Here is a 72,089-nt window from a genome sequence, read left to right as displayed (position 1 = left end):
AGGCAGGGATGACTTTGCACCTCCTTGGAGATCCAAGAGCCAGTGTACCCCGTGGTCAGAGTAAGACCATCCAGATTACAGCTCTTCAGATCTATAAGAGACATACTCAGGGGGCAGACTCAGTGAGCGCCAAAGCCCCACTGAAGCAAATCTTGCTCCATAAGGGTGTCTCCAGCACAGAAGTTCTCCCATTATAGATGCAACTGATCCTCACAGCCAATTGGCCTGGAGGTCAATTCCTCCCAGTGATACCAACAGCAATCAAGGCTTAACTACAAGACTGTGCACACAGCCCACAAAGGGGTGCACCAAGAGTGTCCACCTCAAGTAATTAGGGAGGCTGAGCCACTGGACCTATAGGACACCTAGCATATAAAGCCACTCTATCAACACAGTGAAGCAGCGAAAATGTGGAGACAAAGAGACAGGTCACAAATGAAAGAAATGGAGGAAAGCAAACGACTGGATTTAGAGTTCAAAACCATGGTTATAAGGTTACTCAAGAATCTTCTAGAAACCTCAAAGAAATTTAGTGAGACCCTCAAGGATATGAAAAAAGACCAAGTAGAAATTAAGCATACACTGACTGAAATAAAGAATAATATACAGAGATCCAACAGCACACTAGAGGACCCCAAGAATCAAGTCAAAGATTTGAAATACAAAGAAGCAAAAAACACCCAACCAGAAAAGCAAAAAGAAAAAAGAATCCAAAAATATGAAGATAGTGTAAGGAGCCTCTGGGACAACTTCAAGTGTACCAACATCCGAATTATGGGGGTGCCAGAAGAAGAGAGAGAGCAAGATACTGAAAACCTATTTGAAGAAATAATGACAGAAAACTTCCCTTACCTGGTAAAAGAAATAGACTTACAAGTCCAGGAAGTGCACAGAATCCCAAACAAAAGGAATCCAAAGAGGACCACACCAAGACACATCATAATTAAAATGCCAAGGGCAAAAGACAAAGAGAGAATATTAAAAGCAGCAAGAGAAAAACAGTTAGTTACCTACAACGGAGTACCCATTCGATTGTCAGCTGATTTCTCAACAGAAACTATGCAGGCCAGATGGGAGTGGCAAGAAATATTCAAAGTGATGAATATTCAAAGCAAGAACCTACAACCAAGATTACTCTACCCAGCAAAGCTGTCATTTAGAATTGAAGGTCAGATAAAGAGCTTCACAGATAAGAAAAAGCTAAAGGAGTTCATCACCTCCAAACCAGTATTATATGAAATGCTAAAGGGTATTCTCTAAGAAGGGGAAGAAGAAGAAAAAGGTAAAGAAAAAAATTATGAACAACAAAGTGACAACAAATACATATCTATCAACAAGTGAATCTAAAAATCAAGTGAATAAAAAACTGATGAAGAGAATTAACTGGTGAATATAATAGAATCAGGGGCATAGAAAGAGAGTGGACTGATAATTCTTGGGGGGAAGGGGGTGTGGGAAGAGACTGGACAAAAATCGTACACCTATGGATGAGGACAGTGGGGGGGTGGGTAAGGGCAGAGGGTAGGGTGGGAACTGGGTGGAGGGGAGCTATGGGGGGAAAAAGAGGAACAACTGTAATGATCTGAACAATAAAGATTTATTTTAAAAAAGATTGATATACTTATAGGGGGTCTGAACTTTAGATTTTTCTTATATCTTATGAGAATCATGATATTGTCATTTAATGTTTGGCTTCCTAGTTCTGTGGTAGGCTTTTGTTACCTTCTCTTATTGGAATGATTATTAAGGTCCTCCCAGCCACTACATTTGCATTTGAGGAACCAGTACCATTGCTTTTCCTTCATGAAAGCTTCCCCAATCTTTCCAACAGGAAGTAGTTTCTCTTTTCCCTAAACTTCCATAACATTATATCTGTGCCTTGTGTGGCACTTTTTGTGTGTCCTCTGAAGTATATGGTCATTTATATTAATGACATCTTCCCTGTTGGGTAAACCAGAGCATGGAAAGGTCAGGCTTTTAGATTTTAGTATGTCTCCTTGCACTTAACATGGTGCCTTGTATTTAGTAAGTGTTAAAGAACTATTTAAATATTGGCTTAAAAAGTTTTATGAGATTTTATAGGATGAAGGTGAATGTCCTAGAGCAAAATTTATAGGTATGTTCGGATTGGAAGATTACTATCCAGCTCTTTACTAACAGAGTCATTGCCTTGAGGGAGCTTGGGACACTCCTCACACTGTGCTCTGTGAATAGAGCCCCCAGAGATCTATAATGAAGTGTCCCTTTTTCCTACTCCAGCCTTTCATTGCTACAGGATTACATCTTTCACTATACACTTTCTCCAAAAAGGGGCTCAGAAGGGCAGCAAACCAATGATTAAGAGCAGAGACTTATGCCAGTCAGCTGGAGCTCCGTAGCACACCCTGGAGGTCTCCCCTCAAGAGAGCCTACTGTAGGAGCATAACCCCCAATGGCTGCTGTGGATCCCCCACAGCATTTGCGGCAAACCACACTTCTTTTAGACTCTCTCAGTCAATAACCAAGTAACATGCAGGTACTAGCACGTGGCTCTTCATGCATGATGTGGGGTTCTTCCAACTGGGACTCAGGAACTCCCCACCTCTCAGATTGGCCAAGACTCTCTTAGATCTGCACAGTCTGAGGCTCTTCCTCCACAACCCGTACTGCCTTCTCTCCTTTACAGATATCACACCTGCATCTTGGTCTGAAGCCTTTCCCTGACCACCCCTCTTGTTTCTTCCTCTTTATCCTTCATAGATGTTTCTCCTAATAAAACTCATGTATGTCTAGTCTCACCTTGGTGTTTGCTTCTCAGAGGATCCTACGGATACAGGTTCAAATCCTGACTCCTTTATTTATAAGCTCAAGATATGACTTTGAGCAAAGAATTATATTTTCACCTCAGTTTTCTCATTTTCAAAAATAGAAAAAGAATAGCACCTACTTCAGGTGGCTGTTGTGAGGATTAAATTAACTCCTGTGTGTAAAGCACTTAGAGCAAGTACTCTGTATCTGTTAGCTATCATGAACTCTTCAGTCCTAACACTGAACAGGCACTCAATCAATATGTGGTGAATGTTAAATCCCTATTGGAGGTAAACACCATTATTATTTCAGTTATCAGTGGAAAGTATTTCTGACTTTGTGTTATACGAATAACATGAATGTTTACTCACCTTGAAGGATATTGCTGCATTCTTAATCTCCAGATTAAGAAATTATTCTAGGGTAGGCCTGGCTGGGGTGGCTCAGTTGGTTGAGAGACGTCCCATGTACTGAAAGGTTACTGGTTTGATTCCTGGTCAGGGCACATGCACAGGTTGTGGGCTCAACCCCCAGTAGGGAGCATGCAAGAGGCAGCCAATGTTTTACTCTCAAATTGATCTCTCTCTCTCTCTCTCTCTCTCTCTCTCTCTCTCTCTCTCCCCCTCTCTCCCTCTCCCTTCCTTTCTCTCTAAAATTCAATTTAAAAAAAACATGTTTTTTTTTTTTAATTGAAGAGTAGCTACATCTTTATTTAATTATTTTTAATATATTTTTATTGATTTCAGAGAGGGAGAGAGATAGAAATATCAATGATGAGAGAGAATCATTGGTAAGCTGCCTCCTGCCCACCTCTCACTGGGGATCGAGTACACAACCCAGGCATGTGCCCTTGACCGGAATCAAAACCCAGGAACCTTCAGTCTGCAGGCCAATGCTCTATCCACTGAGCCAAACCAGTTAGGGCTAAAAATATTTTTTAAAACAGAAATTATTCTAGGGTAACTTCCTGAGTTCCTAAGCATTCTATTTATATATATATGTGTGTGTGTATAAATATATATATAATATATATAATTTACTTTAATATATAAATATTAAAAGAAATTGCATTAGTTAAAGTCAAATCCTTTGCTTCTGCCTATATTCATTTATTTTTCTGTATTCTTTGGTGAAAAAGAAGAATTTTTATCGTCCTGTTTATGACACTTAGGAAAAATAAGTCTCCACGTATTCTCCTTTTCTCTAGACTAAACATTCCCAGTTCTCCTAATGCTTTCTTTTTTATCTTCATTTCCAAAGTATTTATCACTTGTGCTCTCCAGAGTTCTCCAGAGTTCCAAAAAACTGAGCCAGGCATTGAAGAAACATCTCCAAGGAGACTTAAGTGATTGCAGATAGGAGCAACAAGAACTTTGCCTGTCTTCCCTGAAGGCCTGTGATTAATAAAATCCAAAGAAGGCAGTTTCTTCCTTTAATTTATAACCACTTTATTTGGGGGCAAGCAATAGATTAATAAGGATTTAAGTGGAAGTGACTATTATAGTATCTGGATATACTAGTAGTTAATGTGAAAGAAATTCAGTATGAAGAGTTTCTATTTTTAATTGCAACAAAATGCATTTGTTTATCATTGTTAAACAGCTAGTTGGGAAAGCTTAATATTAATTAAGTCACATGTCATTTACTGGTAACCACATAACCAAGAAAAATTTTCAGGGGTCAGAACTTAAATTAAAATATTCTCTAAAGCATCCTTTTTGGGAGTTAAACTATTTTATGGTACTAACATGAAAGCTCTGATCAGAATATTTTGTTTTGGATTCTGCTTTTAAGTGAAGCTAACTTTTGTGTTATTTATTGGTCTTTATAAACCAGGCCTGCTTTAATTTCTTCTCCATATGCTAGTAGTGAATGTAAAGTACATTTTCACAGCAACCAAATTTCTGATTGGGAGCTTTCATAAGCAGAATAATAACAGATAGTCTGTGTAGACTGATAACAGTGTGTGTAGCCTTAGTCAGTTGTTCAGCCACATGCTGGCTGTTGTGACAGGCAGTCTAGGTCACAAGCCACCAGGTTCACAGCACAATGCTTGGCGCTGTGTCAATCACACCAATCAGTGGAAACAAAGTGGGGAAGCTTGAATTTCACCTACAGAACTATGGAGAAAAATGCCAGCCTCTAGGCATTTCCCCCTTTTTGTGACCTCAGGATTATCCAGATACTTCCCAGCATACTAAACTCAGTTAGTCAGGCTTCATTCAGATTCAAAAGCTTTGCTTTATCTCTAAATAAAATAAAGGAGAGACAACCACTCAGGGAGGGAAATCAGAGATTTAGAACACCCTGGGATACGACAACAAGAGTGTAGCAGGGGACAGGAAGGCTACAAGACAATGAGTCTTCAAGTTCCCTGAAAAGAACGGAGCTGTACTTTTCAAAGCTTGACACCTGAAACCAATGGGGATTGGGAGAGAAAATTAGTTTGGCATTCTGAGGCCCCACTGCTAAAAACAAACAAACAAAAACCTAAAAGGTACACATGCTCAGGAAAAAAACAACAGAAACTAAAACTAAAAAAAAAAAAAAAAAAAAAAAAATTACAAATTACTTAAACTCCCCCACCAAGAATCCCCCAGCTGCACTAGATTTCCCTCATCAAAGGAGGTTCTGGAAGACAATCAAGAAGTCAGAGATGTAAATACCAAAGGAAAGAATAAAATCTCCTTGGTTAAGTTTAGGCTCATTAGTCCAACATGGTTTCACATATTTGAAAATCATGCTGAAGTCACTTTGGAATGTCTACAGCCAATCATTTTTCCCACTTAGGAACAAAGCTGGGAATAGGAATAAGAATGCAAAACAATAAAAAGTCATTAATAAGGTAGCCCTAGAGTCATAGGATTTCACAAGAAGCTATTAAATCACTTTCCCATCCATTCCTTTCACATGGGGGACTAGATTCTAACTCTGTATCATTGCTCTTTCTGCCATCCTTCCCTTTCTTTTCTGGGATTCCACAGAATTCAAATTCAGGGGTGGTGTAGGTACGAAGGCTTCTGGGCTGTGTGTGTCCGCACATGCTCCTCCCTCTGTGTGTGTCTGTGTCTTAATCTCTTTTTCTTATTAGGACACCAGTCCTACTGACTTAGGGCCAGTCCACATGGCTTCTTTTTACCTGAATCACCTCTTTAAAGGTCCTATATCTCCAAATATAGTCAGTCACCTTTGGAGGTACTGGGCATTCGAACTTGAACAAATGAATTTGGGGGACACAATTCAGCCCATAACAGTTTGCAAGGTACCTTTCGGTTCTAGAGTGCTCTGATTTTTCTCTCAAGTACCGACTTTTCATCAACTTATCTTCCCAGTTTTAATGTGGAGAGAGTCAGCCTGCTGTTTTTATAAAAGACTGCAAGGAACTGAGGTTATCCTTTCAGGTGGCCCACTGTCTTAGTTCATTTAAGTTAAAGCTACTCTGAAAGGCAGGGGAACACTCGCAGAGAGTAGGTGGGTAAACCTGAATTTTCTGTTACCTTTCCTAATGATGGGACCATTGAGCCTGGGCTTATTAGAAACTCTTAAGAACTTGGCAACCAAGAGAATTTTCTAGAATTACTTTTTTTAAGGATGCCGCAGTTTCTCTGCCTTCAGGTGTTATATTCTATCAGATTGTAAGAATGAAATTGTGCTTGGGCTCTTTTAAGTCATTTTTTGAATTGTTTTATATCTCATAAGGATTCAAGGGAAAGCAAGGAAGATAGGAGTTCAGCCACGCCCAGCAAGGCTTTGTAGAAAATGAAACATTGTCCAAGATACTATGGCGTTTCAAGGTTCTTGTCATTTTGTTTCTTTAGGGAAGATACCCACTGTTCAAGTGACTTCGGGTGTCAAAGTGATCTGCCCTTCAGTCTCTACCTGTACTGTTCCCGCTGCTACTTGAAGCTCTGTCTGGTGTCTTTGGTTCTAACTCCTTAACATGAAGAATGAGTGGATCGGCCAATCATCAGTCAGCACACATGCCTCTGTGGGACAGAACTCTTCTGGCAGACCACCCATTGGTCATTGTTTAGCTTAGAGATGGCTGACTCCTGTCAGTTTTCTGTCTCTGGTCCTATCAACCTGCCAAGAAGACCACGTGGTTCTAAGTAAGGCAATTGATGACCAATTTTGAAAGGAAGTCCTAGTTAGCCTAAGATTTCACAAAAGTGGAAAATACAGCTAGTAGGAACCTCACTATGTATTCCAGTATATCTCACCTCTTTCTTTCCATGAAGCAAAAGAGTAGTTTATCTTCATGCATTCACTTTCTCACCTTCCCTCCCTGTTGTCCTGACCCTTGAAATTCCTGCACTCTGACTTCTGAGCTCACCTTTTTCTTAACTCCCAAGTTTAATATCCATTTGTCATTTTCTCCTCCAACTTTCTGCGCCATATAAAACCATTCATTGGCCTACCCTCTTTGCAAAGCCCCTCCCCTCGGCTTCAGCAAGCTGCAGGGAAAGCCTTGGAGTCAATGGACCTGGATATGAATCCTAATTCTTCCTACCACTCAACATCTATGTATCATTTTGTGTGTTAATTTTATTCAGTTCAATACATTTACTTTTGTACACCTATTATATTTGTGATGACTGAGTAATGGGGAGGAATTCTAGATAACACCACAGTTTGGACTTAGATGAATGAAGAAATCAATGTACCGATACTCAAAACTTACTTCTTATATCCAATTAAATGCTAACATCTATTGACTTTACCTCTGTAATATCTCCCATGTTAAGGCTTCTTCTCCATCACTATTACTCTAGAAGTAGCCAAAATAGTGCTCTTAATCAAACATGTTATAAGGCCCTGACTATATTATTTCATTTGCATCTCTGCAAATTGCACACTGAAACAACAAGAATGAACTTTCAGCCTCCCTCTTCATTTATTACAGTTTAACTCCTGCCAGTTCTGTTATATTTTCATTGGAAATAGCTTCCAGGACAATTGGTGCCCAGACTAGATCTTTGGATACATGAGATATGGCTATGTTTTCTCAGGTTGGGGGTCTAACCCCAGCTTTTATCAAGATGTGTGGGAGGGGGGTGACACACAAAAAGGCAGGGTCGCTGACAACAGAGATTTCAGGAAAAAAACAAGGAACGTTATGAGACTGCTCTCTTCTGTGTCTAAGGTTCTCTTCCAGTCATGAAAGTCTCACAGATGATGTTGGGGACCCACCATAAGCAGTCAAGTGTCCCTGGAGGAGGGGAAAATTGCAGTAGGAAATTCCAGTGGACAATGTATAGCCCTGTTGGTGTGGCTCAGTGGTTGAGCATCGACCTATGAACCAGAAGGTCACGGTTCAATTCCCATCAGGGAACATGCCCAGGCTGTGGGCTCGATCCCCAATTGGGGGAGGGGGGTGCAGGAGGCAGCTTATCAATGATTCCCTCTCATCATTGATGTTTCTATCTCTCTCTCCCTCTCCCTTCTTCTCTGAAATCAGTAAAAACATTTAAAACAAAACAAAACAAAAAAACAATGTATAGAAGGCCAAGCAAGATGTAACTGGTGTACTGGGTACTGGCTGAGGCCACCGGGATAATTAAATATCCAAAGACGAACTTGGCAAGAGGTGGGATTAGATAGATGACCAGGTAGAAGCTCGGAACAAATGTCAAAACTAAAACCCAGACTGTGACTATAAGCATAAGCCCCAAGGTGGAGTCATGATGCATAGTCTGAATTTCCACAATGCTCATTGTCCAAGGCCAGTTTGGCACTCACTTGGGGAAGCTGTGTCATCTTTCTTGGGCTCCAGAATCCACATCCTTAAGGTGGTAAAAGTGCCCACCTCAAGGACTGATGTGAAGATAAAAGGAGTGCTCAGGCCACACTCAATTCCAGATCAAATTATTGTAAGGGCATTTAAGGGTGTAAGACAGCAGGTAGGAATCTTGTTCATCACCAAATCCTGCGTTACACACTAGATTTGTAGGTTTGGGGTTTAATGTTGCTTAAAGGTAGGTCTGGGGACCAGTGTGAGCTGAGCCTACTATTGTGGGCATCAGTGGGCTCCAGGTTTGGGGAGGGATTATCTGGGTCTCAATTTGGGCCTCATAGACTTTCCCCTCAAATTGTGAAATAAAACTGGGAATGGGGCAGCATAAAGTATAGGAAACTTGAAAATGGCCTACCCAGAATAATTTGAGAGACATGGTAACCACATCATCTCCAAGTACCTCTGCTGTCCCAACCTGCAGAACTCCTGCCTAGGATTCCAACTGCTGGATCTCCTGATTAGGCAACCAAAAAAAAGAGCCTCCTCTCTGGATGGTGATCATTACAACACATCTCTTAGCCACAGGCAGAGAGGTGTGGGTCACTGGAGTAGGTACAATGCTTTGCTCTGTTCTCCTCCCTTTATCATGACATTGGTTTATAAAAAGTTATGGAGATGATTCCTATGCAAATAGCACATGAAACAAACAGGTTTCCTGGTGTAAATAAAATCACTGAAGTTGTCTGTTTATGTCAGAGTTACTCTGGTCAGCATTCACATATGGTCCAGACACTCTCTCCCCAGTATTGCCTCATAATTATAACTACAGACAACAGATTCTTCTAGTAAATGCCACCATGTTTAGCTTTTCCATTTCCTGCTGCTGTCAACATTTGAACTTTCAAGCAACAGGGGATAAATACAAAATATATCCATACCTACCCGAACCAGTTTTCCTATACCATTAGAGTTTGAAACAGCTAGTGCGCAAGCCTAATGAAGAATTGATACATGCAAGCCCAGCTTTACCATGCCAGGGTGGAGCAAAGCTTGGTTAGGGCTTTCAAGGGAAAAGGAAAAGGAGGCTGGGCAAGAAAAGGTGATTGCAGTATCCTTGAGGAAACTATTGGCACCAAGGTGGTCAATGTCTGATCTAGTTCATTAGCACCCACTGTTATATCAAAAAACGAAAACAAAAACAAAAAGCAAACAAACCCATGTATGACGAATAATTTTATAAGACCCCTTCTTACAAAATTCCAAAAAAAGGACATAGGTCAGGGAACTGAGTGGAAGTCTAGAAGGGCAGAAAGAGAAAAGTTGGCTTGCTCCGGAGGACATTTGCAGGTGGAAGGGGCAGACTATAAAATATGCTACTTTGTTAGAGAAAAGGACAGAGACTTACATTTGCTGGCCTTGCTTTAGGTTTATGCTTTGCCCCTCCCTTTCCCATTTTCATGAACTGCCTCCTCCCTAGAGGGGCCATCATACTAGAAAACTCCATCCACTGACTCCATCCCTTGGAAACATACCCATTTGAAAAGTTCCACCCTGCCTAAAAATTCTAAATCCTGCCTTAATCCACTTCTGATTTAAAATATTGCAGAAAAGGGTAATCAGCTAGAAGGTTATTTTTGAATGGAGGACAACTTCCTTACCTCTCAGCATAGTCCAGTCCCGGTACTGACAGGCTACCGAGAGCATGGGATGAAGTAGCAGCCATTGGTGGGAAGTGGTAGGGGCTGTCACCGCCAAGTAGCCTCCTAAAGAGTGCAGTGAGTATGTTACCACTGCTACTTCAGAGCTACAAGGCAGTTTTGGAAATCAAGAGGGGTAAGAAGAGGGCTTCTGACTTAGTAGCATGTGCATGAAACTCCCTGGGAGTTTCCAGAACTAGCTAGCTGGGACGGATTGGATGTGCTCTCATAGTGTACAATTTGTGGTGAAGCCAAAGAGGACAGCATTTGCTCTTCCTAGTATATTACAGGAAAGTATGTTAATGTAAATCTTGTGAGCACAGCATGATGACACATTGCTGTAAGTTATACCTGAAAGTCAATCTCAGCCTTTATAAACACATGTTGGGTAGAAACATCATTCTACGGACTTACCATACATTTATCTTTGGTTTGATTTTGTTTTAATCCCCAGCATGAGATAGGGCTTGAGTTTATCAAATATTCATTTCTCCCTCAGTTCTCATTGTGGTCGATCAACAAGATGGCAGGTCAGCTAGAGTTGGGATTGAGTCACAGTAACAGGATCTTCTTAGAGAATCAGCCTTTCAGAGTGCAATTCTTCCCCTCCCAGGCCCCTTTGATTTATACTCTACCAGGCTGCAAAATCCTGACCTCTTAGTGTAATGCTCTAATCAGATAAGCTAACCACAAAACCGCCTTTATTTTCAAGACCACTGCTCCATTAAAGGCCCAGCTATATTTGAGCCATCTCAGGATACGAGGCAGCCTTCAACAGTTACAGGGACTGGCAGACTGTCATCATAAGTGTAGGTTGCCAACCTTCTCAGGTTACTGTGAATGATGATGGGTAAAGTCTGCTTTGAATTTGTTGGGAAAGGGGGAGACTTACACTGTATTTGGTTCAGGCCATTCGTTTTAAGGGATTTAGTTCTCAGATTTCCTGAAATCATAATCATTGCCTATTTTCACAGTCACTAGACTATCAAATCCTATATATTCAAAATAAAGTATTAGAAAAAGATGGGAATTAAACATAAGTTAAAGTGGTCGTGCAAATGTTATTTAGTACCCTGTAAGACAGTATTCAGAATTAATCTCTGGCCACTGGAAGCAAACTGCAATATGGAGACTGCTTTTCCATGTTTCTATATATGGCATAGGCTTGCAGATCCCTTCTTTTTGGAGATTAAAGAAAATATACCTGGCCGAAACCGGTTTGGCTCAGTGGATAGAGCGTCGGCCTGCGGACTCAAGGGTCCCAGGTTCGATTCCGGTCAAGGGCATGTACCTTGGTTGCGGGCACATCCCCAGTAGGGGGCGTGCAGGAGGCAGCCGATCGATGTTTCTCTCTCATCGATGTTTCTAACTCTCTATCCCTCTCTCTTCCTCTCTGTATAAAAATCAATAAAATATATTAAAAAAAAAAAAAGAAAAAAAAAAAAGAAAATATACCTGTTCTGCCACATCTAAAATGAAACGTAAAAGGTGGGGAGTGGTTCTTGTCTTTGGTCTGCACATCTAGTCTGGGGGCAGTCTTATTCATCAAAATAAGCTTTATTTTTATGATGTGCTTACATATCATTGTCTAATCTATCTTTCTTACTTATACTAGTGTATTGATTCTAAAGTTTTTTCCCAAGTAGGCCTCTAAAAGGGACAGTGAAAAATTAGGGACTGGCTCCACCTGGTGCCTAAGTAAGGAAATTGCACCTGCATGTATATCAATGACAAAGAGCCCTCTAACGCATGGAAACCGTAAAAGTAGGATTAAATGCCGATTACTAATTAAATACTCATTGAAAATACTAAAACTACAAAATATTAAACCTACAGAAAAAAAGTGGCCAGTTATGCCTTTTTTTACGAGCCAAGCATTGTGAAAGGACTGTGTGGGTATTTTTGTTTTGCTTATCTATCACTGTGGAAGAAATCATCCCCAAACGTAGTGGCTTAAAATAATAATCGTTTATAGTCTCCGTTTATTGTCACAGTTTCTGTGAGCCAGGAATGTGAGTGCAGCTAAGTTGGGTGGTTCTGACTGGAGGTTTCTCATGAGGATGCAGTTAGGTGGTGACTGGGGCATCGCAAAGCGTCGTTGGTTCATGTGTCTGGAGGCAGACCTGATAAGACTGGATGAGCTGGGGTAGGCACATCTGCACCTCTCCCTGTCTGTGTGGTTTCTCTGCGATTTTCCAGCACAGCTATGCTGTGTGAGTTTCAAGCATGTTGGCTCAGAGCTTCCACGTTGGTATCCCAAAGAAGAGAGCCACATGGAAGCTGCATTGCTTTCTATGACCTAACCCCAGAAGCCATGCAGCATGACCCACTGAGTTCTAGTGGGAGAGGCAGCTACAGAGACCCATTCAGGTTCAAGAGGAGGGAACATAACCCCCACAGGGGATGGGGTATATATTTGTGTGGCCATATGTGTAAAAATACAATCAAGCACAATTGTTTTCTTTAATTCTCTCCAAAATTATATAAGGTTGCAACTATCATTAACCCAATTTTACAGTTAAGGGAAGGAGGTCGAGAGGCCTTCCAATCCATGAATACAGGATATTTTTCCATTTTGTTGTGTCTTTTTCCATCTCTTTTAATAATGCTTTGTAATTTTCAGTATATAGGTCTTTCACATTCTTTGTTAAATTTATTCCTATGTATTTTATTCTTTTGGTTACAATTGCAAAAGGAATTATGGGTTTTTAAAATTCCTTTTTCTGAAGTTTTATTGCTAGTATACAGGAAGGCAATGGGTTTTTGCACATTGATTTTGTATCCTGAAACTTGACTGTATTTGTTTATTGTTTCTAATAGTTTTTTGGTGGAGTTTAGGGTTTTCTATGTACAGAATCATGTCATCCACAAAAAGTGACAGTTTTATTTCTTCCTCCCCTATTTGGATGCCTTTTATTTCTTTCCCTTGCCTTATTGCTCTAGCTAGGACTTCCAGAACTATCTATACTAATAAAAGAGTAATATGCTAATTAGGGCAGACGTCTTCCAGACACCCATCTGGACAAAGCTACAGTGGCTGCGAGGCCCGGGGCTCACAGCAGCCATGGGCTCAGGCAGCCATGATCCCTGGCTGCTGAGAGGCCTGGGGCTCAGGCCTCGCAGCTGCCATGGCTGGCAGTGGCAGCAGCAGTGGGGTGATGGGGGCAGCACCTTTTTCTGATCAGCAGAGGGAGGCCAGACTGCAGCTTAGGTCCACTCCCCACAGCCATCAGTAGGACATCCCCTGAGGGCTCCTGGACTGTGAGAGGGGGCAGGCCGGGCTGAGGGACAGCCCCCCGACCCCAGTGCACATATTTTCATGCACCAGGCCTCTAGTGTTGAATAATAGTGTAAGAGTGGACATCCTTATCTTGTTCCTGATTTTAGAGGAAAAGCTTTCAATTTTTCACCATTGGGTATGATATTAGCTGAGGATTTATCACAGGTGGCCTTTATTATGTTGAGGTACTTTCCTTCTATTCTTATTTTATTGAGTGTTTTAATCATAAATGGATATTGTATCTTATCAAGTGTTTTTTCTGTATCTATTGATATGATTTTTACCCTTTCTTTTGTTAATGTGGTGTATTACATTGATTGATTTGCATATGTTGAACCATCCTTGTGCCCCTGGAATAAACCCCACTTGGTCATGATGTATTAATTTTTTTGATGTACTGTTGTATTTGATCTGTAATTGTTTAGAATTTTTGCATCTGTATTCATCAGAGATATTGGTCTATAGACTTTTTGTGTGTGTTATCTTTGCCAGGTTTTGCTATTAGGGTTATATTGTCCTCATAAAATCTGTTAGGGAGTCTTACCTTTTCTTTAATTTTTTGGAAGAGTTTGAGAAGGATAGGTTTTAAATCTTCTTTGAATGTTTGGTAGAATTCACTGCTGAAGCCATCTGATCCTGGACTTTTATTTTTGGGGAGTTTTTTAGGAACTTACCCATTTTTTCTAAGTTATTGAATTTGGTGGCATATAGTCTTTTATAATATTCTAGTATGATCCTTTGTACAACTGTGATGTCGGTGTTGACCTCTCCTCTCTCATTTTTTATTTTGTTTATATGGGTCTGTTCCCTTTTTTCCTTAGTGAGTCTAGCCAGGGGCTTGTTGATTTTATTAATCTTTTCAAAGAATCAACTTTTTGTTTTATGAATTTTTGTATAGACTTTTTGTTTTCAATTTCATTCAATTCTCTGATTTTGATTATCTCCTTTCTTCTGCTGCTATTGCTTTTGTTCTTCTTTTTCTAGTTCCTTAAGATGTGATGCTAGGTTGTTTACTTGGTATTTCTCTTGTTGCTTAAGATAGGCCTGTAATGATATAAATTTCCCTCTTATTACTGCTTTTACTGCATCCCAGAAGTTTTGATATGTTGTACTGTCATTCTAATTTGTCACTATATATCTTTTTTAAAATATATTTTTATTGAATTCAGAGAGGAAGGGAGAGGAAGAGAGAGATAGAAACATCACTGATGAGAGAGAATCATTGATTAGCTGCCTTCTGTATGCCCCACACTCGGGATCAAGCTTGCAACCCAGACATGTGCCCGAACCAGGAACCAACTGTGACCTCCTGGTTCATAGGTCAATGATCAACCACTGAGCCACCACAGCTGGGCTGTCTCTCTCTATATTTTTTATCTCATCTTTTATTTCTTCTTTGACCCAGTCATTTTTAGTGGTATATTGTTTAATCTCCTTGTATTTGCTGTTGGTTTCTAATTTCAAGGTGTCATAGTTAGAGAATATGCTTAGTATAATTTCAATCTTCTTGAATTTGTTGCTAGTTCTATGACCCAACATATGTGCACTGGAGAAGAATATATAATCTGATGTTCTGAGATGAAAGGTTCTGTAAACATCAATTATATTCATGTGGTCTAGTGTTTCAATATTTCTTTATTGATTTTCTGTTTGATTGATTTGCCTAGAGCTGTCAGTGAAATATTAAGGTTACCAGCTATGATTCTGTTTTGAAGTTTGAAGATAAACCTATAGAATGTATCTAAGCTGAAAAAACTAAAGATTGGGAAAAGTGAAGAATCTCAGAGAGCTATGAGGTCACCAAGGAAAGGTTTAATATATGTATGTGTACATGTAGTCTCAGAATAAGAGATGAGAGAGAAAAAATATTAGAGAAAAAATATGATACTATCCCCAAATTTGGTGAAAGGCATGATTTTACTCATCTAGCAAGTTCAATTGAACTCTAAGAAGAAAACAAACAAACAAACAAAATCAAAACTATTTCTGGGCATATCACAGTCCATCTTCTGGAAACCACAGTTTAAAAGAAACTCTTGAAAGCAACCACAGATTAACCACATATTAATTTATTACATGCAGTGGAATGATATATATTAACAATGATTTCTTCTCAGAAACAATGGAAACAAGAAGTCAATGGAATGACATCTCTAAAATGCAGTGAAAATAACATTCAAGAATGAAGACAAATTAAGACATTTTCAGATAGATGAAAACTAAGAGGATTTTTATCATCAGACTTTCAGTACAAAAGAAATGCAAAATAAATTCTTTAGGTGGAGAAATGATGATAGTTAGGATACTTAAATCTTTAGAAGAGAATGAAGTACCAAAAATAATAAATGTGTGGCTAAGTATAAGAGATCATTGTCTTCCTCCTAATTATTTTAGAAATATGGAGGAAGCTGTTTAAAGCAAAAATGATAACATTTTATGGGATTTAAAATATTTTAGATAAAATATATGACAACTAAAAAAACAAAAGGAAGAGTTTTAAATATATATATTTTTGAAAGACTATTATGCTTTATGTGAAATGATCCAATATTAAATTTAAATAGACTGTGGAATATTAAGGATGCACATTGTGACCCCTAGAGCAACTACTTGAAACAATGCAAAAGGATATAAATAAAGCCAAAACCCATTAAAAGGTAATTCTCAAAAAGATTAAATTACATTAAAAAAATTAAGAAAGTAGGAACAGAAAATCAAAGAAAAAAACACAAAAAACAGATAGGACCAACTGAAAACAACCAGTAAAATACTTTGTCTAAATTCATTTATATCAATAACTGGATGAAATGTAAATAGACTAAACACTCCAATTACAAGTTTGAAATTCTCAGAATTGATAAAAGAGCAAAACCCAACATAGTCTCTCCACAAGAGATTAACTTTAATTATAAAAATACAAGTGGGTTGAAAGTAAATAATAGTAAAAGATATATCATACAAACAAGAAACCTAAGAAGGTTGGAGTGGCTATATTAACAGGAGATATAATAGATGCCAAGACAAAGAGGATTGCCAGAGATTAGCTGAGCTGTATGAAAACAATAAAAGGATAAATACACAAAAGGACTTAAGAATCATACATAAGCACATAAGGTATATGCCTAATAAAAGACATTCAAAATACACTAGATGAAAAAGTAACATAAAATTAAAAAGAGAAAGAAAGAAACCCACAATGATAATCGGCTTTTTCTCTTAGCAATTAATAGAAAAAATAGACAAAAGATCTAAATAACACTATCAACCTCCTTTATCTAATTGATATTTATAGAACATTACACCCAAAGATTGCAGAATCAACATTCTTTACAAGTGCATATAACATGTTCACTAAGATAAGCTATTTGCCAGACCATAAAACAAGTCTTATTAGTACACTTAAAATGATTGAAATAATAAACTATGTTTTTCTGAACATGGAAATAAATTAGAAACCAATAATAATAAGATATGTAGGGTAATAAACCCCAAATATTTAGAAATGAAAAAAACACAATAATCCATGGGCCAAAGAAAAAAATCACAAGACACATTAGGAAATATTTCAAACTGAATTATAATGAAAATACAGCATATCAAAATTTGTGAGGTACAACTAACAGTGCTTAGAGGAAAATGCATAGCTTTTAAAGGCCTAAATAAGGAAAGAATGAAGGAATAAAAGCAATCATGTAAGGCTCTACTAAAGAAAGAAGAGCAAAATAAATCCAAAGTAACTCTAGCAATAAAATAATAAAAAGTAGAAAACCATGAAATAGAAAGCAGATAAATGATAGAAAATATTGACATATATAAAGGTTTTCTTTCTAAAGGATAACAAAATTTACACTCTCTAGTTAGACTGATCACGAAAAAAAAATTGGAAGTATAAATATCAGAAAAAATGTCCAAATATAGATCTTATAGATATTATGAACAACTTTCTGATAACAGATTAAACAACTTACATGAGTAGACACATTTCCTGAATACAACTTACCAAATGGACATAAGATAAAATAGAAAATTCATTAGCCCTATATCTATTAAAGAAATTGGATTTGTTTGCTCAGGTACAATCATACAATCATCAGGGTCTGATGGTGTCACAGGTAAAAAAAAAAAAAAGGTATTAATTTACATAAATACTTACATAAACAAAAGAGGAGGAAACACTTCCCAACATGTTTTATGAGACCAGCATGACTGGATACTAAATCTGACAAGGACATTTCAAGGAAAGAAAATTAAACCATTAGTTATGCCAAGTTGGCCACCTAGTTTAGTTTTCTTTCCCCACTACCAACAGGCAGGCAGGTTGCCCTGAATTTGGGGGAGCAGAGGGAAAAGTGGGCTGGCTGGCTGGTGGGCTACAATCCAGACAGTGCAATCCAATCTGACTGTCTTCAGGTTCTTGCAAGATCTGGACAGAAGCCAGAAATGGTTGAAGAAATGTAGGGAAGCTGACTTAGAAGATGAAATGCCTGATTAGCTAAGTAAACATTATAGCCAAAGACTTCGTGCATCTATGATTTGTGGAACTAGTACTTATAAGACAGTTCTTTAAGATTATGTTTAACATATGCTTTGATTTAAGAAAAGCCATGGATTTGGCACAAAACTTGATATTTAAATAAAATTTCCTGGGAAATTCCTCAGAGCTCAACAAGATAATCTAGGATCTGTTGAGAATTACTCTAAAGAAATACTTTGTGTTCCAACAGTGAAGCACATTATTCAGTACCTTAAAGATATTTTCTTAGACTAGTACTTCATAGTTCTTAAATGCTTATTTTGGCAGACTCCGTCCTAGAACAGCTTACACTCAACATCATGCCAACAGGTACCAAAGGGACTTATCCAATCCCTCACTGTCATATCAAGCCAGAACACAGAAGAAAAGAACTAGATTTTCCATCCATATATACAAAGCTCCCCATCTGTCTCACTTCACATTGTTGAAGGCCCTGTATGTCCTTCCTTGATGAAGTCTGAGAATAAGAGATATGAAATTGGATGAAAACACCTCAAAGCTAACCGAGAAATACTTTGAAAGACCAGAGGTTAAATAACTTTGCTTAATATAAATACTGATAGAAAATATGATCTTAATATAATGGTAGGTACATATATCAAACTATACATATAAGCCAGAGCTTTCTGTAAGTATTTCAGAAACCACTGAAAATATCTAAGAGAAAGTTTGAAAATGGGTTTTAACCTTGCATTTTATATATGGAGGAAAAGCTATATGATATATGAAGCACTTAATTACTGAGTATTTCTTGTGGACCATCCATTGAATGCATTATACACTGATGATCTACTTGTCAAGTGGCCACTGCTTGAACGTGCATTCTTGAATGACCTCTCTTTTCAGAAGACAACATTGTTGGTGGCACTCTGGGGGTATTTTAGTTAAGTCATTTTGAATATAACATTATTATTACCACTAGAGGCCCAGTGCACAAATTTGTGCACAGGTCGGGTCCCTCAGCCTGGCCTGCACCCTCTTGCAATCCAGGACCCCTTAGGGGATGTCAGACTACCAGTTTTGGCCCAGTGGGATCAGGCTGAAACCGGCAGTCCAACACCCCCTGAGGGATGTAGCAGTGCCAAAGCACAGGCAGCCTGGGAGGAGCCCAAGCTAAGGCCAGGCGCCACGCTGCCGCTCATCCTGGCCCCGCTGCACCTGCCACCACTGCTGCTTGGTAACACTGCCATGGAGGCGGGAGCCCACAGCTACACTTGCCAGCCATGAGCCCGGCTTCTGGCTGAGCAGCGCTCCCGCTGTGGGAATGCATTGACCACCAGGGGGCAGCTCCTGCATTGAGCGTCTGCCCCCTGGTAGTTGGTGTGTGTCATAATGACCAATCGACCGGTCATTCCGGTTGTTCCGATTGTTAAGGTCACTTAGGTTTTTATATATATGGATGATTCTAATTATTAGGTACTAGAGGCTTGGCACACAAAATTCATACATGGGTAGGTCCCTAGGCCAGGGCTGATTGGGGCCTTCCGGCTGCCAGCCAGGGCCTTCCTTCTGGCTGCTGGCCAGGGCCTTCCTTCACTTTGCACCGCCCCCCTGGTGGTCAGCACACGTCATAGTAAGTGATTGAACTCCTGGTCTCGCAGTCAAACTCCTGAGGGGACACTTCACAGATTAGCCTTTTATATATATATAGATTACTTACCAGTTCTTTGAAGAAATAAATGCTGAGGAGGTGTGAAAAAGAAATACAATTTATAAAATATTACAATAAAGTTCAGGACTAACCATTGACTAGTAGTTGCTTTACTATGTTGTTAAATCTCTAATGGGCAGTACGGTTGGTTGGTTCAGTGGTTGAGCATCAACCCATACACCAGGAGGTTGCAGGTTTTATTCCCAGTAGGGGATGTGCAGGAAGAGGCTGATTGATGTTTCTCCCTCATCGATGTTTCTCTCTCTCCATCTCCATTCCTCTCTTTGAAATCAATAAAAGAACATATCTTTTAAAAAAATCTCTAATGGACAGTTAAAGAAGTTACCTAAATGTAGAAAAAACTGTGAACTCCCCAGAGATTTCAGTGTAATATTATCTCCATTAAGTGAGTGTAAAGAGAAAATTGAAGTTTGAATAGAAAGCAATCTACTGTTGTTCCATATCTGGTTGTTATTTACATTCATTTGTTGAATTTGCACCTTAACTGAATCATAAGCTTTCTAGCAGGTGTACACTGAATACTTCTGTTTTGTGGTCAAAACAGAGTCAGAGGACAAAGATACTGAACATCTATTTGACAGTTTTTCCATGACTATATCCATTGCCTTGTCTTGCTTTATAAGAACTACCTGAAAACGATAGGAATTTTGTTATTTATATAGAAATAATATAGAAATTATTGCCTTCATTTTGGGTGGGAGAAATAACTTTTATGCAATGTGCTTTAATCTAAATAAAATACAAATTTTATTATTATTATTATTATTATTATTATTATTATTATTAGTTAATCCTCACCCAAGGATATTTTTTCCATTGATTTTTAGAGATAGTGGAAGGAAAGGTTGGAGGGGGAGAGAGAGAGAAACATCGATGTGAAAGAGACACATCGATTGGTTGCCTCCTGCATACACCCTCACTGGGGCCAGGATTGAACCTGAACCTAGATAATGCTCTTGACCAGGAATCAAACTCGAGACCCTTCCATGCACCCACCAACACTCTAACCACTGAGATCACCAGCCAGGGTGACTCACCTCATTTCTTTTTTTTTTAAATAAAGTCTAGTATTTATTAAATTATAAATTTTGTAACCAAAAAGAAAACGATCAAGAGAAACTTCAAACTACAAGGACTAGACAGCAAAGTCTATAGGAACGTCATGAATATGTTACAGACAAGATTACGAAACATAAATTATTAGGTGTTTTCTTTACATTTCCATTTCAGTAACTTTACTATTAAATAGTTTTTGTCTATTTTAAAACCCCAAATTCACATGTATTCTCACATTAATTAAGCTTCCTGTTAAAACTGATACTAGACATCTCATAGGTGCCAAATTTTAGTAACGGCTTTATGTCAATCCATGCAGGAAAGTAAGACAAAATGCAAAAGTCAGATGGGACCATTAATGCACAGATTATACATACACGCTGGCCAAAAAAACTGAATTTTTTAAAACTTATAAAATAAACAGACTTCAAGAAAACTGGGTTATTACTAAGCAGCTCTCAACTATTAACACCCAAGTTCCTTAAATAAATTTCTCAACAGACATGTTAGACTGGACATTTTAATTATAGGTCTATCCACCCCAACTCCCAAAATGTACTACTAGGGATGAGTATAATGTTATGTGGGCAGAAATTTACAGATAACCATTTTAACCTTGAGCATGGAGCTGAAGACTTTTATTTAAACGTCAGTTACTGTGCACTGTCCATCAGGCCTTCTAGATCTGACACTGGCACTCACTGTTCCACCCCCTGCTAGTGATCCATCAGTTATTGATCGATCTGATCGATCAGATACTGTCTGGTTTGCATTAGGAACCAAAAGTCTCTGTTGGGTCAAGGAGTGTTGTGCAACAAGCGCTGACACATCCTCACTGTCACTCCTGGCATCTGATTCGGTTTCTCCAATGGAGGTGTCTGGTGCCGGTACCCTGCCTGAAGATGGTAATTCACAATATTCTTCTTCCCCCCTATGACTCCTTTCAGCCAGGCTGTCTCCACTGAGTTGTAAATGAGCAAAAGAGTCTTCCAGAGAAGTGCTTGCATCGGGGGATGGTGTCACAGGGCTCGTTAACGGACCATCTACTGACGTCAGGGGCCTCACAGACGAAGACGCTAGCGGCTGAACAGAAGCTCCACTCGGTGCCGATACACTGTCCGCTCCATCGGCAGAGCTCTCTCTTGCTAGGTTTACAGTGTTGGCATCACAGTCCAGCCTAAGTCCGGCTACTCCCTTCTTTGGTATATCTATTATTTCCCGCTTCATCTTCCTGCGACGTCCATGTTCATTTCGCCTGTATTGAACCATAGCCACCACCCGTTTCTTCCTTCATAATACCATGTGTATTCACCATTTCCTCTACTTGCTGCCTTGAGTTCTTCTGGTGACAATAAGGTTGGCTTGTCAAGGAAATCCTTAGGAATTTCTTGTCGACAGAGGGCACATCGCTTTCCAAGCCATGAAGCTCCCTTTACACACAGATAGCAGAAAACATGCTTACAAGGCAGACTGACTGGGTGAACACATGTTTGCAGACAAATGGCACATTCAGGGACAGTTAGAGAAGGTGCAGTATTAGCACAGGACTCATTCGCTTTCCTGTTTGTAGGAAGCTTGTTTACTGAGTGATCAATTTCACCACAGCCAGCCATCATTTCTATTACAGATCTCACAGATGCTTGTCACAAAAATAAAACATCATTTTCACATCCATTAGCCAGTGTGTAGTATTTTCTCTTCAAGGCTGGTTCATTCTCTCTGGCCACAGCCTCAGCCACCTCGCAGTCTTTTCTCTTCGGCCAGAGCCCGCGCGCGGCAGTCCTCACCTCATTTCTTATCAAAAGAAATGTTTTCCCAGCCTAGTCACTCAACTGACATGACACCAAGAAACTTCCATTTCCAAACACCAAATCCCTGCTTAAATTACAAATAGCTCTAATGAAGACTTTTTTTTTTTTTTTTTTTTTTACCTTCTGCTTTCTTTTTTTTTTTTTTATTGTTTTTTTTTTTTTTTTTCCAAATTTTTATTAAGGTATTATATGTGTACATATCTTATCATTGCCCCCGACCCCCACCCCACTCCCATATATGCCCTCACCCCCCAATGTTTTGCATCCGTTGGTTACTCTTATATACATGCATATAAGTCCTTCAGTTGATCTCTTATTTCCCCCACCTCTCCCTAACCTTACCACTGTAATTTGACAGTCTGTTTGATGCTTTACTGCCTCTGTAACTATCTTTTTGTTCATCAGTTTATAATGTTTTTCATTATCCCCAAATGAGTGGGATCATGTGGTATTTTTCTTTCATTGACTGGCTTATTTCACTTAGCATAATGTTCTCTAATTCCATCCAAGTGCCTACAAATGGTAGTAATTCCTTCTTTTTTACGGCAGCATAGTATTCCATTGTGTAGATGTACCATAGTTTTCTGATCCAGTCATCCAGTAATCCCACTCCTAGGAATATATCCTAAGAAACCAGAAACACCAATCAGAAAGGATATATGCACCCCTATGTTCATAGCAGCACAATTTACAATAGCTAAGATTTGGAAACAGCCTAAATGCCCATCAGCAGATGACTGGATCAGAAAACTATAATGAAGACTTTTTTAAAGTGTACCAAATAGTTATCAAAGTTAGTCTTAAATACCCAAATGTGAGAGAAAACATTCTGAATTCAAATAGAATATCAATATTGTTGGCATAAATAATGGATGACTTCAAACAAAGCAAGCTTTTTTAGATAACTTTTTAAAAGTATGCATTATATATCAGTCTTTTCTCAGATACCTAAATGGTTAGCCCTAACTGGCTACTCACTGAAGTAATGAAATAATCAGTGGTATATTTCTAATTGATGCCCACTCAGCAATTTCAAAGTAAGTAAATTGAAATACATAGATTTATATTGTTCTTCTTATATATTAAACCTTACAATGCATGAGGAGGGGCTTTATTTTTCAAAGGCTTACAAAGAATAGAAAGGAATAAACAATGATTTCAAATGCTTGATAATCTGCATTATGTTCAGAATTTCAGAAAGGAAGGAGGACAAGGAAAAGGCAAAAGGTCTTCTTTTAATCTGTGCTGACTTTAAGTAATGTTCCCAGAGATACCAGACAGATGAAAAATGATCAATAAAAAAAAATTAACTTTGTTAAAAATGGGCCTCTTAGAACACATGAACCAAGACTTTTTCATTGCCTAATCTTTACCCTGAGTCAATTAAATTCTTCATTCATCTTTCTACTGGACTTTGTGCATCATATTTCACAGTAAAATACTAAACTACTTTATTTGAGCTTAGAAATCCAGGACAAAGACACGGTGTCCCAAAATATGTCTACACTTTGAATAGTTACTAATTCCAATGGGTTAAATCTGAAAAGAAAAGGATATCAACTGAGCTATCAGAAAAAACTGTGTATACATTTTTTGGGACACCCTATATAAGGAGGTTGAAATAAAAGAGGAGTCTTCCTTGGAAGCCAAATTTTGAAAAGCAGAGAGGAAGTTGCATTTCGTTGTGCAACTTGTTGGTTACACAGAACCCTTGGCCTAATTCTAAGACATGTCATCAATTTAACTATTGCCCAACTTGGTGCCTTACTCAACCAATATGTGTTGATTTGCTTTTAAAACACTGTCTTCCATTCTTTTGGTCATCAAGAAAGATGAAGAAACTAAGAGAGGGAGCTGAGTGTCCTAGTTAATCAACCTTTTCTCCAGCTTGGAAGTGGGTTGCATGACCTTGGCTATGAGCAAAGCTCTGATTCAATCTACCCTGTTCTTACAATTCTCTTGGCATTAATGGAATATATATATACACACACACCCATACACATATACAGTAACTGAGAATACATGTTATATATATGAAACATATTTACTGAGCATACACATATATTATGTAATATAATAAAATATGTAATATGTTGTTATACATTTTACAGTATAATACATACTATAATGATATTTGTATATTATGTATATAACTATGATAATACATAAATTATACACATATAATATATACATATATGGCACATGTACATATAATATATATAATGTTAGTTATGTACTCAGTCCCAGGTTGTTTGTCATTTGTTTCCTTATTGTTTCAAATGTATGTTTTGTTCTCCCTTAAACCCATGTTAAGCTTGGTCTTTTATTTCTTAATACATATAATTAATATAATGAAAGAAAAATAATAAAAATTATAAAGTTAGCTTCAATTTCATACTTTTATAATGGTCTAGATGTTCTCATTATATTTCCAGTTACCCCAGATATGTACTCTATGAACTTAAAAAAGTTTTGTTATCTAAGATGGCATAAAAAATGGCCATTGGAAAACTTATGTTCAGAATTTAATTTTGTTATTGATTTTTTTTTTAGAGAGAGAGAGAGAGGAAGAGAGAGAGAGAAAAACATTGATTTGTTATTCCACTTATTTATGCATTCATTGGTTGATTCTTGTATGTGCCCTGACTGGGGATCAAACCCACAACCTTAGCATATTGAGATGATACTCTAACCCAGTGGTCGGCAAACTCATTAGTCAACAGAGCCAAATATCAACAGTACAATGATTGAAATTTCTTTTGAGAGCCAAATTTTTTAAACTTAAACTTCTTCTAACACCACTTCTTCAAAATAGAGTCGCCCAGGCCATGGTATTTTGTGGAAGAGCCACACTCAAGGGGCCAAAGAGCCGCATGTGGCTCGCGAACCACAGTTTGCTGACCACGGTTCTAACCAAATGAGCCCAGACAGGGCACGGAATTTCATATTTTAATGCAACAAAATATTTCCAGTTGAATTCAATCTATGATAGATTGGTTATATAACTTAAACAGAAATTTAAGATGGAGTAGAGTTATGGAGCAACACTCTTTCTGTATGTGGCAAAGAAAATTAGACACTCAGAAAGAAGGTGGTCTGGATTAGTTATCTAGAAAATGGCCTTTGTTAGCTGCAAGATTTTTGCCTGCATAGCAGGACTTTGTGGGTAAACAAGATCTACTCGAATTGTTTGGGTCTGATAGAATCACCTAGATTTGATTACTAAATTGAATTCACCAACAGATTTTTAGGAAATAAGATCGCTAGATACATCAAATACAAAATAATCTATTCCTATAGAGCAGTATTAAAATATTTCTTAGGTTAGTTAAACCGCTGAAACCAAAGTTTCAAAATGCAACAGCTCAACACTGAGAAAGTTCAAGTTGGTTCCAGTTCACCAGGGGTGCTCTGTGCTCGGTTCCATGCACCTTTGCAAGAACCTGGGCTGATGGCAGCTTTGACATCTTCAACATGTGGCTTTCGGGGGTAGTTTGGTATCACCCTCCCCCTTTTCATCAGTAAAGTGAAAGAGTATGAAGGAATAGCTGGGTTGGGGAGGGGTGGTTATACATCAGGCTTGGAAGCAGCACACAGTACATATGGCCAGTCCATGGCCATACCTAACTACAGAGGAAGCTGGGAAATGTATCTAGTTGGGTGCCCAGGAGGAAGGGAAGAAGAGATTCAGGTGAACAGCTAATGTCTCTGTCACAAAAGTCATTCAAGCAGGTCTTCTATAGCCTCTGTAATATGAGCCTCAAAAGTCTTATGAAAACAAAAGGGCAGTTTGGAGGAGTAGCAGTTAGGTTTTGGGGATCAGATGGCATTAGGCTGGGTGACCTTGGCAGGGTTTGTCCCATCCTTTTGGGGCCACAGCTTTTTCAACCAGAGAAGAATTCTCTCAGAGTTTTAGCCTCCTGTTGTTCCCTATAGACATCATTGCAGCTGCCTCAGCTATAGCACATTAGGAGCTGGGACTGAGCACAATGAAGAAAACCCACACAAAACAGTGATTTATCCCCACTCTCTCTGGTTGTTGGGAGACCTTTTTCCTTCTCTTCAAGCCCAAACAAGAGGACTTCTCCTGGAGCTCTCTGTTGGCACCTATGTCCATGTCCACGGTCTCCACTGTCCTGAGCCCAGTCCAGGAGACACAGAGAAAAAGGCATGGGACACTAATGGCCTGTTTGAGGGCACTTCCAATTCTCATCTTCCTCCTCAACCAACCAGCTCCTCTTTCCTCTCCAAATTCCTCCCTGCACGCTAAGTTCAGTAGCATGTGCCAGAGGAGACACTGGATGAAGAATGTTCACTCCATCTTGCTCTACACTGGACCCTGCATTATTAATTTTATACTTGCTTAAATTCTCATTTAAGTATAAAACAAAAGTATCAACAAAAACTTCAAGGAATATGCTGTAGTTTCCTTAAGTATTCTTAATGTCAAGATGAAATAATATTGTGTAACTGGTAGCAGTTGGGAGGAAAAGGGGGGAGGGGAGGAAGTTGAAATATGCAGATTTCCTCATTTTTCATAGTTACAAATATATTTGAAGTAGCTAAAATTCAGGAAGAATCCACAGAGAAGCTAATAATGATGGTTGCCTGAGGAGCACTAAGTGGCTGGGGAACAGGAGTGAAAGGTGACTTTTTACTGAACACACTTCAGCCACCTGAATATATTATGTTAAAAGCAAAACAGGGGGAAATAGAGGTAGATACTTGTCCATCAATAGAATTCTTCACAAGTTCTCTTTGCTTGTTCTTTAGGAGGAATATTCTTTAGAAGTTGGCATTCCCATATAGTTTTTAAAATCTATTAGTATTTAAATAAAACAATAATAAAAGCTAGCATTTATTGAGTATTTATAGCTCCAGACTCCACTCTAAAGATATAATACTAGTGGCCTGGTGCACGAAATTCGTGCACATTAAAAAGGGATTAATTAGAGGAAATATTTTAATATTGCTATTTGTCCTATCTCTATAATAGAATTATCAGAGATAAAAGAAAATTAGTAAAATGTATATGAAAATCTTCCTCCTATCAGAGTCTGGGGCGCAGCCTTGAGGTCCCTTGTCAAGCCCCGCTGAGTGGGGGCGTGGCCTGAGGTCCCCCGTCAAGCCACACTGAGGTCCAGTGGCCCAGGGCAAGTGGAGCAGCCTAAGGCCCCTGGCCCAGCACTGGGGCTGGGGGGCACACCTTGAGGTCCCCCGTCAAGCCCCGCTGGGCAGGGGGTGTGGCCTGAGGTCCCCTGTCAAGCCCCGCCAGGCGGGGGGCACAGCCTCAGGTCCCCCGGCCCAGCGCTGGGGTTGGGGGCATGGCCTGAGGTCCCCCGGCCTGGCGCCGGGGCGGGGGGAGCAGCCTGAGGTCTCCTGGCCCAGCACCGGGGTGGGGGGCACACCTTGAGGTCCTCCGTCAAGCCCCACCAGGCATGGGGTGTGGCCTGAGGTTCCCCATCAAGCCCTGCTGGGTGGGGCTCATGGCCTGAGGAACCCCAGCCTGGCGCCAGGGTGGGGGGCATGGCCTGAGGTCCCCCATCAAGCCCTGCTGGGCGGGGGGTGCGGCCTGAGGTCCCCCAGCCTGGCACCAGGGTGGGGAGCGCGGCCTGAGGTCCCCCGGCCTGGCACCAGGGTGGGGGGCACAGCCTGAGGTTCCCTGTGAAGCCCCACGGGGGCAGGGGTGGGGAGCAGCCTCAGGTCCCTGCTGATTGCTCGTTAAGGCTCGTTACCGGAACTCGGCCTCCACTGTGGGTGCAGCCATCTTGTGTTATGGAAACCCTCACCTCTGCTGTGGGTGCCGCCATATTTGTGGCAGAGTGATGGTCAATTTGCATATTCCCTCTTTATTATATAGGAAAGAAATGAATAATATATATGAAATACAGATATTTCCCATTTTACAGATGAGGAAACTGAAGATCAGCGAGGTTAAATAGCTTGCCTAATGTTCTTATCTGGTAAAACAGCCAGACTTGGATTAGACCAGGTGTTGAGGAGTAGAGGTAAAGAGTAGAAAATATATAACCTACTGTAATCTGATTAGAGTTAACAGAGAGTAAATACTTTTGAATTGCTTAGAGTGTGTCAATAGCTATACTCTGTTTAGGGGAGTTTGGGGTAGTGGAGATTACCATAAAAATAAAAGCGGAACCAGCCCTTTCAAATTATAATGAACATAAACAAAAGAAAGGCAACACAAACCATACCAACTATTTTAGAAGAAGCAACAAAAATAGAAAGAATAATATAGCCAATACTACATGCTTATTATATCAACAAATAGAAATAGTTTAAATTAAAATAGGAATTGAACATTATATTACAAAGTAAAATTCAGCATAAGAATTCCCTAAAACAAAGTGATTCAGAAAGGTTGACAAAGATATACTTGGCAAATGCAAGCAAAAATAAAGTTAATATTTCTTCTAAAGTCATGACCTTAACATTAGGCAAGATTAAATTAAATTTTAAAAGAATTCTATAATACAAATTGACATTTTTAATCTGAAAAGTAAAATCATAATTAAAATCTAACATATTTGAGTATCTATCCACTAAAAAAATATAGAATTAAAAGTCATAAAGCCCAAACTATTAAAAAAAAGAGAAAGAAGCAGAAATATATTATTTGTAGACTAATCTCACTCAGCTGTGTTAGACTGCATTATTTGTTCAAATTATTTGTTGCTTCTACCTATTCTCCTTTGCCATTCTTCCCAGTAGATCAAATATTTCTTTATTTTATTCAGTTTGGGTTTGACCTTTCTGCTTTGACCAAATAAATGTGAGTATACATGACATGGACCATACTGGAGCATAAACTTAAAATGCACCTGCATGGTTTGGCCCTGCCTCTCTTCTTCCTGCCAGGACTGGGTTCTAGGTGGGTCATAATGTATTCGTTGTTAGACTTGGGGTAACAAACCAGGAACTACACTGTAAGGGGTGATAGCTCGGAAAATTTGGTAGGCAGGTGGTATGAATGCATAGATGGAGGGAGAGCACAAGAATGAAGTAGAAAATGGAGCTAGAGGCACATGTCCTGACTCTGGATGACTGTGGGTGGAGGTCCTATCCCACTGCCATTAAAAAGTGCTCTCTTTCCTTTTCTGGGCAGAGCTGGATCCCTCCGAAGCCTCACATCATTAGCTTGGTACCCTAGGTGTACCGTATGTTACTGAGGAGACAAAACAGGACATATCTTTATATTTCCTAGTCCCAGAAATTTAAGTTTTTCAAACAGTCTAGGTGGGCAATTTGGAATTCTTCTAATTCTGATGTCAGTTTGCAAAATCGTTTTTAGAGTCAGAGTTTTCACAGAGGAAAATCCTCTTTACCTTGTTTCTCTGATTTACTGTGATGGAAATGTCTCTTGACACTAATAGGTGTGCTGAGAAACATTTCAACATGTAAGTTTCAGCGCAGTACACAGTTTGGAATGATATGCATGGCTTTCTTCCTCTTACTTCTGTCATTTTGTTACAGGATTCCAGGGCAGGAGGAATAGGGAAACTGAGACAGGAAAGTTAAAACAAGGCCAAACAGTGTGGGCAATCTGCAGCTCCCTGTAACTAGCAAGCCATTATCTTCCCCAGCCAAGCACATGAGAGCAAATGGTTAAAAAACCTCTCTAGTGTGAGAATGCAGAAAGGGAAGGGGGAAAATGGAAAGGCAAAAAGGGCAGTTTTATTTCCTAAGCAAAGAAGCCAGCAATCTCAAGGCTTGGCATGATAAAATTGCCAGGTGCTTCTTATGAATTCTGGGAAGGCCAAAGTGAAAACAAACAAACAAACAAAAGGGGGGGACCTTGAGAATTAATCTGTACCAAAATATTCAGCAAATGAATTTTGAAACTTATGGACAGGGGGTATATAAAACCTCAGACCTCCATCCAACCTGCTTTACAGATTAGCTGAGAGCCTGTTTGTGCTTTGTAAGGCAGATGTATAGGTTTGCTTGCTTGCTTTGCTTTTTCAATAAAGATGCATGCTTTAATTAATTGACTTTTCACAACGCAGTCAAGGTCTCTCATATAAATTCATTGAGGATCGAGGTTGGGAACAGCCCTCTCCCACTGACTGAGGGGGCTGTCCAGTAACACCTCTCTGGTGATGGTGAGGTGCCTCTAACACCTCTAACAATTCTTATATAGTACTGTACAGCAAGAAAGATAATAAAGTGGAGAAAAAAATGACTTTAAGGACATTTCCTCTAAGGATCAATATCATTGTGTAGTCTAACTGATTTTAAAAGCTTTATTCTGGGCTCTATCTGGACATTTAATAGGATGGATAAGACATATGAGTGAACCCTCAGTTGTGCGTAAGAAATAAACCAGGAACTGTTCACAAATTGCTTATTTTATACTGAAGGTCACAGGATTGAAAGAAACTTTTAGGAGTCATTTGGGGTGTTCCCTGATTTCTGGCAGGAATGTGACTCAGGCATTCCTTGATTGTTGTATTAATGCAATATCTAAAATCTGCAAGGAAAGAGATTACACAATTTTCATTTGCATTAACTCACTTTTGTGTTTTATAGCTCTGCTGTTAGAAAATGTTCAATTCCCTTAAGAGTACTGGCTTCCAATACAGTGGGTATCATCGGCCCAAATATAAGTTAAATGCAATGAATTAGCCTAGAGAGTAGAGAACTTATTAATATTCAAATCCTATACATAATGCCTAGCATAGAACATAATAAGTAATAGATGCCAAATAAATACTTATTAAATTGAATGAAACTGAAAAGCAGGGGGAAGGTTGTTGGGTTATCAAAGTGCATTATGGACTAGAGCAGTAATTTTCAACCGGTGTGCCGCCAGAATTTTTAAAACATGCAATCCCAGATGATTTTAGTCAGGGGCACTGACCTCTTTCCCCTTAAATTGTCAAAAAAAAAAAAAAAAATGACAACAGCCAACACAACAGTGGCCATCTGGTGTGAATGAATCAAAATAATACCTAGCGTGTTTTTTTGTCAGATTGGCAAAAAATTTATTTTTGGTGTGCTGCAGAATTTTAGTAATTAGTTTATGTGTGCCATGAGGTGAAAAAGGTTGATAGCTGCTGGACCAGAGACTTCATTGCTGTGTCTTACTTTCTCATTTCTGAAATCAACACTTAAATTACATTTAAAAAATTATGTGAAACAAGAAAAATGCTGACTTTCTATGACATTCATTCAGCAAATATTTATTGAACATCATGTGCTAGGCACTGTCCCAGGTTCTGAATATTTTATTTTATTTTTTAATTGAATTTATTCAGGTGACATTGGTTCATAAAACCATACCGGTTTCAAGTGCACAACTCAATAAAACATCATCTGCACACTGTATCATGTCCCCATTGCCCCAAGCAAAGTCTCTGTCAGTCCCCTTCCCGCCCGCTTTGCCCACCTCCACACACCGCACCCTCCTTTCCCTCTGGCTATCGCCACACTGTTTTCTGTGTCTATGTGTTATGTATACGTGTGTTTTTCTAATGCCTTCACCTTCTTTCATCCAGTCCCCCATCCTGCTTCCCCTCTGACATCTGTCAGTCTGTATCCATGCCTCTGTTTCTATTTTGGTCATCAGTTTATTTTGTTCATTACATTCAACATCTGAATGAGATCATATGGTATTTGTCTTTCTCTGACTGGTTTATTTTACATAGCATAATAATCTCTAGATCCATCCATGCTGTTACAAAAGGTCAGATTTCCTTCTTCTATATGGCCAAGTAGTATTCCATTGTGTAAATGTACTAGTTTTTTTTTTTTTTATCCCCTCATCTACTGATGGGCACTTGGGCTATTTCCAGATCTTGGCTATTGTAAATACTGCTGCAATAAGCATGAATGCTATGTTTTAAACAATAGTGTACAATACTGAGAATCCCAATTGTTCCAAACCAACTAAAAATTCCTGATGTGAGAGTTGAATGAGCTGTTGCTCAGAGTTTGCTATGAACACGTCACTGGATGTGGTTGCATGATTTTTTTAAATACCACTACTCATGTAATATCGACTCTCTTAATACCACCATTACATAACCTGCACCTCCACATCCAGAATCTTTTTTTTTTTAATATATTTTATTGATATTTTACAGAGAGGAAGGGAGAGGGACAGAGAGCCAGAAACATCGATGAGAGAGAAACATCGATCAGCTGCCTCCTGCACACCCCCTACTGGGTATGTGCCCGCAACCAAGGTACATGCCCTTGACCGGAATCGAACCCAGGACCCTTCAGTCCGCAGGCCGACGCTCTATCCATTGAGCAAAACAGGTTTCGGCCACATCCAGAATCTTAAAGTTATGGAATAATCCTATCTAATAAAAGAATAATATGCAAATTGACTGTCATCCCAACACACAAGATGGCTGCCCCCATGTGGTCAAAGATGACTGCCCCATGTGGACACAAGATGGCCACCACAAGATGGTCAGCAGGGGAGGGCAGTTGGGAGGGACCAGGCCTACAAGGGAGGGCAGTTGGGGGTGATCAAGCCTGTAGGGGAGGGCAGTTAGGGGGGACCAGGCCAGCAGAGGAGGGAAGTTGGGGGCGACCGGGCCTGCAGGAAAGGGCAGTTGGGGGGCACCCAGGCCTGCAGGGGAGAGCAGTTGGGGGGCACCAGGCCTGTAGGGGAGGGCAGTTAGGGGTGACCAGGCCTACAGGGGAGGGTAGTTAGGGGTGACCAGGCCTGCAGGGGAGGGTAGTTAGGAGCAAACAGGCTGGCAGGGGAGCAGTTAGGCATCAATCAGGCCGGCAGGGGAGTGGTTAGGGCAGCAGTGGGCAAACTACGGACCGTGGGCCGGATCCGGCCCGTTCAGCTGTTCTATCCGGCCCGCGGAGCCGAAAGAGCGGAGGGTTCTCTTGCTCTCCCCTCCGCTCCTTTACTTTGAATTTATATTAGTTCACACAAACACTCCATCCATGCTTTTGTTCCAGCCCTCCGGTCCAGTTTAAGAACCCATTGTGGCCCTCGAGTCAAAAAGTTTGCCCACCCCTGGGTTAGGGGGTGATCAGGTTGGCAGGCAGAAGTGGTTAGGGGCAATCAGGAAGGCAGGCAGGCGAGCAGTTGGGAGCCAGCAATCCCTCTCCTGGATTGTGAGAGGGATGTCCAACTGCCTGTTTAGGTACCGGGATTGGGCCTAAACGGGCAGTCAGACATCCCTCGAGGGGTCCCAGATTGGAGAGGGTGCAGGCTGGGCTGAGGGACACCCCCGTGCACGAATTTCATGCACCAGGCCTCTAGTAGGGAGTTAAGAAATACAGTGTGGTTGCTAGAAAGAATTAATAGACTGGGAATTCATAAACTAGCCTCTGAAGTGGTATTACCTCTGTCAAGAAACTGAATTCTGCAGAATCCGTTTCCTTATCTATTAAATAAAATGAATTAGAAAAATGCTAAGGCCAATTTTAAGTCTGATATTCTATAATCTTTAATTAATTAAGATCTAGATAATTCTAAATACTGGGAGGAAGATAAACTCTACATTATTTGTTTGGGTCCAATTCTTATTGGTGAAACAACAATTGCCCGTTTTTTGTGTTGTGACACCAATACATCTACTATATGCACATACATAAATATGTATGTATAATTACTGTATTAAAAGTGGTCACCAAAGTACCATCGTGCATGTGATTCAACCTTACAGGTTTTGCTGAGTATACTTGCTTTTGCTACAGCATGAACTTCCCTTCCCTTTGTACATTTTCTTTACAGATGGCAGAGCCATTGAAAAGGATGGAGTTGGGAATGGCTGTGGCCTGCGCATATTTATGTTATGGCCAAAACTAAATTTTTATTTTTCAAGTTAAAAGGTTTCAAACTTCAAGGAGTTTAGTTTGTCATAGTTGGAATTTAGATAGCTCCTCAGGCTAACTTTGGGCATGAAAAAAGGTAGCAAACAATGGGAAGAAAGTTTAAGTCCTAGGGGAGAAAAATAACGAAAGCTTTTTAAAAATTTGTTTGTTTTTACAATTTAAATAAAAATACTGCAATGCAAAAAGAGCTAGATCAGGGAATGGCGCTGAATGGGACACCTGGGAGCCCTATGTCAATAAGTATTTGGGAACCTGGAACCACAGGAGGCCCGAGTTCTTGCTGCCAGAAGGAGTGGATGAATGAGAAAGGGAGTCTATTTCCGTTTTAGTAGCTTTAAAATATTTTCTGCAGGTAGTGACCTATCCAACTCACCTGACTCACTCAGAAAAAAACACACAAAAAAACCCCTCAATTAATAAATGTAAAATGTTGAGATATTTAAGCCCTTCAAAAAAAGATGCAAACGTTTGTTATCAAAAGTATTTCATTAGGAGCCAAAGATCTGAACTACCACAGAAACCATCTCAGGAAGTTTAGTACCGTTTGCTCCCCCGGTCGTAGGCCAGGGTGGCCCTTCAGGCTTGGTCTTCAGCACCACCGGCCACTCCGCACGCCCGGAGCGCCTCCGGTCAAGGGCTGCAGCTCCCGGGGCGCGCGCCCGGGTCTGGGGCGGGGAGTGTGGGGGTGGGTCCTTGCAGCACCCAATCAGCAGCGGAGCCGGCGGTGGCGCTAGTGACGCAACTGCGCTTCTCTCCGCCCCACTGCGGGTGGCTCCCGGTGCTGTCGGCCTCGCGAGCTCCGCGCGGGGAGGGGAAGAAGGAGGACTCCGGGGCCGGCCGGGTGTCCGAGGGCGGCGGGTCGCGGGAAGGGGGAGACTGAGCATGCGCAGCCTATCTGGCGAAGGAAGGGAGGAGGGGACCCGTGCGCGCGCGCACGAGCGGCCCGCCGGCGGCCGCGGGTGGAGGGGGCGGTTCCTCGAGTGTCGGCGGCCGGAGGGTGGGCCGGCTGGTGGCAGGTGCCGCCTGGGCCACCGCCGCAGCCTCCACCGGGTCCCGGGTCTCCCGATCCTCCGGAGGTGATGAGTTGGACTCCGTCTGGGGCTGCACCTGCCGGCTGCCCATCACTCCAAGCCTCCCGGCTTGACCTCGGCCTCCCAGCGCGCCCGATCACCGCGGCGCTGTGCTGCCCCTGAGAGGGAGCGGCGGCGGCCTCCTCCGCACCGCGTCCTCGCTGGGGGGCCGCGCGGGGACAGCGCCGGGCCCCCTCCCCTCCCCCGTCCGCCGTCCTCAATGTCTCCACGGCGGGGAGGGGGCTGCCTGGGAGACGCGCTGAGCGGCCCCCCTCGGAGGTCCGTCGGCCGCAGCAGCAGCGCCCAGCCCGGCGCCCCGCAGCCTTGCCCGGCGGCGGCGGCCTGGAGGAGCCGCGCACCCGCCGCCGCCCCCGGAGCCTCACACCAGCTGCCGCCCCCCGGCGCCCGAGGAGAAGGCGGCGGGCGCCCCCCAGGGAAGATGAAGGCGGAGGGGGGCGACCACTCCATGATCAACCTGTCGGTGCAGCAGGTCCTGAGCCTCTGGGCCCACGGGACGGTGCTGAGGAACCTCACGGGTAATTGATGCGCGGGGGTGGGGACTGGGATGCGGTGCCACCCCTCGCCTTCTTTCTCCCTCCCGAGCAGAGGAAGTGCTCCTTGCCGCCCCACCCCGTGTGCGCCTCCTTGGGAGATCGCGGTCCCAGGTCCTGGCCAGGAAGGTCTTAATTGGATCCACTCCGCGCGGGATCCAGGGGAGCCGACGGCCGCCACCCGTTCGCCCCTTACTCAGGGGCTTCCCAGTTTCGAGGGTGTGCGGGGGAGAATCCACGACCCCCGCCTTGCAGAGGGAGGGCCCACGGCCCTGCCTTCTGTAGTACTCGCGGAATAGCATCTGTGCTGAGACTTGAGCACAGTTAGCTTTTATTTACCCCCTCTTCCCCCACTAGCGCACACACTGGTACACGCACACCGCTTTTTATTGTATAGATCTTTTTCTGTTTAGCTCTTTTTCTTTCTGGCAAATCTCAAACTGAACGCAGGACTTAAATTTCCTGCTCATGATCGATTTGCTTCCATTGTTAACTTTTTGCTTTTTTGGAAAGATAGATGACATTAAGTAGATTACAGTGTGTCAGGGGCTGGGCCAAGGTCTAGTGATTATAAGCATTTTAGTTTCAACCATATATCTCCTCTCTCTCCTATTTCCTTTTGTCTGTCTGTTTTCTCTTTCTCCCCTTCTGGCCTCAAGCTACTGCTTCTGTGACATTTGATAATTTTATGCATTTCCCTTCATTCTCAAGGCTATCAGGAGGGAATTGGACTGAACTACATTACAATAATTAACATCAATTTATAGTTGTAAAAATGAGCGGTAATACTCATTTTTATAGGATGTCTGGGTTTGCTTTGTGAAGAAACTTCTGGGTTTGTTAATGTGGAAATGCTTGACAATACTCTGAGTTCTGAATTTTAAAAATACCCTCTAAAGATTAGTATTTATAAGAAAGAGATTCTTTTGCAGTTTGGTGACACCTCAGTGCCTTATCCTCAGAGAAAAAACTTTAAAACATGCCCAGGATTTGATTCTTGAAAATGTATAAGGCAGCTAATTTTGATAGAACTTTAGTATTTCAAAATGCATTATGTCAAACTGGCTAGAGTAGGAATATAACTGGTATGATATGGATATTCATAGAGATATTTTTTTTTTGGAATTATATACCATAAGGTGACTTAGAGACACTGGTTTTCTTGAATGTGGAAGCTATAAAATTAAAGTAAATTCTGGATTGATTCATGATGTCCTCAGTTTTAATACGTGGTTCTTTAACTTGGAGCAAACTGACCTTACATGATGGTTTAAAGATAGGAACATGTTCTTAGTTCTGAAAAACTATGTTGACAAGTTTATGACAAGATCACTGTATGATTCAATAGAATTTAGGGGTAGACTGCTTTGCCTTTTTAGTATGGCTTTGCCTCATATTTGTTCATTGTGTATATTTCAAATGTTGTACCAGTTAGAGTATTTAGAAAAAATAGCTTTGGGGAACAGAGAAAATGTAAATGTAACTTACTTCTTGGCTGGATTTTACAATATTTTAAAATATTTACTTTAAGATTCTAACCATTATTTAGCAGCTCCCAGTTCTGCAAGTCAACCATTAGGTTAGTAATAGTAGTTTGAGCCCAGAGTTAGCTCTAATTATCTCCTAATACAATCTTAATAATCATCAGTTGCTCACAGGACGTTGCCATTTAATGGAGGATATGCAGAACGTCCCAAACTAGGACTGAAGTGGGCCTGGGGAATAAATGGAAAAAAGTAGAGTGTGAGTATGCAAAATTGTTTGTCAGGGTAAAAATGGAGAAGGAAATAGATTAGAAATATGTTTCACCAGCAGGTGAGTGTACCATGTTAGGAACTACATCACTTTGGACTTTGGAAATGGTAACATTCTGATGTGGTTCTTTATGGCCTTCTCGGTTCTGGTGACATATGTAGCTTAATCATTAGTCAAGATATGCTACCACCGTACCTTTTAAATTTGGTCTATTAAAAACAAATCCTAAAACAATGAAAAATAATTTCTGCTATGTATCAGGTACTTCACATATATTATTTCTAATCTTCAGAATAATTCTCCAAAGTAGATTTACAAAGAAGCTCAGAGAGGTAAATTCAGTTGCCCCAAATCACAGAGCTAGTAAATGGCTGAGCTAGGCTTTAAAAACCCAGTCTTTGCCTTCAGAACTACCCTTTCCCCTTTTCCAGGATGTTTTAGCTACTTCCTCTTTACGCTCTGTTAGATAATGAAACATTTGCTTCATCTTGCTCCTTGTATATGGTTTTCAATTATATTTTTCAATTGTATTATAGACTTTGAGCTTTTTGGGGATGGAATCAATGTCTTAATCACTGAATTCTGGAACCCTAGCATTATAGTTCCTGGCACATAGTAAATGCTCAATACATATTTACAGAATTTTAAAAATAATATTTAACAGTTGCATAATTTAAACATTCTATTTGTATTATTTTTGGCTACATCTTTTGGAGTAAATATGCTGTTAACTAGGGAATGAGGTGTTTCAATAACTTTTGTAGATAATTGTCAAAGCTTTAAAACACACCGATGCTTATTGAAAGTGCTTTTGTGCTAGTTAACCATACTTCCATATATATTATTGAATCTTGTCAACAATCTTGAGATTGATTATCTTTATTTTACACATTTAAACATTGAAGTGAAGAGTAACTTGCTTACATCTGATAGCTAATAAGTTAAATATCATTACCTTTTTTCAAAGTATGATAACATTAAGTCAGAAAGCATTTTTGTCATCATAATAAACTTGGAAGAGAAACAGGTGAAAGAAAGGAGCATAGTATAGAACCAGACTGATTTGGATTTAAGAAATGACTGTATAAAGGATTTATAGAATTCTGATTAATAGGAATTCTGGTTATTAAAAGCCATTTAAAGGGGGAACACACTCTCATCTCTATTTTTTGAAAAATATATTTTTATTGATTTCAGAGAGCAAGGGAGAGGGGGAGAGATAGAAACATCAATGATGAGAGGGACTCATGATCGGCTGCCTCCTGCATACCTACTGGGAACCAAGTCCACAACCTGGGTCTATACCTTGACTGGGAATCAAACTGTGATCTTCAGGTTCCTAGGTTGATGCTCAATTACTGAGCCACACCAGACGGGCTCTATTTTTTTCTTTATACAAACCAACAGCTGTGTGTTTTTTTTTCTTCTCTTTGTATCTTATCCCATAAGTGAAACGGGAAAATTTTTATATTGACCTTTTTATCGTAGAGACTGACCTTTAGAAAGCAGTCTTGAGTATGTATCACTTTGATAGAAATAAATGTTTAAAAAGTGATCATGAGAATGAACAACATTTTAGAGCCAGAAGTTATGTTGTTCAGCGACTTCACTTTGGAAATATCAAATGTCACATTGTAGAAGTGAAGGGCATGGCAGGGTTCAAACAGTTGCTTAATGATGGAGACAGGGCTGGAACTAACCTTCCCTGACCCTTAGTTCTGTGCCTTTTCCTTTTACCCCACATGGCTTTTTTCAGGCAGGTCTGTTGGACAATTAATCTTAATGTACTTAAGAATAGCCTTATGGTAAGTATTTGTCCCAATGAACCCAAGAATGTATGATTGGAATTTATTTCTATCCATCTAATAAAATATATTAGAAAATGCAAGAATTATTGAATAATAGTGCTTTATCAAATTTTAAGTTGCTTTTGCCTATGTAAAAGTTAGTGATTCATTTTTATATATATTCACTTTTAGAAATCCTATGAATTTCAGGCTGCTATTTATTTTTCCTCCTTCATGGAAGACACTAGGATTGAGGACTCCATAGAGAGCAGATTAATATCTGGAGACCCCCATGTCTGTCACTTAGTAACCATTGCCACAGTTCTCTTCTGTATCCAACACTTCCCAAAGTGTGTGATTCATAAGATTCCTAAAGTGTTAACTGTGCATAGGTTAGATGGGACTTTAGCTTACTAAAGTAGAGAGATAAATGGCTTTCTTTCTCAAATGGTTTTTCTTTCTCTAAATTGTTCTTAATACCATGGCCCCAATCTAAAATTAGAGTCAGTATGTATATACTCTTTCAGTTTCATGGGTTACTTGACTTTAAAAAATGATCTACAATAAAATGTATTCCTTTGCTTTACCTTTATTTTCTCAACTTTGTGTTCTAACCCAAATTTGGTTTAGAGAAGAATTTTTTACTTAGAAATAGGCAGGATGCCTAAACCCCTGGATAAACACAGATCCAGGCTGGTGTAGGGAAAGGGATAATTGGTCCCTGGGAAAAAAGGCAAAGGCTGGCCTTAGACTGCCTCCTCTCTCAGTGACAGCAGCAAATGTGGCGGCAGGTGCTCCGCTTTTTCTATTGGTAATAAGCATTGGGAGGCTGGGAATTCAAACTGGAAGGAAATTCAACCGTCTCTGTGTATGCATATATGTGTGTGTCTATATTAAATATATGTGCTTATTTTTGCAGTATGTACGCACACACTATTGTAGTTCCCTTTTAGACTTTTCACTTACTAAGCCACTTCAGTGTTAATATTTTCAGAAAAAAAAAAGAAAGAAAGAGGGAAAATAATTGGTATCTATTATAGTTATCTGGAATTGCTTACACCACATGCAAGTAAAGCCGGCACCTTCCTTTAGCCGTGCTCCCAAGTAGGTTTGCTTCTCTGGGTGTTATTTTGTATCCTAGGCTACGATTAAGTTTAATTCCTCTTCCTAACTGCTCTGTTATTGGAGGTGAGTTTATGTGGGTAAAATTATTTCAAATGTCCACTTATAGGTATTTATGTTTTGTAAATGTAGCCTTAAAGACAAGTACTTCTTTTCAGTATTGTGCTGGACTCCAAAATTAGATGTTTCTGAAATACTTGTGAAAAAATCCTGTATTCTTTTGTGGTACAGAGCCAATTAGTAAGTGATGGTATGATTTGTACTTTATAGGAGTTTGCTTTTTGGAAGGTTGTATATTGTATTGCGAATAAAGCTCCTGTAATTTTTCAAAAATTAGAATTTTTATCTTCAGGTTTTAAAAATTCCCATTTCATTATCTTTGAACCATATCCTCTGGCAATACCAAGTCTAAAGTCCAGATGACGTGTTTTAAATCTAAAGCAATTTCTGGATAAGTCTTGGGACTGTGTAAGCTATGATTTTGACAATTTAATAGTTAACTAGTAGTTAACTATTAGGTACAAATGTATCTTTGCTCTGTTCAGTTGTGATAGGCTAATTATGTATTTTTTTAAAATATATTTTTATTGATTTCAGAGAGGAAGGGAGAAGGAGAGAGAGATAGAAACATCAACGATGAGAGAGAATCATTGATCAGCTGCCTCCTGCACACCCCCTACTGGGGATAGGGTCAACAACCCCGGCATGTCCTGACCAGGAATTGAACTGTGACCTCCTGGTTCATAGGTCAGTGCTCAACCACTAAGCCATGCTGGCTGAGCTAATTATATATTTTTAATGACTAAGTATTTTAACAAAAATCATATAGTGAACAGTGGCAGTAGCAACACATTTGAGAGAGTTCTCATTAGACTATTAAATTCCAGTGACCTTAGCTAAGTAGATGAAACTTTGAAATAGAAAAAGATTTTCCACCAAATTTCATACAAAAAAAAAAAGAACCAAACTTGTACCTGGATCCAGTTACTTGTGTTCTTATAATATAATCTTGTAATATAGTCTAGGAGCATGTTATGAACTTATTGCAGTATGACTAGGACAAATGAAAACAGTTTTGAGGAATATAGATTGCTAGATTAATTAGTATTATCATATTAACATATCCAGTATCTTCTTTTATTTGGTATTCTATCTTAATATTTGAAGGTAAATCAGTTTTCTAAGTTTATTTCATAAATCTGACATGGCTTGTAAATAATTCTTACATTAAAAATTTCATTTTTAGGGTTTCAATACTAAGGAAAGAGAGTGATACATTTCCTTTTAAGAAATTTTACTTTTAGTAGTTAACAACGCTCAACACTTTTTAGTGTGGTGGGCATTGTTCTGAGGCAGTTATGAATTTTATATTATTGGATCCTCATAATAACCCCGTGAGGTAAGGGACCATTATTGATTCCACTTTTAAAACTAGAGAAACTGTTATAGGCAGTATCTTGCTCCTGCTTACAAAACACGTAATCTAGGACTTGAAAAATTATCAATCAATCCAATTCAGCAAACATTGGAGTAACTGCAGTGGACGTATGCTGTCAGAGATACCATAACATGTCATGACTGTTTTTAAGAAGCTTATATTGTAGTGAGTATGAATTTACAAATCTTTGTATTCGTTATTTATTGCTGAGTAATAAATTACCCCAAAATTTAGCAGTTTAAAACCAAACACATTAATTTTCTCATACAGTTTTTGATACTCAGGGATCTGGGAATGGTTTTGCGGCTCATCGTCTTACAGAGGTAACAGTCAAGCTGTCAGCCTGGACTGCAGTCTCTACAGACCTGACTGTGCTGGAGGGTTGGCTCACTTCCAGGCACTTTCATGTGACTGCTGGTAGGAGGCATCCAGGGGCTGCTCGTAACATGGCTTTCGCCATAGTGAGTGGTCAGAGGGAGAGAAACCAAAAACAGAAGCCATAGGGTCTCTTATGATCTAATCTTGGAAGTGGTATCCCATCACTTCTGCTGTTCTCTATTGGTCACACAACTCTGGTATATTGTCCAGGGGACTGTACCAGATCAGGATCATTGGGGGTCTCCCAGAGCCTGGCTGCTCAGTCCTGGAGGTAGGTATGGGGAGTAGGGAATGAGGCCCTGAACGGGAAGACTAGAGGCAATGTAGTGGGTGAGGGGATGAAATATCTGTAAGAGGAACAGGTGCCTAGAAAAAGCAAAACCCATCTTGATACATTGAAGAATTATACTAAAATGCAGTGTCTAGCATTTTTAAGGGTTAATTTATTGGATATTTCTTGATCATGAGTCATGTGTCTGTCTCTGGTAAATACTGATAAAGATGAAAATATCAATCATTGTCCCTAAGGAGCTCATGGGCTAAAGACACTGACTAACCATCAGGTTAAGTAATTCTTTTGTGGCTTGTTGAGTTCAGGGAGAACCAGGTAGTGGGATTTTGAAGGCAACAGAAGAGGGAGTGGAGAAAGAACCTGTTTATGGGGTGATGGAGAGAAAGGAAAGATGAACTGCCTGTAGGTTGGTCCAAGAATACTATCAGGACTTGATTAAGTTTAAAAGTATTACTTGAATATCTGTCCAACTAAGATGTTTTCATTAGTAATGTGAAACTGGATTTTCATTAGCAAATTCTCCTTCCATTCCCTCCCATGAATTACTTTAATCCCATAGGATTTCTAAACCTTGCTAATATTGGAATCACCTGGGGCTGGCTAAGGGTACAGATCCAGGGCCTCAGCCTCTGTCTATGGAATTAGGGTCTTTGAGAACAGAGGCTAGGAAACCACCTTTTAAACTAGCTCTTCAGGTAATTTTGTTATTGAGGGTTCAAGGATTGGGAACACCTGATTTTTAAAAACTAAGTTTTTTAGTGATCAAATTGCAGGTATGTAAGATATATAATGCACTTTAATATGGAGTATTTAGTATAGTTAAAATATCAATATTAATGATCCATATATTTCCAAGAGGATGCTATAACCAGTTTTTAAAAGTGACTTTTAGCATTAGGATCATATATCTTTTAAAAATCTTTTCTTTATTTATGTGAACTATTAGCTATAGAGAATAATGCTTATGAAATAATTGTATTTTTAAAATTCTAGGCAGTTTATATTAAATCTGAAGTATATGGGAGAATTAAACATGAACACTGTTTATGTAAATACTTACATAATGAGCAGTTATTAGAATTACCCCTAGTATAATTTGGGTTCTGCTAGATTTCTGTATGCAAATAAAGAGTCTGAATAAGCACTAGATCCCTGAGTTTATAAGAACCTGAATTTTATCCTTGAATGCTACTAATTAGCCTTTGCACTTAAGACAACCCACCTATTTCCGAGGCCTAGGTTTTCTCATTCATAATATAACCTAATGCCCACAGTTTTCATATTGAAAGCTGATTTAGAAATTTTGATGAGTTGAGAAAAAGTTTAGAAATTTTACTGTGAGTTAAGAAAAATGTTTATATTTGCATAGAAACTTGTTTCTTTACTCTCTAAAACTAAGAAACTTCTTTTTTAATGGGGACTTCTTCAGATATTTTAATATGCTAATTCATTAGCTTTTGGTTTAGGACCTAGAAAATCTTTGGTGTCTGAATACCATTTAATAGCTCTTATAATTAGGCCTTCTTAAAATTTGGTTTAGGAAACTGGATTCAGTATCTGAAGATCCCTTCAAGTTCTGAAATTATGTTGTTTTTGTTTTTTTAATCCCCATGCGGTATAAACCGCTCCCTCAGGATTACTATCAATAATACCTGAGGCGTGACTGTCTTGACATGCTTGTGCATTGCTTGCTTAGTTTTTCTGGTGGTGCTTTTATTTTCTGATCTGCCATTCATGTTAATATTTTGTTATTGGGTGTTTCATTATAAGTTCTGCTTATTGATGTAAAAAGTTCATTTTTCAGTATTCAGTGTAAATATCTTTTTGTAATGTTGTATCATGAGATCATTCGCTGAGTTAAGGACAATGACTAAATCAAACAAATGTAATTTAAGATGCTTGAGGGCAGACAAGTAATAACAATAGAAACTATTGCATAATCTCGGTTATAATTTTATAATTAGATTCAGATTCTGATTTATAAACCCTACATTTTATAACTGAGTGATAACTAATCATTTATGAGGAAGGACAAACTGAGTGACATCCTTAGGAAGATAGTGCTGTAGCTTAAGTATAGAGCAATTTTTTGAACTATTTTAAATAGCTTAACCTGATTTCTTTAAAGCAATTGATATTCAGATTGTTTTAAATTAAACACCTGTTTTTCTAAGAATTTTACTATTCAATGATGAGTACTGTAAATTACAGTTTAAAATTACATAATTATCTAGTGAAAGGGTAATTTAGTTTAAGTGGGTAATAAACAGTATTGCCATAAGCTTTAAGAGAGACAGTATTTTAAAGTAGCTCTTGAAGGTGTCACAATTAAATTTAAAATCTAGTGTTTTTGCTCTTTTTTAAGCAGAATTAAATATCCAACACAGCTTTAACTTTTATGTTAAATGAGGTTTCAAGTGAAAAAACAGTAACTTATTTTTAAATCTGGTTAAAATGTTAGTGTGATTAAAAATAAGAAAATATATCTTATGTTTATCTTCACTGTTACTCATTTCTTTGTGTAGAGTTAGGATTCCATGTAGTATTATACTTCTGTCTGAAGAACTTCCTTCAATATGTCTTGTAGCTCAGGTCTGTTGGCAGTTAATTCTCCCAGCATTTTTATTTCTGGAAAAAGTCTTCATTTCACCTTCAGTTCTGAAAGGTATTTCTCTTGAATATAGATTTCTGGCTTTACAGATTTTTTTCTTTCAGTCTTTTTTTAAAATGTCATTCTGTTGTCTTCTGGTTTGATAGTTTCTGATGAGAAGTATGCTCTACTTTTTATCTTTGTTCCTCTGAGTCTAATATAACTGGAGTCCTAGAAGGAGAAGAGAGAATGGAGAAGAAAAATATTTGAAGAGAGACCATTTGAAATTATTCCATAGCTCTTGGATGGTTTCTATTTGTCCTTCTATTATATTTCAGTTTGAATAATTTCTACTGTTTTATAAGTTCACTGATTCTTTGCTTAGTTGTGTCCAGTCTGCTGGTGAGCCTACCAGTATTAAAGGAATTCTTTATCTCTGAGATATTTTTGTTGTTACTGTATTTTAAAACAATTTCTAGGATTTTCATTTGACTTTTTCCTAGAGTTTCTATCTCTTTGCTGAAATTTCTCTGTTCATGTGAGCTGTCCACCTTTTTCATGAGAGCCTTTAACGTGTTAATTATAGTTATTTTAAAGTCCTTGTCTGGTTGTTCTAAAATCTGGATCATCTCTGGGTCTGGTTTTGTTGATCACTTTACTTCTTAGCAGTGGATTGTTTTTCCTGTTTTTGAGTGGGTCTCATAATTTATTTTTTTAATTCTCACCTGAGAATATGTTTATTGATTTTAGAAAGAAAGGGAGAGAGAAAGAAAGGTAAGAGAAATATCAATCGGTTGCCTCCATACACGCCCAGACTGGGGATTGAACCCTTAACCTAGATATGTGCCCGGACTGGGAATTGAGCCCACAACCCTTTTGGTGTATGGGATGAAGCTCCAACCAACTAAGCCACCTGGCCAGGACTGTCTCATAATTTTTTATTAAATGCAGGACTTTATATGCATAGCAGTACAGACTGAAGTATGTAGTATTTATGCTAGCAAATGGGCTGCTGCTTGTTAGACCAGAGTGTGAAGAGTTGATTTAATCTCCTCAGGAGTAAGCTGAGTTTGAGTTGTGTTGTTGTTATGGTTACCTTCAGTGTGCCACAGGCTTCAAAGTCTATAGAAATTGCTGCTGTTGCCATGTCCCTGTGCTGCAGGGTTATTCTCAGTGTTAGTGCTGTATGTCAGGTTTTAGCCATCTCTGCATGCCTACACCACAGAAGGATTGTCAGTCCTCGCACTGCCCTTCCCCCAGTGGCAGACTTCTGTTGCTTGTTACTTAGTGTTTGGCTCATGGTGGAGGCAGGAAGATTTCTTTGCTGGCCTGGTCCAGTTTTAGTCTTTGGTAAACTCTGTATTAGGATCTCGAGAATTGGACTGTATTTTTGCCTTTTAGAACCAGGGTAGCCACACTATTCCTTGTATCAGGTAACCTTGCCTGCTTCTTGGCACCTTCTATTATTCAAAACAAAAGACTTAAGCCATTGGGGGAGAGCAACCTCAAGACCAGAGTTTTTGCAGTTTCATATTCTCCATTGCATATAATTCTATGACTTGATCATTATATCTTAGAGCAGTTTTTTTCTCATTCGTGGCTATGCATGAGTCACCTGGGAACTTTAAAAATTTCTGATGCCCAATTAAATCAGAATTTCTGGGGTGGTATTTCTTTTAGGCACTCCTAAGTCACTCCAACATAGGGGGAGGGGTGTGCAGGGGAGGGGTTTGAGAACCATCCGCCATCCCCATTCCTCACCCTCATTCCATCTCCAATATGTTTATAGTTTGGTTAATCCTGTTTATTTTTGAAAACTCAGGTGTAGCAATGTGTTCTCTTGCAATCTTCTTTGATATTCCTTCCTTTTGCTGATGACTCTATATCCCATAGTACTAGCTGCACAGTGTGCTCTGAAGGTATTAGAATATATGCCATTGAAGTATCATTAATTAATTACCAAATGTGTTCTTGATAATATATGAAAGTACTGTGACTAATTTTCAATGGGGTATGGGACAACGCAGCACCCAGGACATATGTCAAATCATCTAGACCAGGAATCGGCAACTTTTTCTGTAAAGGCCAGTACTCAACATTCTCAACATATAGTAACTGCAGTAAATATTTTTGGCTTTGCTGACCATATTGTCTCTATCCCAACTACTCGACTCTGCCCATTGTAGCATGAACATAGCCATAGACCAGGGGTGGGCAAACTTTTTGACTCGAGGGCCACAGTGGGTTCTTAAACTGGACCGGAGGGCCGGAACAAAAGCATGGATGGAGTGTTTGTGTGAACTAATATAAATTCAAAGTAAAGGAGAGGAGGGGAGAGCAAGAGAACCCTCCACTCTTTCGGCTCCGTGGGCCAGATAGAACAGCCAAACGGGCCGGATCCGGCCCGCGGGCTGTGGTTTGCCCACGGCTGCCATAGACAATGTGAATGAGCATGTCTACATTAGAATAAAACTTTATGAACAATGAAATTTGAATTTTTTGTAATTTTCATGTGCCTTGAAATATTGTTTTTTGAATTTTTTCAAACATTTCCAAATGTAAAAGCAATTTTTAGCTCGCAAACTCAAAGGCTAACATGGCTAAATAAATAAGGTTTAAGTTTATGTGGGCCACAAAAAAAACAAAAGCTTCAATTTTCATATAAAGGTAGGTTTATTTTTGATAGAAACATGCTAAATACAAAGGGCTGAAATAAATGAGTAATCGTTAACATAGAATAATAGAACACTTTAATAAAAATTAATATTTTTTTCTCGAACATTAACTTACCAGACACTGAATAACTGCACAAATTAATAAGCGTAATGCAAATAAACCTAGTATTTTTCTTGTTCTCCGAAAGCAAAATATTTTCTGTTGCACACACCAAACAAGTCAGTACAAGACTAATGATGTGGCAATCAACTGCTAAAATATTCGCTGCTAGTATTAGTGGAGAGAAATGGTGCACCTGTGCGTCAGGCACTTAAGGCAAATGAATGCAACATGATTATAGTAATCATTCATTACGAATGTTGTAGTTTGTTATTAATAACTAGAGGCCCAGTGCACAAAATTTTTGCATGGGTGGGGTCCCTAGGCCTGGCCAATGATCAGGGCCAATCAGTTTCCCTGCCTCCCTGCCGCCTGCTTCCCTCACCACCTGCGCCCCCCAACGCACGGTTCCTCGCATCCTCCTTCCCTCCCTCAGTGCCCTGCCACCACTGGTCGCCCGCCATGTTCCGTGCTGCCCCCCTGATGGTCAGCGCACATCATAGTGAGCGATCGAACTCCCAGTCAAACTCCTGAGGGGACACTTTGCATATTAGCCTTGTATATATATAGATTATGTATAACAGGATATTATAAAAAGTAAGTTACGAAATTTGTATTAAAACATTTCTTACATACCGTTATGTTGTCTGGGCTGCAAAAATATTTGTTGTGGGCTGCGAGTTTGACGTGCTTGCTGTACAGAAACAGGCGGTGGATCAGACAGTTATGGGTCAATGAGCCATATCTGAGGCTGACTCTGATCTGGGGACTTTTTCAGATACAAATGCATCATTTTCCTGAGAACCTAATAAGCCTCCTCTGTTGGATATATACCCAGATTTAGAAGTTACTCCTATTTGAAACTAGAGAGAGCCAGTTCCACACCTTAGATTTGCTAGAATGAAAAAAGTTTGAGATACTGAGATAGCCTAATTTGAACACAAATTATTTAAACTTATAGTGTACACCATTTCTATAAAGAAGGTGGAATATTATGAACAGTCCCCAAATATAGTCTTACTGGCATGGTATCTTCAGCTTGAGGCTTAGAATATGTTGAATATATAGTACATTTTTAGTATCTACTTGCTAATGATATTAAAGGGTTAGATACTCTACAGAGGATTAAAAATATATTTAGTGTTGTTTAATGAGATAGGTTTCCTTGTTTTATGACTTTTGGATTTTTTTTAAACAAATACCTCTATGAACCTTTAGCTTAGAGTAGTGATTTCTGTCTCTATTGCATGTCATGATTATTTGATAAAAACATGGTAGTTTAGGTCCTACCTCCAGAGAGTATTAGTTGCTCCATGGGTAATTATCATGAGCTGCCTGGGTTGAGAACCTTTGGCTTTGATGAACTATAGAATGAAAACCTATTTTTTGTTTTGTTAATCCTCATTAAGGATTTTTTTCCCATTGATTTTTTAGAGAAAGTGGAAGGGAGGGAGGGGGATAGGGGTGGGAGAGAGAGAGAGAGAAAGACAGAGAGAGAGAGAGAGACAGAGACATATCGATGTGAGAGAGACACATGGATTGGTTGCCTCCTGCACATGTCCCAGGGCCAGGGAGCAAACATTCAACCCAGGTTTGTGTTCTTGACCAGAAATTGAACCTGAGACACTTTGGCGCTAACCACTTAGCAACTGGCCAGGGCAAAAACCTATTTTTTAAAGACAGTAAGTTTGCAGTAAAAATTTTTTAAAAGTATTTCCAGCAGGTTGTTAAAAATAATCAAATGATAAAGAATATGTAAAATGTCATTCATCTTGTATCTCATCTTTAAAAGATAGCCATTGTCAAGTATTTTCTTTATTTATACATTTTATGTACATATATAAACATGTAATTTTTTAAACAAATAGGATCAAACATTTTGTACCATTCTTTGACTTGTCTTTACTCAGTTAATATATTCTAAACATTGAGAGAAGTTCATTTTTCATAAATAATTTTCCCAAGGATTAAAATCAAAAGCACAAAATATAATTTCTGAGTGACTTGGCAACCAGGGCTGATGAGGTGCAGACTTCAAGCAGGGCTATTACTAGTATTGTTTGAGGCTGGAACAAATCACAACTCTCCTGCCTCTTGTCTCACTAAAAAGTAAACAAACACTGCAAAAATCCAGGCAAAACTTCTTTAGGATGTAGATTATGGACAGCCTTCAATAGGGAGAAATAACCAAAGGGCTTCCTAAGATGTGCCCAGGAAGAAGGGATACTTCTTCCATGGAATTAAAGTGATTGTATGGATGGCATGCTTTAAAGTTTCTGTGTTGTGCATTGTACTTTAAATTTTTGTATTTGTTTAGCACTAGCAAAGGCTCCCTCTGGCTTCCTCCCTTTACTATTGCTTAATTGCTAGAAAGTTGGATCACATGAGTTATAGATGGAAAGGAAAAACTGGGATTCTTAGTGTTCAAGTTAGCTGTAGGACAGTTAAAAAATTGTGATATTCTACTCCTGTCCTCTTAGTACCTGTTCTTCCTCTAGGGCTTTTGGACAACTCTTCTTGCTCTACTCTTAGGATCCTACACTTCTCTTCATCTGAACTAACCCAGTAGGTTTCCTGGGTTTGCCAATGGTGAGTAGAACCTTAGACAGGCTTGTTTACCCAGAACAGATCAAGATCTTTAGAGGCCATGCTCAGTGACAGGGTTGTATTAATCTATCAGGTAATTCAAAATAATAGTAGTAACATGACACCTAAGTTAGTTGTAGATATTTTCAGTGGAGTTTAATTTTTTCCATGATATATCATATATATATTTTTTAAAGCGAGAGAAACATAAAAGTAAATTTGAGTTTAGGTACTTTGTTCTCAGTCAGTTTAAGGGATAATCCTTGACTGGTCATTAGAGGACCACTTAAGATTCCTTTTTAGTTATATAATTCTTTTATAACCTGGGGTTTGTTAAAACATTAATTTTAAAATTTACTTTTCCTAATTATTAGGTAAATATATTGTTGATGTCAATATCTGTACAGTCAGGCAAAGAATATTACTTATAGTGTCAAATAATCCCGCATTCATAGTGTTAAATGCAGTCAAGAAATTTTTAATCTACTTGTATTACAAGGACAACAAAGAAAAGTGCTTTAGGGGGAATACATCTGATAAGCTATCAGAAGTGATCTTAGGATACAAGGCACATTGTTGACTTATTAGGATTATGTTTTCTGTTTTACAGCCCTTTCTTGTCTTAGAGCACTCCCTATAGTGCATTAGTAGTCCCTTATATTTTTACTTTATTGAGTTCACTTTGGAAAATTATTATCTTTTTAAATATAAATTTTATCTTCTGAGCAGGTTAAGCCTTTTTGTCTTTAATTCATTTATTATAAGTTGAAGCCATTGGTTTGGGTGTGATAGCATGAAAGCACTATTTCCCTGAAAACTGGAAGAGAGAAAACCTTTTAAAAGGAAAGCTGTGTCTATTTTTCCTTAATCACCAGTATCTATCTCCATGCCATTGAGAAGCGTGCATGGTACTTTAAAGTACACTGGAAAATATATCAGATGTCTCTAGTGAAATGATTTTGAATGATTTGAGTCCATTCTAAGGATCAATTCTTTAGAATTTGGCATCTCCCTTCTCTTTTCTTTATAAATTTACCTTTTTACTTTGAGATAATTATAGACTTACATGCAGTTGTAAGGAATAAAACAGGGTGAGCCCCTGTGCTCTTTACCCAATGGGAACCTCTTGGAAAAGCACAGTATAATATCCAAACCAGGATATTAATATTAATGCAATCCAAAAACCTTCAGACTTCACTGGTATTGTATACTTGTACTCATTTGTGTGTGTGTGTTGTGTATGTGTGTGTGTATTTAGTTGTATACAGTTTATCACTTTTATATATACTCATCATCACAGTCAAAATACAAAACAGTTTTATTGCCACAAAAACCTCTAGTGTTACCTCTTTATAACCTGCTTCCTTTCTCCAGAGAGATTTTTGTTTGTTTTGTTTTTAAATGCCTATTCATTTATGGTCTTGAGTTAAAGTAATTATCTTTTAAATTTCCACCCAAACGTTTTAAAATTTTTACTTATTTGTGTGGTAAAAAAAAAAATCTATACTAATAAAAGGGTAATATGCTAATTAGACTGGACATCTTCCGGACGTCCTTTCAGACAAAGCCCCGGTGGGGCCGAGACAGAGGTGGTTAAGGGCAATCAGGCCGGCAGGGGAGATCAGTTAGGGGGCGATCAAGCTGGCAGGGGGGAGCAGTTAGGTGTTGATCAGGCCAGCAAGGGAGGGCAGTTAGGGGGCGATCAGGCCGTCAGGGGAGGGCAGTTAGGGGGCGATCAGGCCAGCAGGGGAGGGCAGTTAGGGGCAATCAGGCCAGCAGGGTAGCAATTGGGGGGTGATCAGGCCAGCAGGAGAGCAATTAGGGGGAGATCAGGCAAGCAGGCAGAGGCAGTTAGGGGCGATCAGGCCGGCAGGCAGAGGTGGTTAGGGGCAATCAGGTTGGCAGGCAGAGGCAATTAGGGGTGATCAGGCTGGCAGGCAGAGGTGGTTAGAGGCAATCAGGCCAGCAGGGGAGCAGTTAGGGGCATCAGGCTGGCAGGCAGGCGAGTGGTTAGGAGCCAGTGGTCCCAGATTGTGAGAGGGATGTCCGACTGCCAGTTGGATCGGGCCTAAACAGGCAGTTGGACATCCCCCGAGGGGTCCTGGATTGGAGAGGGTGCAGGCTGGGCTGAGGGACCCTCCCTCCGTGCACAAATTTTGTGCACCGGGCCTCTGTTTTATATATATAAAAGCCTAAGCGATCGAATGACCGGTCGACTGGTTGCTATGAGGCGCACTGACCACCAGGCGGCAGACACTCAATGCAGGAGCTGCCCCCTGGTGGTCATTGCGCTCCCACAGCCAACTTTCTGCAGCCGGCCAACCTCCCACAGTCCCTCCCCCCGGCCGCCAACCTCTCATGGTCCTTTGCCCCAGCGGCCGCCACCCCCCCGCCAATCGGCCCCGATCGCCAGCCAGGCCGAGGAACCCCACCCATGCATAAATTCGTGCGCCAGGCCTCTGGTATATAATATAAAAGTTATCATCTTATTTGTGCAGTTCAGTAGTAAGCACATTCATATTTTTGTGCACTAGATCACATCGTTTTTATCTCTGCACCCATTAAGCAACAACTCCCCTTTTCCCTCTTCCCCATTCCCCTGGCAACCACCATTCTGTTTTCTGTTTCTGTGAATTTGACTACTGTAGATACATCATGTAAGTGGAATCAAACAATACTTGTTCTTGTAACTAGTTTATTTTATTTAGCATAAAGTCCTCAAGATTCATCCATGTTGGAGCAGATGACAGGATTGTTTCCTTTTTAAAGCTGAGTAATATTCCATTGTATGGAATAAATAAGTTTTAATTCGTCCATTTTTATTTTCTGACTTTTATATTCAATAGAGTGAATACTAGCACAAATAGCAGATGAAATATTTTGCATATGGAACATCTGTATACCAAGGATAAGTCTCAAGGTGACATCTAAACATTCTAGAGTCAGCTCTTTTAACTATAGGTAACAGAAACTTTATCTGAACTAATTTAAATAAAAAGAGGGATTTTACTAGTATTACAAGGAAACGGATTGAATCTAAGGATGGAATGTGGCAGGGTGTTAGAAATTACTAAAAATAGTACTTGGTTGTCTCTAGTCTTTGATGGATATGTTGTTGTTTTTTCACTGTGTATGGTGGCTTTTATCACATGACTAGAGGCCTGGTGCACGGATTTGTGGGGTCCCTCGGCCTGGCCTGCACCCTCTCACAATCTGGGACCCCTTGTGGAATGTTGGACTGCCGATTTTGGCCCGATCCCCACAGGCCAGGCCAAGGGATCCCACCAGTGCAAGAATCTGTGCACCAGGCTGGTTTCAGCCCTATCCCCGCAGGCCAGGCCGAGGGACCCCACTGGTGCACAAATCTGTGCACCAGGCCTCTAGTATGCATATAAGATCTTTGGTTAATCTCTTCCCTCCCTCCCCGCTTCCCCCTTCCCTTTGAGATTCATCAGTCTGTTCCATGTTTCCATGCCTGTGCGTTGAGTGTCTGCCCCCTGGTGGTCAGTGCGCGTCATAGCTATGGTTGAACGGTCGCTTAGGCTTTTATATATATATATGATGAAGTGGCTCTTTACAAATCATGAACCCTTTGGGTTCAACCTCCCAAAGACCTACGTGCTCAATTGGTCCCAGTACAGGATTACCAGGGGACAGGAATGACTGGCGTGGCTGGGCTCAATGGCCTGTCCTGATATGCCTGACCACTATCATGGTCAGGAAAATGGAGCCAATGCGAGGGCCCAGTAATATCTATGGGAGCTGTGTGCATCGACTGGGAGGCTGACAGTTGTCAGAGAGAAAGGGAATGAAGGCTAGAGAGACCAAATGAAAGGTATGCTCATTAACTCTTTATAAACTCAGTATCAGTGAACAGTAATTGAGGATATATTGAAGAATAATGGAGTTGAAAGTTTGGGTAAAGACTATTAAAATGACATAAGGCAAAGAATTCTTAATAAAATAAAAAATTCTAACTGTTTAATAGTGTATATAAAGTTGAGAGCCACGGTGGGAATCACATGAAATTCTTAAAATTATAAAAGATAAATTCATTGACTAACTTCTGGAATGATTTGAATTGAGGAATAGATTTTTAAATGTCTTAACACTGCTATTTAGTGTGGAAAATAGAAAATTACATATCAAACAGTAATAAATTGTACACTTCAGAAGATTTGAAAATATATGAGGGGTGTCTTAGACAAATTGATGCACTCTGGCTACATAATGGAGATACTTAAAGGAAATTAGTGTGTAGCCTTAACCTTCTGAAGTTATGGAGGGAATTATTTTCCCATTAACCATTAGCAAGGTTGGTAATTGTTAAAATTTATTTAGTACTACTATGTGTCAGATACTGTACTAGGCATTTTTGTATCTATTATCTCATTTAACCTTCCCCAAACGAGGGGTGCTCACAATTTGTTAAATTGAAGTTTCTAAGATATTTTTCCACAGAATTATTAACACTTTGCTTTTCCTTTCAGAGATGTGGTATTGGATCTTTCTCTGGGCTCTCTTCTCCTCTCTGTTTGTCCATGGTGCTGCGGGAGTGCTGATGTTTGTAATGCTGCAGAGGCATAGACAGGGGAGAGTGATCTCCGTCATTGCAGTCAGCATCGGATTTCTGGCTTCTGTAACTGGAGCAATGATCACTAGTAAGTTGATTTTGTTTTGTTTAAGGACAGAATTTTATATGCACTTACAGTTTTGGTAACATTATTCTTATTGTACCTGCAACATGTATTCTTTCATGTAGAATATTTTTTTAGCACTAATTGCACTTCACCTAGAGGGTAAAGATCAGTTCACTTATTCATTGAAATAGTTTTTTTTTACTTCTATGTGAAGACTCATTATGTTTTGTAGGAAATGCAAAAACTTGTAAAACTTGGAGAAGGGCAAAGCAATTCATGGGAAATGGTATCTTACAGTGGATGTAATTTCTGCTTTAAAGGAGCTCACTATCTCATAAGGGGGAAATGTAGGCACACAAATATGATAGTGATGGTTGTCCTTAAAAAAGAGTGAAAATATAGCCTTTAGGTCCTTGATGTCATCTGCCCGTAACTACAAAATAAAATTACACTTCCTTCTTATACACAAATTATGGCACAAATATCCATGGCCTATTAGAAATTGGCCACTTTAGAGTGTCCTCTAGCTATTTGCAAGTTTTCTGCTGTTCTGCCTTGTGTATTTTATGCATGGTCTCAGGTTTATTCCCTCTGCCCACTCCTCTTTTTTGTTTTAATTCTCATCTAAGAATATGCTCTTATTGATATTTTTAGAGGAGGAAAGGAGAAGGGGAAGAAGAGGGAGGGAAGGAAGGAGGGAGGGGAGGAGGGATGGGGAGGGAGAGAGAGAGAGAGAGAGAGAGAGAGAGAGAGAGAGAGAGAGAGAGAGAGAGAGAAATATCAATGTACTCGAGAAACATTGATTGATTGCCTCCTGTACACACCCTGACCAAGAGATTGAACCCGAAACCTGGGTATGTACCCTGACCGGGAATGGGACCCGAGACTTCAGTGTATAGGACAACTCTCTAACCAGCTGAACCACCTGACCATGGCTGGCCCTTTCCTGTTAACACTGTCCTTAGGCTCCAACTTTAGCCTTGTGTTCAAAGAGTTAGTTCTGGTTTCTGTTGTGCTAGTTGAGCCAGAACTTCGATGCATCTTGTTCAGACTGGAGGGTGCCACAGTGGCTTCCTTAATGTGGTCCTGCCAGAAACCGGCTGCTTTTCTATGCTGTTGTTGATTGTCAGTGCCACTGAGTAATAGAGGCTAACATTGCCCTTTGCTTCTGGTCTACTTCCAAATGTCTGGGGCAGCTCACTGCTCCTACTCTGTTTTGAGACTCTCCACAAGGGACTTTTTCCTTTCTGGTTGGTTCTTAGCCCCAGAAATAAGAGGAGGGCCTTTCTTCTATAGCGCTAAGGCCTCTCCTTTTATGTCCCACACTCACGTTTTCCCAGAGTGATTGGCATATGCTGCCTCAAGAGAAAAGCCCTATCCCATGTCTCTAGGTATGTCCTGTGGCACTAAGACAATCATAGAATAGTTGTGAGAAGTGGTGAGTAGCCTATTTTTTCCTTCCTTCATTTACTATTTATTTTTTATGTTATCTTGTATTAGGTTTTTGTTGTTGCTGTATTCAACCAGTAACTTTATCATAAGGTGCCTCATCCATTTTGCCATAGGTAAGGTTTAGCTAAAGTATAGGATGTGCATAGTGAAGAAGTAGGAGATTCAGCTTGAAAGATAGAATGGAGACAAATCCTAGAGGATCTTGGAAGGCCAGCCATGAAGTGCTGCAGTCTGTGGAAAACAAACAGATATTTTTGAGTGGAGTTGGCAAGGGGCAAAGCAGTTCAATGGGAAAATGTGTCTTATAGCTAAATATAGAATACTAGTGTCCCGGTGCATGGATTCATGCACATTGAAAGGAAATTAATTAGAAGAAATATTTTAATATCGCTATACATGTCTTGCTAATGAAAAGAAAATAGAATTCTACCGAGTCTCCTATCTATCTACTCTAGGACTTCTGTGAGGATCAAATGAGATGAGGCATGTGAAAATGCTTCACAAACATTCAGTTAAAGTGTAAAGTATTTGCGCCTGGCGATAAAGGAAGTTGTTTTCCTGGGCTGAGGAAGAAACTCCAAGAATGCTAGTTGCTAGGGAGAGGAAGCCGGGCTTTGCTATGTGATGGCATTACCTGGTGCCCACAGCGACCGTTTCTAGGCTGGGCTGTGGGTTGCATTTTGCACCATGGGGTCTTGGCAGCGTTGGCTGCGATTTGGTGGGGTGGTGCTGCGGGGTGGTGGCGGGGCCTGTGTCCCACTTGGGGAAACCAAGTGTTGGTTTGTCGGCACCAGGTCCGTGGTGCCATTTATTTTTAAACGGCCAGTGCGCCTCATGGCAGCTCCTGTGTTGAGTGTCTGCCCACTGGTGGTCAGTGCATGTCATAGCTACTGGTTGGGCGGACAGACACTTAGTCTTTTATATATATACTAGAGGCCCAGTGCATGAAATTCGTGCACGGGGGGGGGGGGGGTCTCCTCAGCCCAGCCTGCACCCTCTCCAATCCAGGACCCCTCGGGGGATGTCCGACTGCTGTTGGACATCCCTCTCACAATCTGGGACCACTGGCTCCTAATCGCTCACCTGCCTGCTGGCCTGGTCGCCCCTAACTGCCCCCTCCCTGTTGACCTGGTCACTCCTAACTGCTGCCCCCACCAGCCTGGTCTCCTGACTGCCCCCCTGCTGGCCTGGTCACCCCTTAGTGCCCCCCTCTGCCAGCCCGGTCACCTCTAACTGCCCCCCACTGCCAGCCTGGTCTTTCCCAACTGTCCCCCCCACTGGTCTAGTCACCCCTCACTGCCCCCCTGCCAGCCTGGTCACCCCCAACTGCACCCCCCCCCCCTCACCGGCCTGGTTGCCCCTAACTGCCCTCCTGCTGGCCTGGTCACCTCTTACTGCCCTCCCTGCTGACCTGGTCGCCCCCAACTGCCCCCCTCTGCTGGCCTGGTTGCCCCCAATTGCCTCCCCTGCCAGCCTGATCGCTCCCAACTGCCCTCCCCCCCCCCCCGCCAGCCTGGTCGCCCCATGCAGCCTGCTGTTCAGTTGTTTGGTCATCCCTCACTAACCCCCCTGTTGGCTTGGTCATAGGCAGCCATCTTGTGAGGGCTTGAGGGTTAATTTGCATATTATCTCTTTATTATATAGGACTAGTGGCCCGGTGCACGAAATTCATGCACTAAGGGGGGTTACCTCAGCCCAGCCTGCACCCTCTCCAATCGGGGACCCCTTGGGGGATGTCCCTCTCGCAATCTGGGACCGCTGGCTCCTAATTGCTCACCTGCCTGCCTGCCTGATCACCCCTAACTGCCTCTGCCTGCCTGACTGATTGCCCCTAACCCCTCTGCCTGCCTGCCTGATCGCCCCTAATTGCCCTCCCCTGCCGGCTTGATCTCGCCCCCAATTGCTCTCCCCTGCCAGTCTGATCTTGCCCCCAACTGCCTCTGCCTGCCTGATCACCCCTAACTGCCCTCCCCTGCTGGCCTGATCTTGCCCCCAACTTCCCTCCCTGCTGGCCAATTTGGTTTTGATTGGTTGGTTTCTATGCCAGTCAGCATCAAAAGCTCCACCTCATAGGCAGACATTGGCTCCTCACAGTTCACCCAGATTTGGTTCTGATTGGTCGGTTTCTATGCCAGTCAGTGTCTCTAGGCCTACTTCCAGGCCTGATCAGAGAGGTGGGGCTGATCAGTAGCCCCCGCAGAGGCCCGGAGAGAAATAGAGAAAAGGCAGTTGGCGAAACCAGGAGAGAAAGAGAGAGGCAACAGCTGATCAACAGCTGCCATGGAGGCTGCAGATTAGACCCTGCCTCTCTCTCTGGGCCTGATCCGCAGCCCCCTAAGCAGTCAGTGCTGGGTCGCAACAGCAACCCAGCACTGACTGCAGGACTGACTTCCGGTGTTCGGTCGAGCCTTCAGTCAGTCATTATGGACCCTGGGTTTTTATATATTAGGATAGATATATGAGGAACCAAGGGAAAACTCTGAAAGAGTGGGGACCTTGTCTGTCTTCCTCACTGCTGTATCCCCAATAAAACACTATCTGGAACATAATAGATACTAAAAAGATGCTGGTTGGTTGGATGGATGGATGAATGGATGTAGTGAGTGAGAAAGAGCAGAGGAAAGGATGGGCAAGAAAAGGGAAAGAAAGGGAAGGGAGAGGAATTAAGAGACAATAACTAAAATTTGGACTTGAGGGTGGATCTTAGCTAGAGTGGCAGTGGGTTGGAAAAGAAAGAGTTAATGTTAGGACTATGGCAGAGGTAAAACCTCCAATTAATTACTGTTTACTTTGGTGGCATGCAAAGAGGCATGAAAGGGATTCCAGTGTTTCTGATGTGCCCTCGTGGGAATTATGAAACAGCGAATGAGGAGAGAGAAGGAACAGCTTGTTCAGGGGCATTGAATGTGTGTGTGTACTTATTGGCATAAATGTTTAAAGAAATGTCATTCTACTTTCATTTATCTCAGTGGTATATACCTGTATACATTTATTGCCTACTTTTACTTCAGTCAAGAATATAATAAGCCAATGATTTTAGAAACTGCAATGTTATATGTTAAAATCTTTGAAAATATAAGTCTGAAACAATTTCAAGTAAATAAATATTAGTAAGAAAACATTTAAATTCTGGCTCATTTTCTGACCTGCAAACACTTGAATTAAGAAAACTAGTTAATGTAAATATTTAACTAAATTTTCCTAATGTGATTTGTGAGTGTTGGAGCACTCACAGCTTTATATTCAGTGCAGCAAACAATTCTTGGATATCTATATTGAACAAGATACTGAATATTCTATATATATAAAAGGCTAAGTGACTGAGCATACATCCATCTGACCAACCAACTGGCTGGTACATATGACATGCACTGGCAATTTAAAAACAAACGTTGACTTGTGCATGCACAATACATATTAAAATATTTTGTATTTTAATTTTATAATACTATATTATATATACTATTTTGACATGTAATTTTTTGCAGTAATGCAATTACCCCAAGAATCTTTCTTCTAATTTCCTTTCAATGTGCATGAATCCATGCACCAGGCCACTAGTTGATACATATCTCTCATATTTTACTACTTCTTAGATTTTATTTCCAGAATAGAGTCATTTTTTTTTCATTTTAGTTAGTATAGATAGTTAATACCAATATTGAAAGAAACTGGGTTACTATGTAATACCATCATTTGGCAGTATACACATATCTGTCTAATTTTAGCAAGGTATAAAGTGACATCTCATTGTTGGTTAATTTGTATTTCTCTGATTATTAAATGAATTAGAACATCTCTTCATTTCAGGTATCTGGCATTCAGGTCATAATTTGCCCCTTGGTCTAAAGTCTACCTTTGTATTTGGTGTTAGATAGGATTCTAGGTGCCTTTTCTTCCTCCCAGAGAGGAAGGCAATTTTTACCACACTAGCCACTAAAGTATACATCTCCTCATTGATTTGTAGTATCTCTTTTTTTGTGTATTATGCCCTCAAGGTACATGGATATGTCTCTGAACCTCTGTTCTGATTTGTTAGTCTTTTTATCTGTTCTTGCAGCAAGGCCACATTTTATATCCCTATGATTTTGTGATACAGGCAAACCTCACTTTATTGTGCTTCACGTTATTGTGTTTCACTGATGTTGCATTATTTTACAAACTGAAGGCAAACCCTCCACCAGCAAAAAAGGTTATGACCTGCTTTATTGCAATACACACTTTATTGCAGTGGTCTGGAACCAAACCCACAATATCTCTGAGGTATAACCTGTATTTCTCAATATCTGATAGGGCTAGGTCCCTCTCCTTTTTGTTTTTTACTCGGGGTTAACATTGCTATTCATGGGTATTGATTCTTTCATGTAAATTTTTAAAAATATCTACTGAGTTCCTAAAAAAATATAACTATGATTTTAATTGGGATTTAATTGAATGTAGAGGTTAATATGAAAAGAATTGGCATATTAAATTAATCCATCTAAGAACATTAATATATCTTTATTTATTCAGATCAACTTCTATCTTTTGTTAGAGGTTTAAAATGTTTTTCTCCATAGGAAGGTTATATTTTGATTAAGTTATTTCCTAACCTCATTATGCTGTGGTTATCGTGCATTGTATCTCTTTTGACTACATTGTTTAGTTTTATTGCTGTAGAGAAATGCTGCTAAGTTTTGTATGTTGAATTTATAAAAGATTACAAAACAAAAACACTGGTTCTTTGCAAAGTTAATAAGATAAATACATTACTAGAAATCTAATTAAAAATGAGTTAAGGCAGAAAAGTAAAATATAAAACAAACTAGAAAAAATAACCCAGCTGGTGTGGGTCAGTGGTTGAACTTTTACACAGGAACCAAGAGGTCAAGGTTCAATTCCCAGCCAGGGCACATGCACAGGTTTGGGCTTAATTCCCAGTGGGGGCATGTAGGAGGCAGCCAATCAATAATGTTTCTCTCTCATCAATGTTTCTACCTCTATCTCAGTCCCTTCCTCTCTCTTTAAAATCAGTAAAAACATATTTTTTTAAAAGAAAAAGGAACCACAGATCCAATAATACAGATAGGGTAAAGAATTATTAAAATAACATAGTTTTTAACAGCTATATATTTCTAAATATAAATATCAAAATTAGCATAAGAAGAAAGAGAAAATATGAATTGGACAATAAGTATTTTTAAACCATTAAAATATTAAGTACTCCTCTCCCCAAAGAACTCCAGGCCCAAATGGGTTTACAGCTATCTCCCAAACTTCCAAGAAACAGTAAGTTCTTATTTTATCCAAATTATTGCAGAAAATGGAAAGAGTAAAAGCTGGGGGCACAGCTTATTTACCAAGGCCAAAGTAATCTTGCTGCTAAGCAAGGTACAGACTACACAAGAACAGAAAAGTGCAGGCTCATTACCTTATGCATGTTATCCTAGGTATGCAAAGATAGCTCAGTATCAGAAGGAAGTACGGCTGTGTGCCAATAAAACATTATGGATGCCTAAAATTTGAATTTTATACAGTATTCATTGATCATGAAATAGTATTCTTTCTTTGATTTTTTTTCAACTGTTTAAAAGTATAGAAATCATCTTTAGCTGTCATGCCGTACAAATACAGTGGTGGGTCAGATTTGACCTGCAGAGTGTAGTTTGCCAAATCCCTGATCTAACTACAACAGTGATAGAATCAACACACTAGTAAAACTAAATTTGCCTTAACCTTTATATTTGCTTTCTCTTAGGAAATATGAGGAGGAAATCAAATCCCTTTCCTTGGTACACCCCTGCAGGCATGTCGTGTTGCTGTATATTGACACCAACTCAGCCATATTGCTTTCCCCACCAGTCTTCACTAGCCCCTTAATACCTTTGGGATCTTTTCTTATTCCCAATTCATTCCTTCTGCCATTGATCATATTGCAAGTGCCTAACACGTATCATTTATTCCAAGCACCCTATTCCACTTCTGTCTTCCTTATTCTCACATAGCTTAGCCTCATATTTCACCAAGAAAATAATGTTCATAATGTTTGTAATTTTTCAGCTGACTATTGTTCAACAAAATACATCTTAAAGTGAATGAAAACTAAAGCACAAATTGGGGAAAGTATTTGTGATCATATATAAATATGTAAGATTAATATCCAAACTGTATACTTTTAAACCCTATTAATTAAATAAGAAAAAGATGACCCAATTGCAAAATAGACAAAAGATTTGACAAGCATTTTATAGATGCAGAAACTTTAATTGCCAGTAATGTGAAAACGATATCAGTCACATCAGGAAAATGCAAATTAATCACAGAGATAACACTTCTCACCCACCAGGTTGACAAAATTTTAAAAAACAGAAGGTAAGTATATGGATTCGTAACTGGAATATACGTAAATTGGCACAACTACTTTGGAAAATAATTTGGCATTTTCTAGAGAAACCAGTGATTACATGTGTGTGCCAGGTGTTACATGCAAGGATGTTCACAGAAGCAGTCGCTGTGCTTTGGTGCCATAATTAAGTAAAATAAGGGTGACTTGGACACAAGCATCATGATACTGCGACAGTGGATCTGATAACTGAGAAGGTCACTTAAGTGGCTGATGCCCAAAAAGCACCTGCAGTGTAGAGATGCTAGACAAGGGAGATTTCCAAGTCTGGGCGGAACAGCAGGAGATCTCATCACACTGCTCAAATGGGCATGCAGTTTAACCTATGAATTGTTTATTTCTGGAATTTTCCATTTAATATTTTCAGACCACAGTTGACCACAACAAAGAAAGAGAAAACATAAAACAATATATATTTTTTTTACTAGTACATACATACAGATGTATGTGTATGCAGTAGCTGAAACCACAGCAAGTGAAACTGTAGATAAAGGGAACTTATATGTATATGGCATATAACTGTTTTCATCATGTTAAAATTAAAACATTATGGATGAGTCAGGGGTCTCTTGAGTAGCATTCCTAAACCAGTGCTCTTCACAAATGTAATCCTATTTTCAGTTTGATTATGTAACCCCCAGATTTTTGCTTCTACATTACATGCATGCATACATACATACATGTACATGTGTGCCTACATGCATACACATGCATCTATAATAATAAAAGAGTAATATGCTAATTAAACCAGACGTCCTTCTGGACGAAGCCAGGCCGAAGGGAAGCCCAGGTTCCGGGTGCCTGCTGGTGGCTGGAGGGAAGCCAGTCCGGGTCCCGGGTGCCAGAGGGAAGCCGGTGCTGGCAGCCGGGGGAAGGAAGGCCTACTCTTGCACAAATTTCATGCATCAGGCCCCTAGTATGTATATATGTACTAGTAAAGAATATATTGTTTTATGTTTTATCTATCTTTATTGTATAAATTGTATGTTTTAGGTTTTTTCTTTGTCAATTTATATAGATTTATATTTTTCTTCTGAATAGATTTTTCTGTCAAGTAATTATAAATTTGGTGTCCACAAATAATTTATCTCTGTTCTTATCTACACTAATAAAAGAGAAACATACAAATTGACCATACCTCTGCTACGCCCACAAGCCATGCCCACCAGCCAATCAGGAGCAAGTATACAAATTAACCCAACCAAGATGGCTGCGGCCACAGAGCGAGCAGGAGGCTTGGGTTTCCCCGGCAATGGAGGAAGCCAAGCTTCCCGCCCGCTCTGGCTGACCCTGGCCTCCACTCAAGGCTACAAAGTTTCAATTATAGAAGATAAATAAATCTCAACAAAATTGGCGGCAGCCACTGAGCTGGAGAGAGCAGGAGGCTTGGGTTGCCCCCGGTGATGGAGGAAGCCAAGCTTCCTGGCCTGCCCTGACCTCCGCTCAAGGCTACAAAGTTTCAATTATAGAAGATAAATAAATCCCAGATACCAGGGCCTCTGCTTGGGTCACCGGAGGCCCCTTGCCCAGGCCGCCCCACACCCCAAGGCAACCCCCACCCTGATCTGGGACATCCTTCAGGGCAAACCAGCTGGCCTCCACCCATGCACCAGGCCTTATCCTATCTAATAAAAGAGTAATATGCAAATTGACTGTCACTCCAACACACAAGATGGCTGCCCCCATGTGGACACAAGATGGCCAGCAAGGGAGGGCAGTTGGGAGGGACTAGGCCTGCAAGGGAGGGCAGTTGTGGGTGATCAGGCCAGCAGGGGAGGGCAGTTGGGGGCAATCAAGCCTGCAGGGGAGGGCAGTTAGGCATGACCAGGCTGGCAGAGGAGGGAAGTTGGGGGCGACTGGGCCTGCTGGGAAGGGCAGTGGGGGGACCCAGACCTGCAGGGGAGGGCAGTTAGGGGTGACCAGGCATGCAGGGGAGGGCAGTTAGGGGTGACCAGGCATGCAGGGGAGCAGTTAGGCATAAATCAGGCTGGCAGGGGAGTGGTTAGGGGGTGATTAGGTTGGCAGGCAGAAGCAGTTAGGGGCAATCAGGAAGGCAGGCAGGCGAGCAGTTGGGAGCCAGCAGTCCTGGATTGTGAGAGGGATGTTCGACTGCCTGTTTAGGCCCAATCCCGGGATCGGGCCTAAATGGGCAGTCGGACATCCCTCGAGGGGTCCCAGATTGGAGAGGGTGCAGGCTGGGCTGAGGGACACACACCCTCGTGCACGAATTTTGTGCACCGGGCCTCTAGTTTCTATATATTTGACCATTCTAGGATATGTAGACAGCTTTTCTAGGAAAATAGTTTTAAGGCCATCTCAATCTATTAGATGGCATTCTATAATTTAAATATTTCTTACTTTATGATTTCCAAATGTGCTTTTAAAATCATCCACTTAGATACATTATTATATATGCTGGGTTAATAAGGTCAAGTGTTGAATCAGATGGGTCTGAGGCTTCTTGTAATGGTGATTCTCTCATTCTTGGAAGTGCACATTATCTAAAAATCTTTTCTGAAACATCAAGTTCATCTTCTGTTTTTATTAGATATCACCATAGTGGTCTCCAAATAACCTTAATAAGCAATTTTATATGCTAGATTGTAAAATGAAATCGTTAAATATCCTGATATTTTATGACATTTAAGAATTAATTTATTTACTGAAAGAAATAAAATGATTAATATTAAAATGAATAATTTAGAAGTTACATTAAATTGTGTAGTTTTTGTATTATCATTTGTAATTATCAATGTATTGTTATATATATTTATAAAATGCTGATGAATTATGGCCAACTCAATGCCCAGATGAGAGATTATGTACAATAATGAGTTATTTATTTTTATGAACATATTTTGTGTCAAGCAACATGTAGCATAAATGTATTTTGTGTTGAATAGAAAAGCCTGTTTTTAAGTTAACTGGGTAAATGTGGTATGATAAAGTGTAACTTTTACCAATCACATGGAAATTCCTTCATAGAAAATTTATAAAATGAGAATGATCAATGACTAACTCAGTTTTGATGAAATGAAAAGAGATCTTAAGTTAAAGCCATGCAGTGTGCTCTAAAATGAACGAATGTGCCCTTTTGTTTCTCTCCCTCCTGTCTCATCCAGGTGCAGCAGTAGCAGGCATTTACCGAGTAGCAGGGAAGAACATGGCCCCTTTGGAAGCCCTGGTGTGGGGCGTAGGACAGACTGTACTGACATTGATCATCTCCTTTTCAAGGATCCTCGCCACACTTTGAGGTTTCTGTGGAAATGTCTGACCTTACATAAGGAAACAGATGTACAGATCCTCTGAAAATGGCATTGTTAGGAAGTGGGAATTAAATTATACAGGAATCCTGGAAAGAGCAGGTCCGAGCATAAGGCCTAGAGCTGTGTGGAAAGATTGCCCTCTGGTGTTCAAGTGATTGCACTACCGCACTGCACCTTACGTGCCTCCATCCCAGGCAAGGCGAATTACACTATGAGAAGCTACAAGAAAAGGCACCTTGTTTAGCTGCCAATCAGGTTAACATTGGTGTTGAATCATTGTTTTTAACAGTGTTGTGTTTAAGTTACAGGGACATTTTGAAGAATTGATATATGTGCCAAACTCTCTTCTTTTTTTATAAATTGGTCATGTGACAGTTTGCAAGTGTAGATGTAGATGAGACAAGTGCTGTGAACATGTTTGACATGAATTCAGGTCACGTAGTGAGACTTTGTAACTCTAAATCCTGTGTGAGTGCCGAATACAGAATTGTTTACTAGGAGATAAATTATTTTATTTTTAATGTTGAACTTTTCTGGGATTTAGGGCTTTAATATGGTTAGGCATTATTGTTATTTAATTTATGTGGAAAATAATATTAATGGAAAACTAGCTAAACTCTTTTAAGGACTCAAAGTAGATCTATAGGGTGCATCCTTTTCATGCACATAAATAATACTTTTAATAGTTTCCCTCATACATAAATGTTCTATTGATATTAATTAAAAAACTTTATGGGTAACACACATTGATTGTAGTTCATGTCATAAAAATATTATTTGGAATTTTTCTTATAAATTTTGTTAGAAAACAAGTCTGAAGTGCATGTTGCATTCTTTGACCCTCTAAAGAAAGTTTTGCCCTGTGTCTCAACTGGAGAAAACATCTTCACAACTGTTCCTCAGTGGGGTTCTATGACTTGTTGCCTATGTCTTGATTTTTGACAAAGTGTAAGTAGTCTTTAATTCTGGAGTATTATCTATATTTAAAGAGTGGCCTAAATTAGGCTGTGAAAACAAAAAGCCTCATTTGTAGATAAGTAACAGTAAGTTATCTAGGAAGATTAATAAACTGTCTTACTTTGGATATGTGGTAACAAAATTTCACTAAATAAGAATTGAGGAATTTAGTAAATCTGGCAGTCCATCTCAGTGTATTAAAACAGCACTGAAATACATTTGAGTGATTCATTTTAGTTGTTCAGTTCTTGATTTATGCTGTTATTTAAGTTTATTAGAATGTGATGGCATTTATTAGAAATGAAAAAGTCCTTCGTATAAAATATTTTAAGAGATTTTGGCAACATATACTTGTGTTTAAGACTACAGGAAGTAAGGGAAACAGACCTGCTTGAACTTCTCTCCTACTGACATTTTTAAAAACCAGGTACAATTATAAATGTTCTCGCTCAAAGGAGTGCCATTGTAGAGAATGTGAAGTGAAGGGCAGTCCAGAAAAACAGTCTGTGTGCTCCAGCCTCACTGCTTTAGAACCTGGCTGGGAAACAAGTAGGTTTCTATTAGGTCCCATTCAAATTTAAGGCCTTTGCTACTACACACGCCACTTTTCCTTCACAAAAAAAAAAACAGTGAGGAGTTGGTGGGGGAAGGGGAGCTACTTTTACCAGTAGGAAAGCCAATTTGGGGGATTTTCTAATTCTGTGGCTTGGAAATTTTTAATAAAACAACAATTAGCATCTATGCACTTAGAGATCTTTAAAGTAAATCTTAAAATTGATTTTAAATATGTATAACCCTGAAATTAATTTCATGTGTTCTTTATATTTTTGATGTTTTCCAAATTAAATTTAGGCATAAGTTTTCCAAATCAATTTGATTTCTCCTTTTCTGTTAGTCTTGAATTCATTGTTCTTTCTTTACTTTGGCAATTCTGTCAATAATTTAAAGTGTTTGTATTCTTTGAGAGGAATTACCAACAACATATTGAAGATGTACAAAATGAAAATTTTTAACATATGGTTATGTTGTGATTTACGAAAGTTATCATGGAGAGGTAATATGGAGCGTATGGTTCAGAATCAAAAATTAACCGGAAAATAACTTGGTACATAAATATGTGAATGCGTGGACCAAAGAGATTTAAACTCCCGTTTTTACTCTTAGAATGGAAGTATAATTTGATTATTAATAATTAGTTTATAGAGTGTCCTAATCTCATTATTAAGTTGCTTTATGTTATGAAATGTGTGTGTGTGTGTGTGTGTGTGTGTGTGTGTACTCTTAACTTGTAGGGGAATTTTTTGTTTTTTGCTGTTTTCAGCTCTTTCCATTGGGATTTTGTGCAACTGTCACTCTTTTGATGTTTTGAAATATAGTTGAATGGTGTGCATTGATGAAATTGTCTTAATAGATATTTCTGTGTTGAGATTTTTTAAAAGTGGTTTTCCTACAGATACAAGAAACGTGTAATGATATATATCCACATACACCTCTATATCATTATATACGTCCACACAAAGCTGCCAGGTATGAACGCAGTCTAGCTGGAAAGCTTCTGTTCCGGGAACACATACATGCTCTAGTGGAGAATTTGTTCAGCTGAATGACCTTTTAAATGGGTTTTAGGATGTTTGAGATTTTTTAATTTGGGGAGGTTGTTCTTGGTTTAATAGTGCTGGAGACCCTTGTTTTTGATATGACAAAAGCTCTTATTAATGTATTTGCTCCTTAAAATGTGTATGTGATTAGCAGTAAACTCTCTTTGATTAAAGCAGGAAGGACAGAGGAAAGCATCTGCAGTTTATACATCTTATTTTTTTTAATGTATAGTAAAGTATTGCTGACAATGAAATCAGTTCCCCAAAGAAGAGACTCCTATATGCCCAAACTAGTTATTACTTAACATCCTGGTTAGAAATGCCCATAGGCCAGAGTTTAGTCAGGGGACCTCATCTATACTATAAATAACGCTGAAAACCTTTAAATGAAGGAGGTGCAAATAATCTGCCCATAGGATGATTCCGTGGGATGTCTAGAATAAGGAAAGTCCTGAATGATGGCTATATTCAGTGCTTGCAGCTTAATTATTCTTACTGTAGATCTCGGTGTTTACCAAACAGTGTTATAGTTTGTTACCCAATGTACTAAGTGTTTGCACCCTTTAGTATTTCCACTCCCCTAAAAAGTGTAAGGGTTTAATTTTGCTTTAAGTGAGAAATAAAGAAATGAGCTGCCCTGTATATCATGTATTTGTGATGTAAGGAACAGGGGTAATTTAAAATCAAAGAACATTGTTGGAAAAAGTCTTTAGAGAACTTTAATTAAGGTGAGGAGAGTGGGGCTGACATGTTAACATGCCCAAGCAGACACGTACACACCAACTAATTCAATTGTTTAAATATTTTTGATGGACCTACTATGTATGTACAAAGCTGTATGGAGTATTTTCTATAGGAAGTACAAGGATGACTAAGATAGGATTCCTGCCCTTGAGTTCACCAAAAGCTAGCAAGATGGTTTTAAATCCTAAAAAGACCAGAACAACATTTTGCTTCCTGATTCTAGTTGAGAGTTCAAGTCTTTCTCTCGACCCCACCACCCCAAATTCTGATTTTCCCAGTTTATCCACAAAATGGAATTTCAGTAACTGAGTTACCATCACTGTGACAGAGTGATGAGAATACTAGACTGTAAGCCAGAGACATAAATGTGAACCCAGGCCCTGTTGCTTGTCGACTTTTTGTTCATGAATGGCAAAGCAGTAAATGTTCGACAGTAAATGATAGTCAGTCAGTAGAATTTTTAAAATTACATTTTGCAGTGCTATTTAATAATGTTGTTTTGTAAAATACATTTGTTTTCTTTCATTTCCACATTTTGTCTACATGTATTTTAAAAAGGAAAATTAAAATAACCCTTACAATCTTGCTTCCTTTACCTCCTCTTTACCTCTTTATTTTTAAGATCAGCAGATACTTATCTAGGAGCATTTTAGGGGTTGGAGGTGGTAGAAATGGCCAGAGCAAGCAGGATTAAATTACACATTGTGTTTACCACTGGTTAAGATAGAAAAAGGTAGAGGTAGCCAATATTTACTCCTTTACCTTATCCTGCTACTTTCCTTGAATTCATTCAACCAACATTCATTGAATCTCTACTACATGCAACTTACCATGTGTTTAAGGGATGAAGTGTCTCCTCTTCTGCCCCATGGGTTTGGCTTCACAGCGCAGTGCAAATTCTATAGGGAAACAAGAGCGTATACCAAGTCCATCCTTCATGGACCAAGGTGCTTCGCTACTGTTCATTTGCTTTTACTTAAAAAGAAATAGTGTTATTTTACACTTATGTTCATTTTATAATTCAAGAAGTAACAAGATGCTAAGAGTATTTTCTCAAACTATTTCACTTTTGCTATTACAATTTTTTCTCTCAGAAAATCGTAATCGGAACCTCTTCAAAGAGTTATTTGTTTTTAAGATATGAAGAATGCAGAAAGTTATTGAAGAAATTCAAGTAGGCCTAGATTGCAGAGAAGCTTGGCAATACTTGAGTAACTGGGTAAATTGCTGTTTCTTTTCATAATCGAAGTGAGACTCTCAGTGATTAAAATTGACTACAAATCAATTTTAATTTCCCTCAAGGGTCATTCCTTTTTGTAACATCTTAGAGAAAGACTCTCCAGGATAACAAGGACATTACTTAGTTAAAAATGATGAAAAATTTCAAACATGTGGTAGCATTTTGTAGCAGAGGGAAGTTTAAAGATAGGAAGACATTGGATGGGTGACACGCAGAACAAAGGCTTATCATGAATACTCAACATTCTGTGAACAATTTCCCCTTGTGTTAAGAATATAAACTACACTGTATGCATATGTGTCCTGCATGTTTCCAGAATGTGGGGTTTCTTTACCTGTGAGACAACTTCCCTTTGAAATCATTATTACTTGTGTGTGTGTGTGTGTGTGTGTGTGTGTGTGTGTGTGTGTGTGTGTGGTGCTGGTAGGTTTGCCCTTTTAACTTAAGGATCTCTGTTCAGTGTAGGAATACAGTGCTTTTGAGGTTGCTGAATAAATTATCTAAAAATGTATCTGAATTCGTTTTAGAGGACGTAGTGCTTAATATATAAAGTATTTTCAGTAAATGTGGAGATGTACCAGTTAATACTTTATTAAATTAGTGGAAACACCCAAATTTCTGAGTGAACTGAACTGTGAACTGTAACCACCTCCTCCCCTGTGTTTAGAGGATTCATCTTCACATTCATTGCACGTATGTTGAAGCTGTTTATCGTAATCCTTTCTTGATTTGAGAACCAATTTAGCAATTTCTTAAAAATCTCCTCCCTCCACACAACTGTCATATGTTGTGGTTTAAACATATGTACAGTTTGTTAATAGAATTAGAAGTGCTGGTTTTGAAGAGAATGTGCTAGATACTAAGGAGACAAATAGATATTAAGGAAAGTCAAGAGAGCATGAACCTTTAACATAATTTTTTAGATTCTATAGTGCACCCATATGCATTTTCCTTCAATGGTAACATGACTGCCCCCTTTTTAGGAATGCATTTCGATTTGTAACTGAAACTGGAAAGCAGTTTAATATAAATATATAGAAAGAAGGGCTATCATGCATAATTACCATAA

At 39.6% G+C, this 72,089-nt stretch overlaps 2 protein-coding genes across 2 annotated transcripts; one reads left to right on the top strand and one right to left on the bottom strand.

Moving 5' to 3' along the window:
• Window positions 1-21,370: 21,370 nt before the first annotated feature.
• On the bottom strand, window positions 21,371-22,583 carry LOC308241633 (E3 ubiquitin-protein ligase RNF146-like). Its single transcript, XM_080655142.1, is given in 2 exon segments — window positions 21,371-22,031; window positions 22,034-22,583. Coding segments are annotated over 2 exon segments (972 nt in total). The 5' UTR covers window positions 22,377-22,583; the 3' UTR covers window positions 21,371-21,402.
• Window positions 22,584-35,297: 12,714 nt separating this feature from the next.
• TMEM170B (transmembrane protein 170B) lies at window positions 35,298-70,326 on the top strand. The gene is made up of 3 exons (XM_080657406.1): window positions 35,298-36,003; window positions 55,232-55,402; window positions 66,338-70,326. Exons 1-3 carry the CDS (start codon window positions 35,688-35,690, stop codon window positions 66,466-66,468), a joined length of 618 nt encoding a protein of 205 aa, XP_080513532.1. The 5' UTR covers window positions 35,298-35,687; the 3' UTR covers window positions 66,469-70,326.
• Window positions 70,327-72,089: the final 1,763 nt, after the last annotated feature.

The sequence above is a fragment of the Plecotus auritus genome, assembly GCF_963455305.1.
Source record: "Plecotus auritus genome assembly, chromosome: 2".
Taxonomy (NCBI): domain Eukaryota; kingdom Metazoa; phylum Chordata; class Mammalia; order Chiroptera; family Vespertilionidae; genus Plecotus; species Plecotus auritus.
This window is presented reverse-complemented; position numbering and strand designations above follow the sequence as displayed.

Bases quoted from the DNA above. Each gene is read 5' to 3' on its own strand.
- TMEM170B (XM_080657406.1), top strand. From the start codon at position 35,688: ATGTCTCCACGGCGGGGAGGGGGCTGCCTGGGAGACGCGCTGAGCGGC. The intron at 36,004-55,231 runs GTAATTGATGCG...TTTTCCTTTCAG, and splicing joins GGTGCTGAGGAACCTCACGG to AGATGTGGTATTGGATCTTT. The intron at 55,403-66,337 runs GTAAGTTGATTT...TGTCTCATCCAG, and splicing joins AACTGGAGCAATGATCACTA to GTGCAGCAGTAGCAGGCATT.